Source organism: Rhododendron vialii, chromosome 4a (assembly GCF_030253575.1).
Source record: "Rhododendron vialii isolate Sample 1 chromosome 4a, ASM3025357v1".
Classification (NCBI taxonomy): Eukaryota; Viridiplantae; Streptophyta; class Magnoliopsida; order Ericales; family Ericaceae; genus Rhododendron; species Rhododendron vialii.
Window position 1 is genome coordinate 3,094,518 of NC_080560.1, and position 61,763 is coordinate 3,156,280.

Here is a 61,763-nt window from a genome sequence, read left to right on the forward strand (position 1 = left end):
TAAAGAACTGAAGATGAAAACTGACCATTATAAAGATGAAGTGCAGAAATTGCAAGATCTGGTCAATAGACTAGAGAGAAAATTGAGTGGTGGTGAGAATGTCCAAGACGATGTTAAATTCAAGAGAGAATCCAGTGTTGGTAAGAATTACCATGCCGATCTCAAATTCGAATCTCGAGTTGTGCCGTGCTTGAATTCAAATGCACACCTGGAACCAGAAGATGTGATCAGAATCTTTACGATGAAGGAATTTATTAGCGGTAGATTTATGTTTGATAATCTGGTGGTCCCTGGGGTGAAGAAATCAAGTAAAGACCCATAAATATTTGAAAGTGGTACGGAAGTATCAGGTGTGAGCAACTGATAAAGTTGTATGATGATGATTGATGGAAGTATTGTTTGGTTGTTGTTTGTGGTATGTGCGAGATTAATTGTGTTTCGGTCCGATTAATCTTGTAGGACATCGTGTATTTTGTTGTCATTCAACTACGGTTCCATCTTATCAATTGGGAATGCAGTGCTATAGTTCCTGTTCTCAGAAATAATTTGTGCTTTCAGTTTCCAAATACCTCTCGTCACAGGATAGGACAATGTTTGGTGGTTGTATGGTTGCTGACAAGAAATTGAACTTTGTCAATGAGATATGTGGTATTCTGGTGGATAGGGTGAGCATTGAAAGTTAAGTAAATACTACTATATTTTTTTTGCCTAGATTGTTATAGCGTGTTGTCTCAAATTCAACTCGGATTATGAGTACGAACTCTTTGTAACGTATCGAGGTCCTCTCAAGTTTCAACGCAGGAAGGGAGTTTCCATATCTCAATCGAACCCCAAGAATCAGCCTTGAAAGAGTTTGATTCAGTTTAAGCAGAGAATTTCAAGCTACAGCTACTCTTTCATTTGGATGGATGAGAGATTTACAGTTTCTGCAGCTATGCTTCAATGTTCAAACACTTCAAACAGTTCCTGAGGAACTAAAAGGTGATAGCTATTATTCTATTAACATTAGCTAAAAACACCTCCCAACTTCTGAATAACCAGTTTTTTTCAGTTCATATAAGCCCATTATCGGGTCACGCAGAAGCTACAACGAACATTTGGGAGCAAACTCGCCAAAAGTAACAATTATAAGGACTCGCCTTTACTTGTCCCTTTACTTGTACTCTCTAAACATGACCTAGTCCACAAACAGTTTACTTGTTGGGTGTTGCAATACCATCTGACATCCACTTTTAGTGTACCGTTTGCTAAACTGAATGCTCTAACGCCAAGTCTTAAGCAACTGCAACCAGGGATGGATGGAGAGGCGGATGAGCAAGAGCAATTGCCTGCTTCAAGTTTAAAAACAAAAGCCTATTCAAGGATTTGGTCAGAATATTGAGAATTATGTGGGTTTGCCTCCCAAGTTTAATACATTCGTAGCACATTATCCTATCGTCGGTGCAAGTTGCCCACTTAATAGTATAGAATCTTGCGTCCATCGTTACTGCAAGAGCCTTTTGATTTTCCATTTTCCACCTTTCTTTCAAAAATCATTCTCACCCAGTGACTTGAAATTTTTTACAAATTAAACAAACACAACTTTGTGTTGTGACCATATATGAAAAAGTATCAGATAATCATACAGAGGATCAGTACAGGAGTACCATCAAAATGTTTGAAACTGTTCTTGCCAGAGAATGGAGTGTCTTTAATGCTCTTCTCTTGGCCAGAAACTCCTCAATTTCTCTTGTACTGCTTTGGGCACATTCTGCAGAAACTGAGAGTGCAAAGGACACACAAGCCACAATAGCTGCAAGAAGACGGCTCAAGAGAACATGGCTGCTAGGTAAAAGTGAGAAGAAAGAACGAATATAAAGAGAATGACAACAGGATCACTCAAATTGTAAACATCGGTATGGAAGTAATTTAGCAGAATGTGTTATGACGAAGGAATTTAGCAGAAGATAATATGTTTGACGATCCGGTGGCCGGTCCCGGGGGTTACGAAATCAAGAAAAGAACTGTAAACATCGGTATGGAAGTATCATATTCGACTTGGATGATTAGTACGAACTCTCTGTTACATATCAAGATCCTCCTCTTACGTGAAGGTTTTTATGCCGCAAAGTGAGATTGTATCGAATGGTGATAGTTGATGGATTGATAATATCACATCTCTATCACACTGCGTAATAGCAGATGTTCGTATCGAAAAACATGCCAGAACGTAATATAAACCATCCGCCCTACGGGTGGGGAGTAAATGTAATATACACAGAGCGTCATATTTATATTTTGGGGAAATTACAGTAAGCCCCCTCCAACTATACTTCGGTAACGAGTTACCCCCTTCATCGTTTAACTCGGACACTTAACTCCCTTCATCTTTTATCGTGTGACACTTAACCACCATCCGTTAGTCAAGAATACATACAACGGTACACTCTCTCTCTCTCTCTCTCTCTCTCTCTCTGCCCCTCCCAATGGTACTCTCTCTCTCTCTTTTCTATGAAATCTCTCTCTCTCTGCCCCTTCCAACGGTACTCTCTCCCTCTCTCTTTTTCTTTGAAATCTCTGTCTGTCTGTCTGTCTCTCTCTCTCTCTCTCTCTGTGATGGAAGGTAGCACTTGGTCTCATTGTATTTATGGTTGCAGACAAAATTTGGTTGTGAACTTTTCATCTAGGTCGACCCACCAAAATCTGAGAGCACTCAGTCCAACACAAAGAGCACCCAGAATTTACAGATCCGCAAGTCAGAGTTGCAGAGAAAGGTTGATGAATTGGAAAGTAGAGTGGAAGTATTGGAAGTAATGAAAGAACAAATGCATAAAGAAGTTCAACAAATGCAGAAAAAAAATTTGGGCAAATGCAGAAGGAAGTCCTATGTTTGAAGAAGGAATCGTGGTGGAAGAAAATAGGTTTCCTTTTGATTGTTCTCTTTTTTTTTATCCCACATGTACAAGAAAATGGAGATTGAAAAGTACCCAGCTTTGGCTTCGGTACAATATGAATGAGTATTGGTTGATTAATGTAGTGCATTTCAATAAAGATTACAACCCAGAAACAAAGTACTAAAAATGGTAGTTGTTACCCAAAAAGACAACCTACTTTTTTTAATTGTTTCGTGCATCGAACGGACACAACGCTAGAATGGATTAGTTTTGCACGTATATAGAATGGGTTGAACGCTAGTATGGAATTTGCTGGTAGGAACTACAGTGGGAACTAGTCGTTGGAGGTCATTTTACATTGGCCGGATTGACAGAGTGGACGACCGGGTGGTCGACTGGTTTTATCATCAGGGCATCATCTTATTTAGGGTTGAAAGAGGGTAAATTGGTAATTTTAGCAATTCCGTTAATGGCATCTTCCATTTTGCGCGAGATAAAAGATGAAGGGGGTTGAGTGTCCGAGTTAAACGATGAAGGGGGCAACTCGTTACCGAGGTATAGTTGGAGGGGGCTTAATGTAATTTCCCCTTATATTTTTTGAGACGTTTTCCTATTTGAGCTATTTAGGGCGCCGCTATTCGCAGCCCTTTATTTTCTCTCATAGCTCACTACATTTCGGTAAATGGTTGTTGAAAATTATAAATAACATTTCGGTAAATTGCTGTTGAAAACAAGATTATATTTCGGTAACTACATGTCGAAAATATGTTCAATTTTCGGTAAACAACTGCCGAACATACATTTTCGGTAAATATCTGTTGAAAAAAATATTATATTTCGGTAATTGGATGCTGAAAATATATCTCAATTTCGGTAACTAATTGTCAAGTATAATTGAAATTTTTTAACGAATTATAAAAAAAAATAGAGAGCTGCGAATAGCGGCACCCGCTATTTAAACCCAGAACAATTCTTTCTAGCAGCAGTTTCTCTTTACATTCGTTTGAACAAATTAATGTAAAACCTAAACAACCTCATCTTCAACCTTGTTATTCTTTTTGTACCACTAACTCATCAGCGATGTGACAAATCTTGGCAAAATCTTGAGAGAATCATGAGTATAAATGACAAATCTTGAGAGTATAAATAACAAAGCAACAAATACCGTCTGAAAATCTAAAAACTTCAAAAAGCTCTATCAGTATTTCAAGTTTTATTTATATATATATATTTTTCACGTTATGTGCTAATTTTCACAGTTGGTTTTGTGTCACGTTATGTGCTAATTTTCACAGTTGGTTTTGTGCTTGCAGTGAAGCAATCAATTCAAAAAGTCTAAGTCGCATTTTTACCCCAACGCATTCAGAAAACATACCTATTGATATCCGTTGAAGCTGATTTTTTACAAAGTCTCATACACAATTATTTTAAAATTTATTGGTATTTTTTTTGTAGAGCCTAGTATAGACCCCACACGGCGTGCAGTGAACCATGCGGTGGTCCTAGCTTGCCAACTGTTCTAGATACAAAAAGTCTAGGGGGAATTGCATTTCAGCGGAGAGAGGGGCAAAAAATGCCCAACTCATGGACCACTTTTTTGGAATTGTTCAGTCATGGGACGGAAAACAATAATTCCCAAGACATGAAATTGAAAGCCAAAAATACCCCTCCCTCCTGTCATGAATCAGGAGCAATTTAGGATTATACACGGGGCAATTTAGATTCATACATGGGACAACTTAGAGGGCAACTTGGGTTCATACACGGGGCAACTTAGATAGCAACTTAGGTTCATACATGGGGTAATTTAGATTCATACACGGGGCAACTTAGGCTCATACACGGGACAACTTAGAGGGCAATTTAGGCTCATATACGGGGCAACTTAGGCTTATACACGGGGCAACTTAGAGGACAATTTAGATTCATACACGAGGTAACTTAGAGGGCAACTTAGGTTCATACATGAGGCAATTTAGATTCATACACAAAGTAACTTAGAGGGCAACTTAGGTTCATACACAGGGCAACTTAGATTCATACATGGGGCAACTTAAATTAACACAGCTTGATAATTTCTTTCTTTATTTAATTACTTTTATTTTAGTTATTTAATTTCTATAAATACACCACATCTATATTAAAAAATATAATTCAAGAATTAAGTGTTTCAATTTTCAATTCAGTTGAACCGGGGCGAAAATCGTATTTTTTTGATCATTTTATTCTAAATGGTCATAATGAATTTTTTGTTGTAAGACCTTTCAACAAACACCCTAAGACTCATTATTTAGTTTCAAGGCTCTCTTAGGATGTCCATTGAAAGGCATTGGAGCCAAAAAAATTTATTACGACTGTTACCCAAATTATGCAACCTAGAGGGGGGGTGAATAGGATTGCTAGTAATAATTACCAATAAAAATTTATCTCTAACAATATATGCAAACAATAAGTATGCAATCAAAATAGAGAGATAGAGAGATAGAACCCGTTTATAGTGGTTCGGTCCGGATTTGTCCACGGTCCGGCCCTACTCCACTTCTCCTCAAGCAATTACTTGAAGGTTAGACTAATCTTTAAAAGATTACAACTTGTAAGTCTTGCGGGTGCTTACAAGAACCGAATGCCTCTAGCTTTCCCGAGGAGCTAGCACAACCGCAAGAATTTTCTCCGAAAACTTCTCAAAAACAATAACACCCAAATTCCAACCCGAATTTGGTCTTCTAAGCTTTCAAGTGTTTGACTCAAACACTCACTTAGGAAATACAAGTATGTGAAGAAGGTATGAAAATTATCGCTCACAACTTGTACAAATTTTCTCTCAAGAATAATATGAAAGTGGAAGAACAATGAGAATTTTTGGCTTTGATCTTTTGAGAATTTGCTCTTGCAATAATATGGAATGTTGTAGCTTGTGTATATCCTCATTAATGAGTTCTTGATGCCTTATATAGCCATCCATATGCTTCCTAGCCGTTGGAACTAGCCGTTGGAAACTAGCCGTTGGAAACTAGCCGTTTGAAACTAGCCGTTGGAAACTAGCCGTTGGAAACTAGCCGTTTGATAGAGTGGTCATCCGGGTGATCGTCCGATTGTCACAGCTTTCTGTTCAGACAGCCGGCTTGTCAGCCGGTTCGTCAACCTGTGGCTCACAATTTCATCTAAATAAACCGTTAAAGCATGTATTGAGCTCAATAAAGTCTTTGTAAATATAAATCATGAATCCAAGAGACTTTATGCTATATTTCAAGGTCACGAAAATATTTAATTCGGGAATCGACTTTTCGATAATTTTGTATTTGCCGAATAAAAATATCATTGAATTAATCATCAAAATAATTAATAGAGATGCATATAAATTTTCACAAATTATAATGCATACATTTTTCAACAATCTCCCCCTTTTTGATGATGACACAAAATGATAGTTTTTATTCAAGTAGGAGTTATGCCAATCTCCCCCTTAATACATGCACCAAAGCAGTTATCTATGATCAACGAGTAATAGCAATAATCATCAGATCATAGCAAGCAATTTTTTAAATTTGCCCAAAATAGCAAGATAGATCAATTAAAACTTGGCTTTTTCTCCCCCTGTGACATCATAAAAAAAACTAAAAAGAGAAAAACAATAGGGCCATGGTTCCAGCACCATGCCGCTCTTGCCCTGTAGCACTCTATCTTCGTTCATTGAGAGCTTGGCGTCCTTGATTTTCGTATTCTCGAATAATGGCTGCTACAACGGCAGCTATAATGCCAATCCAATACCACAGAGTATCCACATTTACATTCCATCCGAACCATGGTGGTATTCTCATGGTAAGTAACGCACACAGCAGAATGAAGATAAAGAGTTGCATCCAAATGGTTTGGATAAACAACCTGAACTCTGCTCGTTCGGCATCTCTTTCGTAAAACTCAAACGGTAACCCTTGCGGTATGTTTGCCATTGCTTGATGAGAGATTTAGGCCGAGAGAGAAGGAAAGATAGATAGATGAAGAGATAGAGAGAGTGTTGTTGAATTTATAGAGTATGAGAGAAGTGTTTGAGGATAAGGGATAGAGATACGGCGCCGAATAGAGATAGGATAGGGGCGGTGCCGAATAGAGATAGGATAGGGGAAGAAAATTGTGTTCGGGTGTTTATTGTTGTGTCCCCTTAATACATGCTCCCCCTAAAAGAGAGCTTTTTAAAGAATGCGAGGGGTATTACCGAGAATGATTATCCCTGCAAGCTTAGAGACAAGAAATTCATATCGGCGAAGTATATAAGAGACAATTTAAGCACTAAGCCATGAAGTTCATACAAACTAAGTGTAACAGACTTAATAAATCAGAGTTAGCAACGCAAAAGCTTGAATAAGTCTCAACCTCACGGTCGTCCGGTTGGACATCCGCTTGGACATCCGACTGACAAATGCAGGTTAAGTCCAGAAAACGTTTAAGAGGAGTAGCATTAAAGACCATAAAACTGATTTTCTTCATACCAAACACAGGAAAATGAAACATATGATAAAATGTTTGGAGGGTGATTTCTTTATCAAGATCATTTGTACTCTTCATCAAGTATGATATTTACGAATTCAATCAACTCAACATTGAATCCAAAAAAAAAACTTTTGACATCAAGAACACAAAACTTTTTCATAAATGATTAGACATGCCGAGTTCTCGTCGAATGAAACAAAATTGTTCTTCACCAAGGGGTTTTGTGAAAATGTCCGCCAATTGCTTGTCGGTACTAATAAAGTTAAGTTCAATATCCCCTTTTTGAACATGATCTCTTATAAAATGATGTCTAATCTCAATATGTTTTGTTCGAGAATGTTGAATCGGATTCTTGGTTAAGCTAATTGCACTAGTATTATCACATTTAATAGGAATATGATCATATTGCAAATTGAAATCCTCCATTTGTTGTTTGATCCACAATATTTGGGCACAACAACTTCCGGCCGCTACATATTCCGCCTCGGCGGTAGATAGAGCTACGGAATTTTGTTTCTTGCTATGCCAAGACACTAGAGAGTGCCCTAGAAATTGGCAAGTCCCACTTGTACTTTTACGATCAACTTTGAAACCTCCAAAATCCGCATCCGAATAACCAATTAAATCAAATGCAACTCCACGTGGATAAAACAATCCTAAGTCATGAGAACCGGCAACATATTTAAAAATACGTTTAATAGCTTTTAAATGCGATTCTTTAGGACATGATTGAAATCTAGCACACATGCAGACACTAAACATTATATCAGGTCTACTTGCCGTGAGATAAAGTAATGAGCCGATCATACCTCGATACATCTTTTCATTGACGGCCTTACCATTCTCATCTTTGTCTAGCTTAGTTGATATGCTCATTGGTGTGCTCATTGGCTTTGATCCTTCCATGCCAAACTTCTTAATAAGTTCTTTCGCATACTTGGCTTGGTTGATTATGATCCCCTCATTAGTTTGCTTGATTTGAAGTCCGAGGAAGAAGTTAAGCTCCCCCATCATACTCATTTCAAACTCACCTTGCATACACTTAGCAAACTCTTTGCACATATTATCATTAGTGGCACCAAAGACAATATCATCAACATATATTTGAATAATGAGCATATCTTTACCTTTGGCTTTAATGAAAAGAGTAGTATCAATTTTTCCACGAGTAAAGCCATTGTCAAGCAAGAATGAGCTAAGTCTATCATACCATGCACGTGGTGCTTGCTTCAAACCATATAGAGCTTTTGAGAGTTTAAAAACATGATCGGGGTATACATGATCTTCAAAGCCGGGAGGTTGTTTGACATAAACTTCCTCATTTATGAACCCATTCAAAAATGCACTTTTCACATCCATTTGATAAAGCTTGAAATTTTTGAAAGATGCAAAGGCAAGTAATATGCGAATAGCCTCTAATCTAGCTACCGGTGCAAAAGTTTCTTCAAAATCAATACCTTCTTCTTGATTATAACCTTGAGCAACAAGTCTAGCTTTATTCCTAACAATATTTCCGGATTCATCTAGCTTGTTACGAAAAACCCATTTAGTACCTATAATAGTGTGATCAAGAGGCTTAGGTACTAATGCCCAAACTTTATTCCTTTCAAATTGATTTAACTCATCTTGCATGGCCAAAATCCAATTTTCATCATCTTGAGCTTCCGGAAAGTTTTTAGGCTCAATTTGAGAAACAAAAGCTTGATTTTCACAAAAATTTCTATGAGACGAGCGAGTGGTTACCCCTTTCGAAACTTCTCCAAGAATCAAGTCCTTTGGATGGTTTTGCACGAATCTCCAATCCTTGGAAAGATCTTGGTTGTCTCCCATGGCATCTTGAGGTTGATTAATAACTTCATCTTCTTTGATTTGAGAGCTTTCTACTTGAGTATCACCATCAACTTTTTCTTGAATTGTCAAGTCATGAATCTTATGTGTAATCTCTAAGTCATCATTATTAACAACATCCTTAGTAGCACAAGGATTAGATTCATCAAAGGAAACGTGAATAGATTCTTCAACAAGATTAGTGCGCTTATTATAAATTCTATATGCTTTGCTAGTAAGAGAGTAACCAATAAAGATGCCTTCATCCGATTTTGAATCAAATTTACCCAAGTTATCTTTTCCATTGTTTAATACATAACATTTACAACCGAAGGCATGAAAGTAATTAATGTTGGGTATTCTACCATTCCAAAGCTCATAAGGAGTTTTCTTGAGGATAGGCCTAATTAAAACTCGATTCAAAATATAGCATGAGGTATTAACGGCTTCCGCCCAAAAATATTTTGGCAAAGAGTTTTCACAAAGCATAGTGCGGGCCATTTCTTCCAGAGTACGATTTTTTCTCTCTACTACTCCATTTTGTTGAGGAGTACGAGGTACGGAAAAGTTATGACCAATACCATGTTCATCACAAAACTTTTCATATAAAGAATTGTCAAGTTCTTTTCCATGATCCGTACGAATGTTAGAAATAACAAAGCCTTTTTCATTTTGAACTCTTCTACAAAGTTTAGTGAAATTAGGATAAGCCTCATTCTTATGAGCTAGGAACATCACCCATGTATATCTAGAGAAATCATCAACAACAAGAAGACAATAATAGTTTCCACAAAGACTTGGAGAGCGAGTTGGTCCAAACAAATCCATATGAAGTAATTGCAAAGGTCTAGTAGTTGAAACAACATTTTTGGACTTAAAAGAAACCTTGGTTTGTTTTCCTTGTTGGCAAGGACCACAAAGTCTATCTTTTTCAAATTTGATTTTAGGAAGACCTTTTACCAAATTTTTTCTAGAGAGTTTTGAAATAGCATCCATACTTGCATGTCCTAGGCGCCTATGCCAAAGCCAACTATTTTCACTCAAAGCGGAAAAACATTTTATATCACAATTACTTAAATCATTGAGATTAAAAACATATACATTTTCAAGTCTTTGTCCAACGAAGAGTGTCTTGTTGCTTTTGACATTTTCAATGATACATTTGAATTTTTCAAAGATAACACGATTTCCTCTATCACATAATTGACTTATGCTAAGAAGATTGTGTTTTAAACCACTAACAAGTAAAACATCTTCAATAATAGAAGAATTACCTATATCACCGATTCCTATGATTTTGCCTTTGTTGTTGTCTCCAAATGTGACATGTCCACCATCTTTAGACGAAAGAGAATTGAAAGCCCTCTTGTCACCGGTCATGTGTCTTGAACATCCACTATCAAGGTACCAACTTCCTTCCTTGAGAGAACTTTTGAAGCATACCTACAATAGCACATCAATTCTTGACTTTTGGTACCCAAATCATCTTGGGTCCTTGAAGGTTAGCATTGATACGGTTCTTAGGAACCCAAACCTTTTTTGCATTAGAAGATGAGTATCCTTTCATAGGACATGTAGGAGAAATATGACCAATTTTACCACAATAATGACATGTCAATTTAGAATGGCTAGAAGGAGGAACATCTTTTTCAAAAAGATTTTTGTGTTGAGTGGGATTATAACCAATTCCGGCCTTGTGAAAAGAAACCATTTGTTTTCCAAGAAGAATGTCTAAACTTTCTTTTCCATTAGTGAGTTTTGAAAGAGAATTAGTTAAATCATCAATTTGTTTTTCTAAAGATTCGTTTTTGGAAGTATCCTTCAAATACTCTTTTTCTTTTTCCAAAGAGGTTCTTAAACTTTCATTTTCTTCCTCCAAAATATCTTTCTCTTCAATTAAATCATCTATTTCTAGTGAAAGATCTTTAGCAACCTTTTTAAGAAATTTGTTTTTAGAAACAACCTTTTCAAATTCTACTTTCAACTCTTTATAGGCAATAAATAATTCATCAAAGGAATAGGATGAGTCGAGATCTACCTCGTTTTCTTCGATGGCCATGAAACACAAGTTAGCGACCTCTTGTTGCTCATCGTCCTCATCAGAGCTACTATCGTCACTATTGTCCCATGCGGCCATCATAGCTCTCTTTTTGTCCTTCTTTGAATATTTTTTTGCATATGGACATTCACTTTTGATGTGGCCGGGCTTCTTGCACTCGTAGCAAATGATTGGATCCTTTTTACTATTTTCTTCTTTGCCTCCATCTTTTCTTGAAAATCCTCTGCCTTTGTGAGATGCTCTATTTTTGAGGAGTTTCTTGAACGTTTTTGTGATGAGCGCCATTTCATCATCCTCACTTTCGTTGCTTGAATCCTCCTTGCTTTTTGATTTGCTTGTTGTACTTTTGAAGGCAAGATCCTTAACTTTCTTCTCTTTTTCACCCTTGAGGTTGTGATGCATTTCCTCCGTCATGAGAGATCCCATGAGCTTGTCCATCGTGTATGTTGAGAAATTTTTGGATTGTAGGATGATGGAGGTGGTAGTGTCCCAATTGGTTGGCATGGAACGGAGCACCTTCCTTGTCATTTCGGATTGACTGTAAATCTTTCCAAGAGCTTTTAAACCGTTAGTAATACTAGCAAATCTAGCAAACATTTGAGATATAGATTCATCCGGTTTCATTTTGAAGAGCTCATAGCTATGCACAAGAATATCAATTTTGGACTCCTTAACTTGACTATCTCCTTCATGTGACATTTCTAACTTATCCCATATTTCTTTAGCCGATTCACATGCGGAAACACAATCATATTCATTGGGAGTAATAGCACAAAAAAGAAGGTTCATAGCTCTATAGTTCTTTTCTATTGAAGCCTTTTCCAAATGACTCCACTCATAATCTGGTTTAGGCATAGTCTCTTCTCCAACTTTCTTAGTAGGAATAATGGGACCATTTTTGATAATTTTCCATAGATCATAATCCGTGGATTGAATAAAGATCATCATTCTATTTTTCCAATGAGAGTAATTTTCTCCGGTGAACAAGGGAGGTCTATTGGACGATTGACCTTCGATACAAGAAACATTACTAGTGGTTGCCATGGATCTTAACTCTTAGATGGTTAAATCTACAAACAAGAGCCGAGGCTCTGATACCAATTGTTACCCAAATTATGCAACCTAGAGGGGGGGTGAATAGGATTGCTAGTAATAATTACCAATAAAAATTTATCTCTAACAATATATGCAAACAATAAGTATGCAATCAAAATAGAGAGATAAGGAGATAGAACTCGTTTATAGTGGTTCGGTCCGGATTTGTCCACGGTCCGGCCCTACTCCACTTCTCCTCAAGCAATTACTTGAAGGTTAGACTAATCTTTAAAAGATTACAACTTGTAAGTCTTGCGGGTGCTTACAAGAACCGAATGCCTCTAGCTTTCCCGAGGAGCTAGCACAACCGCAAGAATTTTCTCCGAAAACTTCTCAAAAACAATAACACCCAAATTCCAACCCGAATTTGGTCTTCTAAGCTTTCAAGTGTTTGACTCAAACACTCACTTAGGAAATACAAGTATGTGAAGAAGGTATGAAAATTATCGCTCACAACTTGTACAAATTTTCTCTCAAGAATAATATGAAAGTGGAAGAACAATGAGAATTTTTGGCTTTGATCTTTTGAGAATTTGCTCTTGCAATAATATGGAATGTTGTAGCTTGTGTATATCCTCATTAATGAGTTCTTGATGCCTTATATAGCCATCCATATGCTTCCTAGCCGTTGGAACTAGCCGTTGGAAACTAGCCGTTGGAAACTAGCCGTTTGAAACTAGCCGTTGGAAACTAGCCGTTTGAAACTAGCCGTTTGATAGAGTGGTCATCCGGGTGATCGTCCGATTGTCACAGCTTTCTGTTCAGACAGCCGGCTTGTCAGCCGGTTCGTCAACCTGTGGCTCACAATTTCATCTAAATAAACCGTTAAAGCATGTATTGAGCTCAATAAAGTCTTTGTAAATATAAATCATGAATCCAAGAGACTTTATGCTATATTTCAAGGTCACGAAAATATTTAATTCGGGAATCGACTTTTCGATAATTTTGTATTTGCCGAATAAAAATATCATTGAATTAATCATCAAAATAATTAATAGAGATGCATATAAATTTTCACAAATTATAATGCATACATTTTTCAACAACGACCATTTAGAATGAAATGATCAGAAAAATAACATCTTTGCACTGGTTCAAATGGATTGAAAATTGAAACACTTATTTTTTTAACTATATTTTTTAATATGTATATAGGAAAAAAAAAACAGTCGGATTCAGTAGAGACAATACTTACACCCCATGCTTAGAGTGTTGATTCGTGTGCCAAAAATGTTATTTCTGAAGGCTATAAAAAGAGGATTTTGTATTTCAACTATATTCTTTAACTACAAAATTGAAATACATAATTTTTAACTGTATTTTTTAATATATAAATAATGTAAAAAAATAAGTGTTTCAAATTTTAATCCGTTTGAACCGGTACAAAGATATTATTTTTCTGATCATTTCATCCTAAATGGTTGTAGTAAATTTTTGGCTCTAAGGTTTCAACGAGTACCCTAAAATTTTTTATTTAGTTTTATAGTTCTCTTGGATGTACATTGAAAGGCCTTAGAGCGAAAAATTTATTACGATAATTTATGATGAAATGATCAAAAAGTAATATCTTTGCACATGTTCAAACGGATTGAAAATTGAAACACTTATTTTTGTAACTATATTTTTTAATTTATAAAGGACAAAAAAAAAGGAAAAAAAAACAGTCGGATAGAAAGAGAGAAAATGAAATAAAGAGAAAAAAAACGAAAAGAAGAAGAAGATTCAAACTGGAAAGAAAGAAAATGAAATAAAGAGAAAAAAAAAAAAAAGGTAAACTAGAAAGAAACGGGTATAAGCCTAAGTTGCCTCATATATGAGCCTAAGTTGTCCCATGTAGGAGCTTAAGTTGTCCTTTAAGTTGCCCCGTGTATGAATCTAAATTGCCACATGTATAAATCTAAGTTGCCCCGTGTATGAACCTAAGTTGCCCTCTAAGTTGTCCAGTGTATGAATCTAAGTTGCCCCTGATTCATGACAGGAGGGAGGGGTATTTTTGGCTTTCAATTTCATGTCTTGGGAATTATTATTTTCCTTCCCATGACTGAGCAATTCCAAAAAAGTGGTTCATGAGTTGGGCATTTTTTGCCCCTTCCTCCACTGAAATGCAATTCCCCCAAAAGTCTATACGTGGGCTTTACATGTATGTAAGATGTTATGTTTAATATTCCTATTATATTTGGAATGTTGTGTATGTAGCATAATTGGATATATGATGCCGAATCCTCTCTATTTGCTTCGGATAAGTTTGGTTCATTTGATACATTCGGGTTTAAAACGCCCCAAAATTTAAAGGGATAAAAAAATACATTTTTAAATTTGAATCGTCCAAAACACTTTTAGACAGCCTGAATGCACTAAGGGCTTGTTTGGATGCCACACTATGAAGGGGTATTGTCCAATCCCTCTTCTAATCCATGGGGCCGGTTCTAAGGCGTGGTTTGGGAAGACAAAAATCGGGAGATTTGATAATACCCTCTCCTCCATAACCCCCCTAATACCCCCTGAGGGGGCCTTACATATGGTTATATTTTGAATTAGCATTGTGGAATCCCCCCTCCTAATACCCTCCTCTTTTCCATTTCAACTACAAAACAATTTATCCCTCATTCAAATCAAATATTATTTAATCTCCGTCACATTAATATGGGCCCATATTTCTTACATAATACCCCCTACTATTCAATCTCCCTTCTTACAAAATACCTCCAAATCTAATCCCACATCCAATCGAGCCTTAAATAAACTGTACCAGTCTGAAGCCAAATTTACTGGATCCAATCCTGAATTTATGGTAGACTGGTGGTAGCATAGTTGTGAATACTGTTTCGTACCGGTTGATACCGGCCGATACGTACCGATTTGGAGAGAAAACAGTACTCCAACCATACAATACCGTTCCAGCCTCAATACCGGTCGGTACCGGAAATTCCGGACAATACCGGGCGAGATGGTGGTACCGAAAATTTCGAGCAGTATTTTGCTAATCTTTTCTCAGTGAGAAATTCTCACACATCACACGCAATGATAGAGAGAGAGATTGAGAGAGAATCAAGAGATACAGAGAGAGAGAGAGAGAGAGAGAGAGAGAGAGAGAGAGAGAGAGAGAGACCAGAATGATCGGAGCAAGAGGCGGCTGGAAGAAGAAGAAGAAGAAGGCGGTGGCAGTAGACGGAGTCGGAGAAGACAAGGGGTTGCAGAGGATTTGCTAGGCGGCACGGGTAATGACAGAAAAGTGGATTTTGGTGTTGTGAATGAAAGAAGAGAGTGGGTTTTGTTGTTGTATGTGTAATCATTTTTTTAAATTCCAATTACGTATACTATATATATACTTATGTCAGTATATTTTATAATTTCCAATTACATGTATATATACGCTCACTTTTCCATCACTTCTTCATTACGTTTTTTTTTTAAATTTCGGGGAATAACAGTTCTTATAACAAATAATATGGATAACTTTAAATGTTTTACAAAAAAAAAAAGGTTAAAACATTTGTATTCTAAAATGAAATTATTATCTAAAAATTAATGGTAAATATCAACTTATTCTAATTAATACTATGAATTAAACCAATTTTGAGCGTTAAAAAATCAATTTATAATTATACATTGGTAATTGCACTAAATTTGAAAAAGTACCGATATTTGACTTGTACCGGTACGTATCATATCTGTAAGAAAATCGATACTCTTGCTTGTACGGTACGCAGAACTTTGGGCGGTAGTGGAGAACCTTTTGCTTCTCCACATCGATGCTCCTTCAGTGCGTTGGTTACTTTACTCTTTAGAGAGAGAAGCCCGGTAGAAAACCCGAAAAGGAGGGAGAGAGAGAGGGGAGGGAGAGGGAGAGGGAGGGAGAGAGAGAGAGATATGGGAATACGGGATTTCATCAGCTCAACCACCGACAAACTGAGCTCGCCGGTGACGGCCGCTTGCCGGAGCTCTTACAATATCAGTCGGGGCGCCGTCACCACAGTTAATAGCGTCGTTATGGAAAACGTCGTTCCGACTGTGAATTATTACGTGTCCGATGAAGAAGGCCGGGCAGTGATCGGCCGATTCGCTACTAGCTTCGTCAAAAACACCGCCGTCTATGGCGCACAAGAGTGTCTCAAGTGGGCTACTGGTCTGATACATTTCCTTTCCTCTCCCTTTATGTTCTTTCTTGAAAATTCCTCTCCCTATATCTATGCGTGTAAAATATGCTTGTTTAACAATATAGCATGATCAGTTACTTACCCAAAAATAAAAAAATAAAAAATTACAGCATGATCAATTACGTGGTTCTGGGATCAGTTGCGTTTCCTAATGAACGCGCTTACTTGTTTGGTTTTCAAAAAAAAGATTGCAAATCGAGAGCTGCTATTCCCCCCTCCCCTGACACATACCCCTCCCGGCCCCACCACCCCTTTTCCGGAATTACCCCGCCCCTTTCTCTCTCTCTCTCTTTCTTCCTTTTCTTCTTTCTTTCTTTACAGTTTCTTTCTTTCTTTTCCTTTTCTTTCCAGTTTTTTTTTTTTTTCATTTTATTTCTTTTTCTTTCTTTCTAGTTTGAATTTTTTTTTCTCTTTAATAATAGGTTCAAGTCTAATTCTAGGCTTTGTAAAGTAATTAAGAAAAAAAAAGTGTTTCAATTGATCATGTTTATACGACTGTTTTTTTTTTCTTTTTTTGTCCTTTATAGATTAAAAAATATAGTTACGAAAATAAGTATTTCAATTTTCAATCCGTTTGAATCAGTGCAAAGATGCTATTTTTTCTGATCATTTCATCCTAAATGGTCGTAATAAATTTTTGGTTCCAAAGCCTTTCAATGGACATCCTAAGAGAGTCTTAGAACTAAAAAATAAGTCTTAGGGTGTTTTGTTGAAAGGCCTTAAAAAGATATGAGTAATTAAATAAAGAAATAAATTAAAATAATATGATCAGAATAAAAAAATCTTCACACCCGTTCAAACGCATTAAAAATTGAAGCACTTAATTTTTTAACCATATTTTTTAATATATATAAACGGTCTAAAAAAATTAAGTGCTTAAATTTTCGCTTAATTTTTTAACCATATTTTTTAATATATATAAACGGTCTAAAAAAATTAAGTGCTTAAATTTTCGCTTAATTTTTTAACCATATTTTTTAATATATATAAACGGTCTAAAAAAATTAAGTGCTTAAATTTTCGCTCCGTTTGAATGGGTGCAAAGATCTTGTCAATATAATCAGAATAACAAGATCTTTGCACCGATTCAAACGGAGGGAAATTTGAGCATTTAATTTTTTGACCGTTTATATATTAAAAAATTAAGTACTTTAATTTTTAATGCGTTTGAATAGGTGTGAAGATCTTTTTATTTTGATCATATTATTCTAAAGAGACATAATCAAATTTTGTCTCTAAGGCTCTCATAATTACGTTTCTGCTCCATAGGATTGTAAATTGATGGTGAGAATTTCTTTTTAACCCAAACGAAAAACCCAAACGTCGCCGTTTGGGGCTAGCAGAGCCCAGACCAATTAAAATGGCGGAGAGAGGTAATTAAAAGGGCTAAGGGAGGGTAAAAGAGGAAAAAGGATGTGGGACCGGGAGGGGTGTGTGTCAGGGGGGGTGGGAAAAGCAATTTACTTGCAAATCACCTACATTATTCTTTTAGTGATCAATTCAAATCCGGCGTGAAAAGCTTTCGAATCCAAATTCGTTGTTGAGATCTATATGTAGGGTGTAGTCACAATAGGTGTGCGTAAGCAAGCTGGTCCTGATGCGAGAGTTATAAAAAAAGTTCGGAAAAGACAGTCTTTCAGTGCCTTCAGCGTTGTCTTACATAAAGGGAATTGATTTTCGCGCTCCAAAATTTACTGCAGGCGCTCCACCTTTTTGTTTTTATACTGTGATATTGCAACATCAGTGTATATTTTGTTTTTACACTGTGCATGGCAACATCATAGTATAAAAACAAAAAGGTGGAGCGCCTGCAGTAAATCTTGGAGCGCGAATATCAATTTCCTACATAAACTTTCTCCAATTTTTGTCTCCATTTTCATACTTTCAACTATTCTCGTTGTTGAGATGAACATGTGATATAAAAATTTTATGAAGAAAATTTGAAAACAGTAACTAAAAGTTACATAATACCGAATGTCGGCTCCCTTCCGGAAAGGTAAATAAGTACTTATTTTTTAAGAAGGCAATTTCAAGCTCAAAAATTATGTGCTTACGCAAATAATTTTTCTATCAATATAGATCTTATTTGATAGATCTCATTGAGATCTTTAATACGGTGTAAGAAAATTTGAAAAATTATTTTTCATTTACATTATTTTTGAGTTTGAAAATATAAAATAAGTACTTATTTTTTAAGAAGGTGTTCTGGAACGGGGCCTAACAAAAATTAATTTTGTCCAAAGTCTATATCTGATACTATTCTCATTGAGTATTTATGCCAATTCACTTTGTTTGAAATCCATTTCTATCCAAACGGAGCCTGATTGACCGATGTCCCTCTTCGATTTCAATGAGTAGAGGACATTAGCTACAAGTGAATTGCCTCTAAGAAGTGGCACGAGGTAGCATTTTTGTAGGGTATGGAAGGAATCTATTCATTGCGATGTTACTCTTGATGTGGATGGCTGGTTAGAAATTCTGTTTTTGTAATGTTACTTCAGTTAAAAGGACCTTAGGATTTAAATTTCAGAGTTTCTTTTCATTTAGGTCGGATAACTTTGGTCTAGACTAGATAGTAGGGGCTGCTATTTCAGCGGTAAAAGTTTTTTAGAGCCGCCACTTTGTGCATCTCGATCTCCGGTCCTCTTCCACCCATATCCTTATTGAATGGAGATTACATAGGTACTGTTATTGTTGCAACTCTGGCATATACTGGTGCTGATTTGCGATCAACTTTTTTTATGCATTCTCTCCCCTTTCCTGGTGTTCAAGTGTTGACTATGGAATCCAATTGAAGGCATGAACGTGCCTTTAAGTTTCTTGGTTTCCATTGAGACTCCAAATTTTCTCTTCACTTCTTGCCCTCTGCTTTATGGCTACCGCAGTTGAAGTTTAGATGCAGAAGTGGAATTACTTCTCTTACAGCAAATGGGCGGTAACTGGTAACTATTTTGATGTTTTTTCCCTTTAGATGCACTTTTTCTGTTTGTGATTTATTCGACTGTATCATCGCTAACTATACCCACTGTTGTGCAATTTCGCAACTCGGGCACTGACTTCATATTTTACCTGGAGTGTGAATTTTCTAAATCGATGTTTCCTTAGTTACTTGTTGCGGACTTGTGAGCTGATTTGTGTTTTCATGCATCGGCGGATTGTTTGAAATTGTGGACTTCTCTTTCACATTAGTTTGTTACCTCCACTTATTGATTGTCCAGACTTCGGAGCTCCAAAATTGTTAGGTTCACATATGAATCATTTTCTGGTGCTGAGCTGGAATTTATCTGGGAAGCCAAAGTTTACCTCTTTAACTGTATATGTAGGTCCTGTTTACAATATTGCTTCACGATCCCTTTGTGATGTGAAAGCTGAGGATTATAAAGAACTGAAGATGAAAACTGACCATTATAAAGATGAAGTGCAGAAATTGCAAGATCTGGTCAATAGACTAGAGAGAAAATTGAGTGGTGGTGAGAATGTCCAAGACGATGTTAAATTCAAGAGAGAATCCAGTGTTGGTAAGAATTACCATGCCGATCTCAAATTCGAATCTCGAGTTGTGCCGTGCTTGAATTCAAATGCACACCTGGAACCAGAAGATGTGATCAGAATCTTTACGATGAAGGAATTTATTAGCGGTAGATTTATGTTTGATAATCTGGTGGTCCCTGGGGTGAAGAAATCAAGTAAAGACCCATAAATATTTGAAAGTGGTACGGAAGTATCAGGTGTGAGCAACTGATAAAGTTGTATGATGATGATTGATGGAAGTATTGTTTGGTTGTTGTTTGTGGTATGTGCGAGATTAATTGTGTTTCGGTCCGATTAATCTTGTAGGACATCGTGTATTTTGTTGTCATTCAACTACGGTTCCATCTTATCAATTGGGAATGCAGTGCTATAGTTCCTGTTCTCAGAAATAATTTGTGCTTTCAGTTTCCAAATACCTCTCGTCACAGGATAGGACAATGTTTGGTGGTTGTATGGTTGCTGACAAGAAATTGAACTTTGTCAATGAGATATGTGGTATTCTGGTGGATAGGGTGAGCATTGAAAGTTAAGTAAATACTACTATATTTTTTTTGCCTAGATTGTTATAGCGTGTTGTCTCAAATTCAACTCGGATTATGAGTACGAACTCTTTGTAACGTATCGAGGTCCTCTCAAGTTTCAACGCAGGAAGGGAGTTTCCATATCTCAATCGAACCCCAAGAATCAGCCTTGAAAGAGTTTGATTCAGTTTAAGCAGAGAATTTCAAGCTACAGCTACTCTTTCATTTGGATGGATGAGAGATTTACAGTTTCTGCAGCTATGCTTCAATGTTCAAACACTTCAAACAGTTCCTGAGGAACTAAAAGGTGATAGCTATTATTCTATTAACATTAGCTAAAAACACCTCCCAACTTCTGAATAACCAGTTTTTTTCAGTTCATATAAGCCCATTATCGGGTCACGCAGAAGCTACAACGAACATTTGGGAGCAAACTCGCCAAAAGTAACAATTATAAGGACTCGCCTTTACTTGTCCCTTTACTTGTACTCTCTAAACATGACCTAGTCCACAAACAGTTTACTTGTTGGGTGTTGCAATACCATCTGACATCCACTTTTAGTGTACCGTTTGCTAAACTGAATGCTCTAACGCCAAGTCTTAAGCAACTGCAACCAGGGATGGATGGAGAGGCGGATGAGCAAGAGCAATTGCCTGCTTCAAGTTTAAAAACAAAAGCCTATTCAAGGATTTGGTCAGAATATTGAGAATTATGTGGGTTTGCCTCCCAAGTTTAATACATTCGTAGCACATTATCCTATCGTCGGTGCAAGTTGCCCACTTAATAGTATAGAATCTTGCGTCCATCGTTACTGCAAGAGCCTTTTGATTTTCCATTTTCCACCTTTCTTTCAAAAATCATTCTCACCCAGTGACTTGAAATTTTTTACAAATTAAACAAACACAACTTTGTGTTGTGACCATATATGAAAAAGTATCAGATAATCATACAGAGGATCAGTACAGGAGTACCATCAAAATGTTTGAAACTGTTCTTGCCAGAGAATGGAGTGTCTTTAATGCTCTTCTCTTGGCCAGAAACTCCTCAATTTCTCTTGTACTGCTTTGGGCACATTCTGCAGAAACTGAGAGTGCAAAGGACACACAAGCCACAATAGCTGCAAGAAGACGGCTCAAGAGAACATGGCTGCTAGGTAAAAGTGAGAAGAAAGAACGAATATAAAGAGAATGACAACAGGATCACTCAAATTGTAAACATCGGTATGGAAGTAATTTAGCAGAATGTGTTATGACGAAGGAATTTAGCAGAAGATAATATGTTTGACGATCCGGTGGCCGGTCCCGGGGGTTACGAAATCAAGAAAAGAACTGTAAACATCGGTATGGAAGTATCATATTCGACTTGGATGATTAGTACGAACTCTCTGTTACATATCAAGATCCTCCTCTTTTGTGAAGGTTTTTATGCCGCAAAGTGAGATTGTATCGAATGGTGATAGTTGATGGATTGATAATATCACATCTCTATCACACTGCGTAATAGCGGATGTTCGTATCAAAAAACATGCCAGAACGTAATATAAATCACCCGCCCTACGGGTGGGGCGTAAATGTAATATACACAGTGCGTCATTTATATTTTTTGAGATGTTTTCCTATTGAGCTATTAAACCCAGAACAATTCTTTCTAGCCGCAGTTTCTCTTTGCATTCGTTTGAACAAATTAATGTAAAACCCAAGTCTTCAACGGACCTGGGGGCTGCTGTCCCGGCCGGAGGGATCTCGCTCCGGTCTCGCTCCAACGATCGGAAACGTTCACTTTGTAGAGCTCGTCAAGTTGAACAAGTATTTCAAAAATCAGTTTGATCGGATATCTTTAAGTGCCTGATCGAAACACATATAACTTTTCAATAATGGGTTCTAGTAGATTTGATTCAGTGTTTCGGATCTATTCTTTTCAAGACGAAAAGGTTTCGATGAGGCACTTAATGATATCCGATCGAGCTGTTTTTTTACATACTTGTTCAACTCGACGAGTTCTACGAAATGAACATTTTCGATCGTTGGAGCGAGACCGGAGCGGGGCCCCCTTGACCGGGACAGCACGTTGCTGTCCCTTCAAGGGACAGTAGCCACCTTGTTAGGCCCTGTTCCAGAAAGGAAATAAATACTTATTTTTTAAAAAGACAATTTTAAACTCAAAAATTATATTCTTACACAAATAATTTTCTATCAATATAGATCTTGTTTGATAGATCTCATTGAAATCTTTATACTGTACTAAAAAAATTAAAAAAATATTTTCATTTACGTTATTTTAAATTTAAAAACTAAAATAAAATAAGTATTTATTTTTTAAAAAGATGTTCTTGAACGGGCCCGAGGCTCTGTTCCGAAACAAAAAATAAGTCTTTATTTTTTAAGAAGTCAATTTCAAGCTCAAAAATTATGGGTTTATTAAAATCTAAAAATATGCAATATGGATCTTGTTTGGAAGATCTTGATGAGATCTTTTATACGATGCAAAAAAAATTGAAAATTTATTTTTTATTTACTTTATTTTTGAATTTGAAAATATGAAATAAGCTGTTTATTTTTTAAGAAGATTTCTGGAACGGAGCTTCTTTTTGTACCACTAACTCATCAGCGATGTGACAAATCTTGGCAAAATCTTGAGAGAATCATGAGCATAAATAACAAATCTTGAGAGTAAATAACAAAGCAACAAATACCGCCTGAAAATCTAAAAACTTCAAAAAGCTGTCATTATTTCAAGTTTTATTTATATTTCTTTTTTTCACGTTATGTGCGTAATTTTCACTGTTGGTTTGTGCTTGCAGTGAAGCAATCAATTCAAAAAGTAAGTCGCGTTTTTACAGCTATGCATTCAGAAAACATACCTATTGATATCCGTTGGAATTGATTTTTTATAAAGTCTCATAAATAATTATTTTAAAGTACATTGGTATTTATCTGTATTTTTTGTAGAGCCCAGTATAGGCCCCACACGGCATGCAGTGACCTATGCGGTGGTCCTAGCACAGTTGGAGCCAATTGCCAACTGTTCTAAATACAAAAAGCCTATGCGTGGACTTCACATGTATGTCAGAGGTTATGTTTAATACTCATATTATATTTGGAATGTTATGTAGGTAGCATAATTGCATATATGGGACCGAATCCTCTCTATTTGCTTCGGGCCAATTCGATTTATTTGATACATTCGGGTTCAAAATGTCCCAAAATTTAAAGGATAAAAAATACCTCTTTAAATTTGAACCATCCAAAATACTTTTAAACGGCTTAAATGAACTAAATGAGCTGTATTGGTCCGAAGCCAAATTTACAGGATGCAATCCGGATTTTATGGTGGACTGATAATAGTAGAGAACTTTTTGCTTCTCCACATCGATGCTTCGGCAGTGCGTTGTTTACTTTTTACTCTTTAGAGAGAGAAGCCCGGTAGAAAACCCGAAAAGGAGAGGGAGAGGGAGAGGGAGAGAGAGAGATATGGGAATACGGGATTTCATCGGCTCAACCACCGACAAACTGAGCTCGCCGGTGACGTCCGCTTGCCGGAGCTCTTACAATATCAGTCGGAGCGCCGTCACCACAGTCAATAGCGTCGTTGTGGAAAACGTCGTTCCGACTGTGAATCATTACGTGTCCGATGAAGAAGGCCGGGCAGAGATCGGCCGATTCGCGACTAGCTTCGTCAAAAACACCGCCGTCTATGGCGCACAAGAGTGTCTCAAGTGGGCTGCTGGTCTGATACATTTCCTTTCCTCTCCCTTTATCTTCTTTATTGAAAATTCCTCTCCCTATATCTATGCGTGTAAAATATACATACTTGTTTAACAATATAGCATGATCAGTTACTTACCCAAAAAAAAAATAATAATAATAATAAATTACAGCATGATCAATTACGTGGTTCTGGGATCAGTTGCGTTTCCTAATGAATGCGCTAACTTGTTTGGTTTTCAACAAAAAGATTGCACATCACCTACATTATTCTTTTAGTGATCAATTCAAATCCGCCGTGAAAAGCTTTCGAATCCAAATTCGTTGTTGAGATCTATATGTAGTGTATGTAGTCACAAGAGCCCGTTCCAGAAACTTCTTAAAAAATAAGCAACTTATTTTATATTTTCAAACTTAAAAATAATATAAAGGAAAAATAATTTTTCAATTATTTTTTGCATCGTATAAAAGATTTCGATGAGATCTTTCAAACAAAATTTATATTGCATATTTTTAGATTTTAATAAATTTATAATTTTTGAGCTTGAAATTGCTTTCTTAAAAAATAAAGGCTTTTTCTGATTGAATCCGGATCAACCCATTCCACCTCATTTCTGATACTATAGTTTATGGCATTAACTAAGACAATAAAATGATCTTCTTTCAAAGATCTCTCATCGAGATCTTTTAAACGATGAAAAAAATTAATTTTTTATTTTTGTAAACTCATTATTTTTAAGCTTGAAAATTTCAAAAAAAATAAGAAAGTTTAGTTTTTAAGAAAGTTTAGTGGAACGGAACTTGGAAAACGGAAAAGTAAACGAAAAAGTAAGCTCCATGCTTTCGTAATTTTTTATACTCCACTGAATTGCCCTTGTCAGCTCATATCATGACCCTTTAAATGGAATCACGATAGGGATGGCAATCTCGGCCGACCTGTTCGAACCTGCCCCGAAAATCTCCGAACTTCGGAGATTCGTTTGGGGATAGGGTAGGGTATGGAGAATTTTTTTAAAAAAATTCGATCCTCTCGGCCAACCCGTTCGAACCCGCCCCATTCCCCGCCCCGAAAATCCCTGAACTTCGGGGATTCGTTTGGGGATTGGGTAGGATATGGGGAATTTTTTTTTAAAAATTTGGGGATTGGATAGGAGACGGGGATAGGTCTATCCCCGCCCCAAACCCTACCCGTCCCCGTTCGTTACCCGTCCCGCCCTGTCCCCGAATCCCCGAAATATATATATATATATATATATATATATATATATATATATATATATATATTTATATATAAAAATAAATAAATATATACTATATTATATATACCCCTTCAGTAGTATTTTATTTTGTTGGCTTTTTTAATTTTGTTTGTGGAGTTTTGTTGGTTCCTAACTTCCTGGCCAACCGACAACCGTTACTAGTACAGTTTCCTCAGCCCTTTTCCCCGGAAAAAAAATACAAAACAATCCAAGTTCTTTCGGCTTTCACATGCTAGTATATGCTGTTAGGTGCTGAAATTGTGAAATACAGGTGTCCGAATTCCGAATTCCGAATTCCCGAATCCCCGTTTTGGATCCCCGTTTGGGTCGGGGATGGAGGAAAAAAACAAATCCTCATTGGGGATCAGGTCGGGGATGGGGTAGGGGTGGAGGTAGTACCCCCGTCCCCGACCCGTCCCCATTGCCATCCCTAAATCACGACCTTGGTATATCCATTTGTTTGTTACACGTGGCTTGTGGATAGTGGTGGAAGATGGGAGCAGTGTGGGACCGAATGGGGTTGGATGGGTTTTGGGCCATTGATTGGTTACTTTGATAAGACGAAGAGTGATGGAAGAGTTTTTGGGCTGTAGGTGATAATTTGCCAGCGACGGAAAAGGCATTGGAGTTTACAGGTTCGTTGAGATAGGCCGGCACTCACGAGTGATTATTGGCAGATGCGTCTTTTAATTCCAACCTATATTGAACCCATTTTCAGCCCGTTTAAACCCATGTAAGTATGGGTTTATATGGGTTCAATCCATATCAACCCATTATGTAATATGGGCGGATTGGACGGGTTTAAAAAATATGGGTTGTGATTGCCACCTCTAGGTGTGCGTAAGCTGGTCCTGACACGTGAGTTATAAAAAAAAGTTCGGAAAAGACAGTCTTTTAGTGCCTTCTGCATCGTCTTATATAAACTTTCTCCAATTTTTGTCTCCATTTTCGTACTTTCAACTATTCTCGTTGTTGAGATGAACGTGTGAGAAAAAAAATTTATGAAGAAAATTTGAAAAAGTAACTAAAAGTTACATAATACCGAACATCGTCTTTAATAAAAAATAATTTTGTCCAAAGTCTATATCTGATACTATTCTCATTGAGTATTTATGCCAATTCACTTTGTTTGAAATCCATTTCTATCCAAACAGAGCCTGATTGACCGATGTTACTCTTGATGTGGATGGCTGGTTGGAATTATGTTTTTGTAATGTTACATCAGTTAGAGAGAGACCTTAGGATTTAAATTTCAGAGTTTCTTTTCATTTAGGTCGGGTAACTTTGGTCTATACTAGATTGTAGGGGCTGCTATTTCAGCTCTAAAAGTTTTTTAGAGCCGCCACTTTGTGCATCATGATCTCCGGTCCTCTTCCGCCCATATCCTTATTGAATTGAGATTACATAGATACTGTTATTGTTGTAACTCTGGCATATACTGGTGCTGATTTGCGATCAACTTTTTTGATGCATTCTCTCCCCTTTCCTGGTGTTCAAGTGTTGACTATGGTATCCAATTGAAGGCATGAACGTGCCATTAAGTTTCTTGGTTTCCATTGAGACTCCAAATTTTCTCTTCCTGCCCTCTGCTTTATGGCTACCATAGTTAAAGTTTAGATGCAGAAGAGGAATTACTTCTCTTGCAGCAAATGGGTGGTAACTGGTAACTATTTTGATGTTTTTTTTCCCTTTAGATGCACATTTTCTGTTTGTGATTTATTCGACTGTATCATCGCTAACTATACCCACTGTTGTGCAATTTTGCAACTCGGGCGCTGACTTCATATTTTACCTGGATTGTGAATTTTCTAAATCAATGTTTCCTTAGTTACTTGTTGCGGACTTGTGAGCTGATTTGTGTTTTCATGCATCGGCGGATTGTTTGAAATTATGGACTTCTCTTTCACATTAGTTTGTTACCTCCACTTATTGATTGTCCAGACTTCGGGGCTCCAAAATTGTTAGGTTCACACATGAATCATTTTCTAGTGCTGAGCTGGAATTTATCTGGGAAACCACAGTTTACCTCTTTAACTGTATATGCAGGTCCTGTTTACAATATCGCTTCACGATCCCTTCGTGATGTGAAAACTGAGGATTATAAAGAAGTGAAGATGAAAACTGACCATTATAAAGATGAAGTGCAGAAATTGCAAGCTAAGGTCGATAGACTAGAGAGAAAATTGAGTGGTGCTGAGAATGTCCATGACGATGTTAAATTCGAGAGAGAATCCAGTGTTGGTAAGAATTACCATGCCGATCTCAAATTTGAATCTCGAGTTGTGCCAGGCTTGAATTCAAATGCACACCTGGAACCAGACGATATGATCAGAAACTTTATGTTGAAGGAATTAATTAGTGGTAGATTTATGTTTGATAATCCGATGGTCCCTGGGGTGAAGAAATCAAGGAAAGACCCATAAATATTCGAAAGTGGTACTGAAGTATCAGGTGTGAGCAGCTGATAAAGTTGTGTGATGATGATTGATGGAAGTATTGTTTGGTTGTTGTTTGTGGTATGTGTGAGATTAATCGTGTTTCGGTCCAATTAATCTTGTAGGACATCGTGTATTGTGTTGTCATTCAACTACGGTTCCATCTTATCAAGTGGGAATGCAGTGCTATAGTTCCTATTCTCAGAAATAATTTGTGCTTTCAGTTTCCAATTACCTCTCGTCACAGGATCGGAAAATGTTTGGTGGTTGTATGGTTGCTGACAAGAAATTGAACTTTGTCAATGAGATGTGGTATTCTTGTGGATAGGGTGAGCATTGAAAGTTAAGTAAATACTATACTATATTTTTTTGCCTAGATTGTTATAGCGTGTTGTCTCAAATTCAACTCGGATTATGAGTACGAACTCTTTGTAACATATCAAGGTCCTCTCAAGTTTCAACACAGGAAGGGAGTTTCCATATCTCAGTATCTAAATCGAACCCCAAGAATCAGCCTTGAAAGAGTTTGATTCAGTTTAAGCAGAGAATTTCAAGCTACAGCTACTCTTTCATTTGGATGGATGAGAGATTTACAGTTGCTGCAGCTATGCTTCAATGTTCAAACACTTCGAACAGTTCCTGAGGAACTAAAAGGTGATAGCTATTATTCTATTAACATTAGCTAAAAACACCTCCCAACTTCTGAATAACCAGTTTTTTTCAGTTCATATAAGCCCATTATCGGGTCACGCAGAAGCTACAACGAACATTTGGGAGCAAACTCGCCAAAAGTAACAATTATAAGGACTCGCCTTTACACTTGTACTCCCTTTACTTGTACTCTCTAAACATGACCTAGTCCACAAGCAGTTTACTTGTTGGGTGTTGCAATACCATCTGACATCCACTTTTAGTGTACCGTTTGCTAAACTGAATACTCTAACGCCAAGTCTTAAGCAACTGCAACCAGGGATGGATGGAGAGGCGGATGAGCAAGAGCAATTGCCTGCTTCAAGTTTAAAAACAAAAGCCTATTCAAGGATTTGGTCAGAATATTGAGAATTATGTGGGTTTGCCTCCCAAGTTTAATACATTCGTAGCACATTATCCAATCGTCGGTGCAAGTTGCCCACTTAATAGTATAGAATCTTGCGTCCATCATTACTGCAAGAGCCTTTTGATTTTCCATTTTCCACCTTTCTTTCAAAAATCATTCTCACCCAGTGACTTGAAATTTTTTACAAATTAAACAAACACAACTTTGTGTTGTGACCATATATGAAAAAGTATCAGATAATCATACAGAGGATCAGTACAGGAGTACCATCAAAATGTTTGAAACTGTTCTTGCCAGAGAATGGAGTGTCTTTAATGCTCTTCTCTTGGCCAGAAACTCCTCAATTTCTCTTGTACTGCTTTGGGCACATTCTGCAGAAACTGAGAGTGCAAAGGACACACAAGCCACAATAGCTGCAAGAAGACGGCTCAAGAGAACATGGCTGCTAGGTAAAAGTGAGAAGAAAGAACGAATATAAGGAGAATGACAACAGGATCACTCAAATTGTTACTATAAACCACAGTCTAAAAGTGTGTATTGAGTTTTTTAACCATTGCAGTAAACTTTAAGGTAGTGTTTAGTTCCAGAGAAGCCTGGAACTACTTTAAGAAGGAATGGAAGAGTCACCTACATTGGTGTATCACGAATCAACTTGTCTAGCACATTCTGTCGTTTTTTAACAAACCAAACTACAGAAATAGATTTCAAGGGAATGATCATTCCATTCCAGGCTTAATTCAAAATGAACCAAATGCTGATGAAAGAAAAAGCTTGGAAGGGGTTGTCGAAACAAGAAAACAGGAAACATTATTGGGTAATGATTCTTGTAGAAGGAAGATTTTTACATTGCCTATGCAAATCTCTGGAAAGATTGTCTGACTAAAAATAAAAGCGAACAAAGGGCTGAAGGAAATTTTTCTGGCTGGGAGAGTTCCACTCCAGAGATTCCCACCATTGTTTGTCATCGATCACAATTTCTTCAAGTGGACAGGTAGGGGATTGTTGTTCATCGCAAGGGTGCAGGGAGAGAGGGACTCTCTTTAACTTTGGACATCTAATAACTTCAATACTCTGAATCGAATCACAAGCCATCTCCCCTTTACATATGCTTCTTAACTCTGGCAGCTTCTGCATTGACAAACGCTTCAACCTGGGAAATGAAATAACAGTACCATCAAAACCATGGGAATTAGAAGAAGACAGATTGCTGCTGCTGCTACATTCATACATTGCTGCCTTTTCATTCCCTTCTTCTTCTTCGTCTAGTGATATGATCTCCTCCATCAGCTTACATTCCCATACATAAAGAAGTTCCAGGTTGAGGAGATGCTGCAGCAAGCGAGGCGTGAACAACTTCTTGATATTTGGACAGCCAATGATATCGAATTGTTTCAGATTTGAAAAGGTTCCATTCAGGGGCACTGCATCACCTCCTCTAAGTCCCCACTTAAAGAGAGCGCTTAGATTCTGCAACCCATGAAGATCCAATTTTTCAAGGCTTTGAAAAGGAGCATTGGAGGAGGAACATGACGATGGAGATGAAAGGATGCACTCTATCCCATCACAGTGAACAACTGCACATGCCTTCAACTCTCTAGCTTGATTCAATGAGGAAACAACATCCATTAAGCCGCCAACCGCAGTCTGGCATTCAATTATCTCAAGGTACTGAATATCATGAGGCAGAAAAAGGGGAACTCCTCCTCCTCCTCTTTCGCCTGTTAAACAACAGTTGACCAATCTCACTTCCTTGTCATATTTATCATTGTTTTCGATATACGCACTGCTGTTATGACAGTCATCTGGACTTACTTGAAGACTATAGGAGCTCAACCTCCTGTAATGCTGAGATTGGACATACCAGTTAAAACCATCAAGATCGTACAACTGGCCTTCGAATTCTTCCAGGTTCCTCAAGCTCATCAGCTCTTCTGCTTGTACACTTACATGCTCGGACGAATAGTCAAGTACGAGTTGTTGGAGACTTGTTAATCTGGAAAGTATACCCGTTGGTATTGTCTCCAGATTCCATGTGTGATGCATATTCAGCCGTTTGAGGTTTACCAGATTTTCCAAACCTTGAGGTACTCTCTTGATCTTAGTATAACTAAGGTCCAATACTCGCATTCCCTTGAGCTTTGCCAATGAAGGCACATAAATGAGTTGCTCACAGTGACCGAGAAATAACACAGTGAGACATTCCATGTCGGATATAGAAGTTGGCAAAGACTGAATCTCGGTATGAGATAGATCAAGAAGAGATAGGGATTGAAGGTGCAGAAGGAATCTGTATGGAAGTCTCTCCAGGGGGTTCTCCCGCAATATCAAGGTTGAAAGGTTAGGACACATTGGTGATGTGGCTGATGGAATTGTTGATATCTCATTCTTCATCAAGGACACCTTCTCCAGATCTGCTGTCCATTCTTCCTCATCTGGTAATTCTCTCAGTTGCATACCCGCTTTTACCATGTAACGAGGACTAGCTCCGGTAATCTTCAGTGCCATTTCTCTTATCAAATCATGCATCCTCAGGCACCTATCATGTCGAATCCCTTTTACACTTTCCAACAAGCAGACATTTTCTAGCTTATTCAGTATACTGTGGCCCAAATCAAACTCTGCTTGCCTACTTTTCCTTCCATCCATCAGTCCCTCGGCAATGAAGTATTCTATCAGTTCCTTTCTTTCTATGTAAGAGTCTTCAGGATAGAGCACACAGTATAAGAAGCAGAGCTGCAACTTCAAATCTCTCAGGCGATTGTAGCTGAACTTCAAAATAGGGAATACGTCACTTTCCATGTCTCCTTGCCTTGTAGATTCTTTCAATTCCTCCAGGACGTTCCTCCATTCCCTGATGTCATCAACGCCTCTCATGTTTCCACCCATTGTAATAATCCCAAGTGGCAAACCAGCACATTTATCAACAATAGCCTCTGAAATCTCGTTTATCTCCGGCTTAAGTGCTTTGTTGTGCCCAAGTATCTCTGTGAATAGCATCTGAGCTTCTTCCTTTGGAAGAGGCTCCACTTTTATAATTGCTTGGCAACCCATCCTGTGACAAACATCCAGGGACCGAGACGTGATAATTAACTTACACCCATTCACTCCGATAGGAATTCCAACCTTCTCCAAAGGAAAATGATCCCACATATCATCCAAAATGAGTACACTGTTCTTTCTTTTCATCAACCCTTTGAACAGTAGTGCAGCCGTTCTCTTTTCATCTCCCTCATCAGAAAAATCAAGCCCCATTGCTTTGGCAATATCATTCTGCAATCGCTGAATACTAAACTCTTGCGAAACAGTGACCCAAGAAACATAGTCGAAAGGTTCTATATACTCTAGAATCCGGTTATAAATATGCATAGTTATGGTTGTTTTGCCTACTCCCCCCATTCCGTAAATGCCAATGCTTAAGACCTCATCATTCATTAAGCACACCCAAACTTTTTCCAAATTTCTTTGAGATGTCTTACCTACCAACCTTGTTGTTGGTAATAAATCTACCCTGGTCTCACATGCATCAATCGTAATCCCTTCAGGAAATCTACCTTGCTGAACAAGATCGTCCACTTCTTCAATCATAGTTTTTACTCGTTTTCCGTACTTCACATGTGAGTAAAATCTCCTTTCTCCTAGTCCTTGTTCTATGGTCTGAACTTCTCTTTTCTTCTGTTCCACATTTTTCAACCAATTTTCAACTTCTCTCTTTCGCTTCTTCCCTTTAATTAGCAGCTCTGCATTTTTCAATTCTGAATTTATGTCAGTTTCTTGGCAACTCAGTTCTTCCAATTTTCTCTTGAGAGTCTGCATGTTTTCATCAAGCTTAAAGATACTGCTTAGCTGTTCCAAGACGAGGCGGCATGTTTCTTCGGCCATATGACTGTCTGGTACAAAAAGGAGAACGTGATATATGAGGGGATTTCCACAAACTTTTACATGTTACAGTCCCGAAGTGGTGCGTTCAGAAGAAACAAGATTATGCCATTGAGCCATTGACAAGGTGGCTACACGAAAATTATTTCATCACCAATTATTTTTGGGCACTCAAACCAAATCCATTCTTACCCCAAGCTTTTACCAATCATGCCCGTTTTATGCGCAGACAAGATGGAAGATTTGATTCATGGAAGCGGAAATAAATAAGTACTCAGGTGTAGACAAAAAAGTATATTTAGCTGAGAATCATGGAGGAGAAACTATCGAAGTTGTATTCACGACAAAGATGGTTCAATTACGGCAAAGATGGATTTGTAGTTTGAACTAAAAACCGGGATCTTGCTGTAGGTACCTGGTTCCATGACTTCTCTCAGAAAGTCGACACACACATACAATCTGTGCACAGATTGTGCACAGATTTCATTATGGAGCCCACCACGGATCTCATACAAATCATCCGAGCCGTTCATTAAATGTAAAATATTTTTTCAAGGGTCCCCGTAAAAAATAATCTCAATCCGATACTTATAAGTGCTCGATTCAATCATACAACTTTTCATTATCCGAAAATCTGAAAGAAAAGTTAGATGGTTGGATGAAGCACTTATAGGTATTGGATTGAGCTTATTTTTTACGGAGACCTTTGAAAAAATGTTTTACATTTAATGAACGGCTCGGATGATTTATGTGGAATCCGTGATGGACCCCACAACAAAATCTGTGCACAATCTGTGCACAAATTGCTGTGTGTAGCATCTCACCTAAAAGATTAGTAGGCCCGTTGTAAGGTGCAACCAACACGAATTTCATTGAGAAAACGAAAAGAAACTTTGTTTTTCATCGAAGACCCAACTTGTAATACCCGCTCCAGATATTTCAGTATTTCAATTACTTTTAATTGAACTATGTGTTTTAGGGGTTTAAATCGTAAACAATAGAACTTGCGAGGGTCCTGTGTGTGATTTGTGATTGGAGCATAAGTTAGGACGTGGTTCCCCTTGCATGTGATAAATTCCCTTGTGCCTATGGCAAAATATCCTGGAGATATTTATCTTTCTCCATACGTATCTTGTTTGTTTCTACGTAGGGAGAGAGGGAGAGGCGGCAAAAGAGAAGGGGAGAGAGAGAGAGAGACGGTAGAAGAGAAGGAAGAGGAGGCCAGAGACTCCAGTCTGTTCTTTATGAAATTATTTAAGGTACTTAGAAAGCTTTTAAATTTTTGATATTTTTATTGAAAGTTCATTAGTGTGTCTATTGTATCGTGTTAAATTTTCATTCTGAGAATTGTAGAAAAAGATAAAAATCATAAATATAACTGTGGTCAGGATCCTTTTTTTAATAGACAGTTTACAGAACTGAGTCTTTTATCAATTTTTTTTATAGTTAAAAGATCCTCCTGATTATGGGTTCTTAGAGCAACTTTATTAGCATAGCAAAACAACAAAACAAGCTACTTTACCTAGGGAAAGGGGCAAAACCATCTTGTAGCAGATGAGGCAAAAGGAAGTGTAAAATACATCCATAAACAAACAGTTGTTAGTCATCTTTACCGTTTTACTATTCACCCGGTAACATTTTTTTATTCTTTTTCCTCCCTCTCTCCAACAGTACATAGTTATCCGTGAACAATAATAATATTTTATTAAAAAATAGTTTAAATAAATAGTGTTGGTGTAGTATTAAAAGAAAAATGGATAGATAAAATGAAAAATGTGTACTGTTCACTAGTTTTTTTACCTAATAACTGGTGTACTTGCTTTTATGAGTTTGAAAGATTGATAAGTTGGTGATGTTTTAGAGTTGAAATTAATAAAAAATATTAAGTATTCAATTTTTAATGAATTTTCGAACACAGACTGCTCTGTTGAAAATTGTGCTTCGCTGCACAGAATTTCTGAGGTTGGAGGTGATTTTGACTAGGTTTTTTTATTGTGAAAAATCTAAAAAAAATCAGGGATGAATGTTGGTATGTGGTAATAGTATGTACCAAATTTAGGGTTTATTAGATGCATATTCTAAATTTGGCGAATTTTACAAGCTGGTGTGTCCCTGCTGAGTTTTGTATTTGCTGCACTGACACGTTTTGAAAAAATGATCATATCTTTTAGCTCGGGTATCGGGTTAGCGCACGGGTTGTTGATTCTGAAATTAAACTCGTATGTCTTTTGAAATATGTGAAGGTTGTGGCTTAGTTTGTACCAGATTAAATCAGTTTTTGATTTGAAGTGGATAGAGGTGCAGAATCTGTGATTTTGGACAAATTTTTGTGTAAATTTGGACGAGCATAACTTTGTCGTTTGGACTCCGTTTTTAACAAATTTTATATCAAAATTTATGTACCGGAGGTGTACTTTCTAATGGTGGTGGTTTCATGATTTGATTTTAACCCTATAAGAAATTATAGGCAGAATACGATATACTGATTGTAGATTTCAGACCAAATGTAGAGGTGATGTGGTGTTTGAGTGTTACGCTTGTTTAGGGATACTTATAAACCTTTAAGATGGACATGCTTGTATGCGTTAAGCATCATTAATTTATTATTAGTGTTATAAATTATTTTAAGGAGTTGGTGGTAACGTTTAAGCGTTTAATAAACTGATATGGTTAGCTTGTGACTAGATAACAAGCCAATCAATTGGGGAGGTTCCGAAATCGTAAGTTTGGCGTACCTCGGTCGATACAAAGATGAGTGTGTTTGATATGGTTTTTCTCCATATAATACTGTTGTGGTGGTGGGTGTATATCTTGCTAATCGTAGTTAGCTTTTGATATGGTTATCCTTACTGAGATATTGCTGTAGTGGTGAGTGTATATCATGCTACTGTTGTTTAGCTTTAATTTGTTATGAATGTGTGCGTGTGAGGCGTGCGTGTGAGGCACACCATGTCGTAAGTCATATCGTTCAATGGACGAGGGTTGGGAGCATGGTGTGTAGGACACGAGATTTGGTTGTGCTATGCGTGTTTGATGAAAATACATGTTGATGGGTATTGATTGAACCGCCGAAAGTTAACGTGTGAGACATACCATGTCGTATGCTATGTCGGCTGATTGTCGGTGGATGGGAGCATGGTATGTGAGACACCTTATCTTGTGTTCATGGGATATGGCAGACGTGCCACTGCATGTGATGTGATTATATTCATATTGTTGTGTATTGATTATTATTGCTCAGTTGGGTGGTTATATTGGTTATAACTGTTATATACATTCTAGTATTTCAGTTACATTGGTGATGTGTATTCATGTTGATATTCCTTCGGGTATTGTGGTATTACGTTGAGCATTTCTATATCTCACATACTTTGGCTTTCCTTTTTGGTTTGTCAGGTAGCAGGTTGCTTAGAGTTGGTCCACTACCGGTCGTTGTGTTGACGCGTTTTGCTAGCATCAGGTGGGATTTTGGTTACGTTGTTGTGGAGTGCCTTAGTTGACGCAGAACTTAATTTGTAAGGAGTTGTAGCTAAGAATAGTTAAAGCTTTTAAATTGTATAGGTCATAATTAAGTTTGGTCGATAGCTAGTATTCTATTTGAAGTTAGCCTTGGACGTTGTGAATAGTCGAGTTTGTTATAGGTGGTTAATGAAAAAGTTGGTTTATTCAAGTTGTAAGTAAGTTGTCGGCGGATGTGTTGAAGTATAGAAATTTTAAAGTATTATAATGCAGATGTTGTTTCTTGGTTGTGCGATATCATGGTTAGTTGGTCAATACGTTGACTCATTTTTTTATGTTATGTTAAGGTGTTAAGTCTTCCGTTAGGTGTTTATTTCTGACAGGTTATGAGGTGTGGTTTGGTCTTTTGTGTGGAATGTCACGTGCTCGCGCCGACTCAGGTCAACTTTGGGTATCGTTTGCGAGGCGGGGCGTGACACAACTCATTTACAACCTGCCGAAATTCAGCCAGACTCATTCATATGATACCCTTAAAAGTAAGGTTAGCACTTAGCAGGAGATTCTAGCAACTAGAGCTAAGCAGTGTGTCATAATCCTACCATACACGTTAGTCTTTACGTATCCTGCGATTCGATGAATTTAGATGTAAAATCAAAAAATAAATTTTCAACGCTTTTCGTGTTTAAAAAACTCAACGATATGCATACGAGTGATACACACCTTACCATTTTGTTTGTCTAGAGGTAAAACCGATACGTCTCTCCAACCTAAGAAGCACAAATACAGATACGGTACACGAACACGACACGACACAGCTACGGGTACGTGACTTTTTGTTAATTTTTCTCTATATCTCAAAAAATAAAGAAACTCGAGGGACATTACACCATGAAACTATGGCCCCATATCAATACTAGTAGGCTTAGAGGGTAAGCCTAGAGATCTGATTCAATTTCTATGTTCATTGCCTTGCTTTTTCATTCAAAATACACAACATATAGAACATCTAATACACAATGAATTTTTGTTTCTAAAATATGGCAAATTGAGTAGGAGGACATACTATAAGGGCTTTTGCTATAATAAGGATATAACTATTTTTTCGTAAAGTATAAAGGATATTCTGCCCAGAATTTACAAAAAACCTCTCCCAGAGTTGACCAGCGTTGACAAGCATTGACCAAGGTTGACTGGTGTTAAAAGTGCTTAAAATCCTAGGGTACCTTATGAAAGTGTCTAAAACCTTAGGGTACCCTATATATGAAAGTACCTAAAATCCTAGGATACTCTATGAAAGTACCTAAACCGTTAAAATCTTATAATAGGAAAGTACACCCTAAAACCCTATGAAAGTGCTTAAAATCCTAGGTTCCTTATGAAAGTGCCCAAAACCCTAAGGTTCCCTATGAAAGTGCAACAAGATCGAAAAACACGAAAAATACATATTTGTATTAACCAAATAAGACCCTTGATATTTTTTGTGTTAGTCAAACAAAGCCCTTATCTCATTAATGGTAATTTTGTATTTTCACGGACTCTAGATTCTAAAATATTTTTATTAATAAACTCTACGCATCACGGAAACTTAAGCTAGACTAAAGCTCCTGTGAGGTTGTTTCATTTGGACTTTAGACTAATATATTGTCCAAAATACTATGAGCACAAATGATCTGTGCACAATATGTGCACAAAAGATGGGTGTGATCCATCTTGGGGTCTCAGATAAATGATCCGAGCCATTAATTTTTTCAAAAATAATTTTTTCTAAAAAAATTAGCTCAATTCAATACAACAAGGGCATCACATCGTTTTTGTCTCTAAATTCAAGGGGAAAAAAATTGAATGAATGGATCAAACTCTTACAAATACTTGATTGAGCTGATTTTTGGCATCGACACTTCAAAAATATTTTAAATAAAATGAATGAATCGTATTATTTGTGTGAGACCCTAAGATGGTCTGTCTCTTTTTTTTGTATCATGTAACAAAATGAACCAAAAAAAAAAAACATTTGGTTGGTAGGAGGAGAACGTACCGGATTCCGCCAAAGGCCAGCGGGCAGCAGGCAAAGTAAGCTCGGGTGTGTTCGTAGCCAACAAAGAAACAAACACGCACCTCTTAAACTGAATGATGAAATGCCTCAGAGAAAATAGTGTGATCCTCGAGAGGTTCTCAGAATACAGGAGGGAGTAGAAAATGGATAGACCTGCTACTGGAGTGCTAGCTCTCGAGTCATTTTCTTCTTCCTCACGGGTTTTATAACGAAACCAATGTCGTCAACTCTGGTTTTCAAATGCTGGAACAACCGGGCCCTATCTGTGATTTACTGGAAGAGGTGGTTCTATGAGAACCGTTGGAACTCGGGTCTAGCTAGAGTCTGCTGCTAGTACGAACAAGAGTTGAACTCTTTCTCTGTTATAGCCATTTATGTACATTCAACGCACCTTTGGAAAAAATGCCGAAAATTGGAATATTAAGGCTAAAGTTTCGATGAATGACCCGCCGGGGGTTTTGTTCCTCGAAGGTGTGCTCTGACAAAGACTGCTCTTTTGATCTAGTCATTTTTCTCTTTACATTTCGAGATAAAGATTAAAAGAAAGACTTACCCACCACAATTCCTTCTCTCCTCTCCGGAATCTGTACGTTCATGAATGTGGAAATTTACATTGTTGACCATAAATTGATTCATACGTATTTTCTCCTGTGGTTTATTATCATGTGGTCCAACCACAAACCAATCATATGCATACGTGCAATAACAAAGTGATTAACATGGTGACTCATCGTGTTACGTCTTTGACAATATTTCTTCATCCTTATCCAAAGTGCAATCAACTTGACTTGGCAGCCAAGTCTCCCTAGCTAGTACTCCGTATAACAAAAACAGCGGTGCTACGCCCACCGCTCTCCTACCGCAGCGCTCAATCTCAACGTCTGTCACAGTAATCGATAGTCCGAATTTTAAAAGAACTTTCAATGGAATAGTCTTTTAAAATCAGGACCTTCCAAAATGTTTTAGACGGAACGATGAGATTGAGAGTGGTGGCAGAGCGGTGAGAGTGACTTTCTGTAACAAAAAGCAAGTGCTGTAATATGCAAATGTAAAATGCTTAAACAGCTCACTCGGTTGTTGTGAAGATTAAAAAAGTATATAGTGTAAAAATGTATTGGAAGTGTGAAATATACTATATATTGAAGGGGAAAAAAGGCAATGAATCAAATTTTCTGATTGACAAGTCAAAGTTGATGCAGAAGCCAAGGAGGAAGAATATTTTAGGCATTTTAAGCCTAGAGTGGAAAGATTGTAATTAAATTACGAAATTTCATACTGGCTCTCGATCCGAAACAGCTCAATGGTCAAGACCCATCGCTTTTGTCATGGCCTAAGTCGTGTTTTTGGGCGTTCGTCGGTATTTGACCCCGAATGACCAAATTTGTCATTTAAGGAAAGATTTGACTTGCTAATTACTTGAGCAAGGTAAATCCAGATTAAGCCATGCTTTTGGGAGAAGTCGAGCTTTCCGGTTACCTTCTCAATCGAAGCAATTAGGGTTAGAATTTTCTGCATATTTAATTAAATTGTTAGTCTTTGGACTAAAGCAGTTATTGATTATTATTGAATGAAATACAGAGTTTCTCTAAACCTATCCAGTTTGTGATTGTCTTTGTTACACGTCTTTTTTTTGTAGTTCATAAGCCGCCCTGCATCAAAAGTGGATAAAAGTTATAAGACATCAAAAAAAGAAAAGATGGACCAAAATTATGGATCGAAAGGAGTATTTGTAAAGAAAAATCTGCAGGGAGGTTTGGAAATCTTTCAGTAAATTTATTTTTCGGATTTGGAGACCTGAAAATGGAAAGAGAAAAAGAAAAAAAATCAAAGAGAGCCTTTACTGCTGCCCAAGAAAGAATCTCTAACCAAAAAAAAAAACATTTACACAAACACACTCACAAGACATGTGCTGGAAAATTGGCAATGGAGATTTCGTGCGGTATATCACCCTCAAGCCTGATCTGAATCAATATAAGCGAGCTTTCCCTCTGACTGTATTCTCAACATTTTCTATATATCCTTTTTTCTCCGTCAAAAGCGCCCGTTCAAGGAAGTTTTTTGTTCTAGTCTTGGTAGTTGCTTGCTTGTACTTTGATTTTTTTTCGTTCAAACCGCATGCCTTGTGAGTTTGTGTTTGTTACTTATTGTAGACCTGTTGACGGGTCGACTTGCGCGTTCGTGTTGTATTCCACGACTTTATTTGCAATTTTCAAGCTTAAAAATGATAAATCTATTAAAATAATTTTTTGTGCATAACGGCACAAAAAATTAAAAAAAATATTTTCATAAATACATTTTTAAAATTTAAAATTGTAAATAAATATTTATTTTTTAAGAAAGTTTAGTGGAATAGTGGAACCGTGAGTTTTTATTGGGTAAAAAATAAGTATTTATTTTGTTAGCGGAATGGAAACTAGTATTTTGCTCTGGCAGAAGCCATTTCTTTCCTGGCAATAGTAGTTTCCATGTATTGAAATGAATATCGTGGTACGGAATAGACGTCGGTTGTGCATTACCCCTTACCAGTGAACGCAAATGGGCATTCTGGACGAACTCCGATTAACCGCCGTTAAACTGCTCAACCGAAACGTTTCCAATACGCCTCCTGATACCAATGGAAACCGGTATTCCTGCGACATGGGATTCGCCAAGGCCGTTACCCAAACCGGCGACGCCGTTAGGTCTAGCGGAGCTGAGAAGCTGAAAGAGTACGTTCCTGATCCCGACCGCCGAGAGAAGATCGGCCGGATTATTTCGGGCATCGGTAAATTCGCCGTTGAGTCCGCCGTCAACGAGTCTCTTAAAGGCGTCACTGGTCAGTCTTCTCTCTCTCTCTCTCTCTCTCTCTCTCTCTCTCTCTCTCTGTGTGTGTGTGTGTGTGAGTGTGTGTGTCTCTGCGTGCGCGCAGATACATATTGGTCTGTAACTCTGTGTGCGTGTGTGTGTGTGAATGTATATATATTCTGCGGACTTGGATTGTTGGATTCAGTTGTTAGAACTCGTTGGCTATCTTTCTCTAGGAAGCCAAACAGAGCAAGAACACTTATCGATATCTTATTACAGTTTGCTGTGTAACGAATCTTTGTGTGAACAATACTTGAGTTTCTGATGAAGCATCTCAAGCTACTAAAATTTAGTAAAAGCTTCATTTGGTAGTGACTACTCTAAATGGAAAAACCCTAATGTAAGCACTAATTTGAGTAAAAGCTTTATTAATGACAGTTGTAAATTGTGAAGAGCAAAACATTAAATATCCTTAATAAATTCAAGTCTCCCTTGATTTGGTGAAAATTTTGAGTAAAACTGAATTTGGTACGATTTTTAGTCAAGGACTAGAGTGAGTTTAGAGGTGTTCTACTCAGAATTGGTTTTGAGTCGATTAAAAGAGTAAAGGCTGGAGATGCTCTTAGTGGAGTGTATTTGGGTCCAATCTATGGGTTGTGAACTCTTAAGTAATAGAGAGCAGTGTTCTTCTCAGCAAGGATGAGCCACTTTTTCGCCAGGACTCAGCTTTGTGCAATAAATGCAGGAAATGAGAAATGGGAGTCACCCAGTAGCTGGTCGGCTGGAGAGCACTTACGTGTGCGTTATTGTGCACCTTTCCTTTGGGGATGTGGTTCCGCTCTATAAATTGGAGAGTTTGTCTTGAGGAGCAAGGATTTAGGACTCCTGTCACCATGGGAAACTCCTCCAGTATCTAGGACTCTGCCTCCTTACCTATCCCTTGATACATGGGATTGGGTCTTTTGTCACTCTTTTCCCTGATAGAACTGGTTTCCCCATTCACTTGGAATGCTCCAACTGCCTCTTCTAGTTCTAAACCACCCATGGCTTATTCAGCTACTAGCCATAGTTCCTAAATCTAGGAACTGCCCCTGTCAAGGCGTAAATTTGTGTTCATGTGGCTCATCATTCATTGTTGAAAACTTGAAATATTCAAATTTTGGTTTGTTGTAGTATTTAAAGGTATGGGCATTCCAGTGACTGGGAGTTAGCTGGGTTATTAGGGGATTTGACCATGGTTTGGAAGAGTTTTATATCAAGGAAGATAACACAAGATAGAGGCACTTTCTAAGTCTAAATTCTTTTACCTAGACAATAGCATCTCCCTCGTAAGGAACCTTTGCCCAAGAACTGGGCAACAATGATGCAGTTTTACTGTCACTGAGCCTATATCTAAAGCTGAAGCAGGACTGAGAGGCCGGGACTGTTTGGTTACTGCCATGTTGCTACTTGCATACTCTGCATGTTGTCCATCCAATTACTTTGATTTCACTGTCACTGTCGCTGTGTTTAAAGCTGAAGCAGGAGGACTGAGCTCTTTTGTTACTAAACTATTCTGCTACTTTTGTACTCTGCTTATTTTCCATCCACTTCCTTTGATTTCACTTGATAATTCAGCTCTTTCGAGTATAACATTCATATTTTGGTTCCCTGCAGAGTGTAGAACGCTTGCAATCATTTTCCCTTGAGGCCTTTTGCTTCTTTAATCTTGGTGAATTAATAAACTGTCCAACATTGTTGAGTGAACTGTCTGTTGTTCACATCATGTATTTGTGGTTTGGATGTAAGGACTTCAAAGCCCATCTCGCCAGTGTATTAGGAACCCAAGGTGGTCATTCAATTGGGGGTAATCTTCGTGAGACTGTTGTGTCATGAATCGGAGTTCTTGTTTCTTAAATATTTCCATAAAGAAATTCATATGGTATCCTTTAGGAAAGCTCGTTGTGGCAATTGTGTTTGTGGTGTTCCCTAGTCAGGTATTTCACAGGGAAAAGTTCCTTGTAGAGTTGCTTGTCTTTGCGTTAATCAACAGTTCTGAGGAGAATGTTGAGAATTCATAATTGGGACTGTAAGGGAGTTTTCCCAAATGAGTATTACATGCAATCCCCTTTGTGTCGGTATAGCATATATGGAGGTGCTTTTAATGAGTTCTGGTCCTTAAGAGGTGGAGTTGCCTTTGCATGGTGTACTTCTCTCTCTCTCTCTCTCTCTCTCTTTGTGTGTGTGTGTGTGTGTGTGATAGCATTTCCTGTGCTGCTGTATTTTCTTTGAGAGATGACTAATTTATGAATAGCTTGTTCAGCTTTGGTACGCTTCTCACAAGTTTATTTAAGTTTCCCTGGGGAAAGCGGATAAACGAAAACTTGAAAGAGTCAGTCTATGGCTTTACTGACTTGGGTTTATTTTTAGGTTCAATGCATCCCGCCTCGGGCTTTATCTTCTCACATTGTGTGGATATAATGCAAAAAGAATATCTAAGATGTAGTAGTTTTTACAAACTGATAGAGTCTTGGTTCATGTCGCTCAAGCTCAGTTCAGCCAACCAAAACGATTCAATACTCACAGTTGGTCTGCAACACAGTTCTTTGGTTGAATGCAGTTTTGGGACTGTTTCCGATAAACTGCTTGAAGGCGCAACCAGTTTTCCTGACAGTTTTCTTAAGCTTTTCCGTTTCACATTGCTGCAACTGTTATTTCATCGCCGACGGTGCATTTATATTGGTCTTCTCACTGTGCATATTCGGATATTCCCACATTTTTGCTATCTGCAGGTGGGATCCAGGTATACAAGATTGTGAAGGAAGGATTGAAGGATCAATTCCTACCGCCCAATCCAAATGAGAGTAAGAAACCAGAACTGACAGCTGTGATGGAGGAGATGCAAGCAAGGATGGAGAAAATGCAGGAAGAAATGAACACTTTAAAGCAACAAAGTAAGATATCGATGGACAGTGCCAAGGGATCGGAGCCTTTGAAGGAGTTCCCAGATGAGCCCATTAAAGGATCAGCTCCTCTAAAAACTGACCCAAAAAGGGTTTTCATTCGTTCCCGCCTATAACCAAGTCAGAGTATGGTTTGTGATTGGTGAATGCTTTCACCTAACGGCTTTTTCATGTCTTCAACACGAATGGAATCTACATGATGCAGACAGCCTGGTTATGTTGCTTGTAATTTCATCTCCAGCACTTTTATGTATAGAGTAGAAAATTTGTCTGAAATCTTGAATTGTCTTGTAAAAGCTCCTTGTTCATGTTTTTGCTCTCAATTCGGCTTTTGGTCTCCTTTGGTGAAACCGTAAATCAATGCCTTGTAAAGGTTGCTCAGAAGAATTTGATTTTCAGTATGTATGGGGAAATTCCATCCTGTGTGGTGTGGAAAGATTTTTAGTATTGTAGGGCTTAACTTGGAGAGTGGTGGATTGCAAAAGAAGGGATTTTGCATCACTAGTTAATGAAATACTCAAACTCGAAAATTTGCAGTCTACATTAGGGTTTTTGAATGTACGTTTGAGAACTCTTCGTGGTGGATTACTATTTAATAGGAGTGATTCAAAATCCTTAAATTCAACGAATGTGTTTATACAAGGACAGTAGAAGATACCAATAAAATGTAGATGTGAGTCTTAGCACAACTTGTAGTACCTCTTGATGGACTTTCAAGGGGAGGTTTGGGATTCCAGTTATGGACAGACTTGATCCCCTCCCCCAGCAAAAAACCTAATCGGCTAAAAGTTTAGGAGAGAGTCGTACAGTGAGAGAGAGAAAGAGAGAGAGAGAGGGGTTCAACAAACTTGAATGGCTCTTTTGCCAATTGATTACTACTCTCTTCATTCCTAAATAAATGTTCGGCGCGCAAAATTAGACTTTACAAAACATACATATTTTTTATTAAAAAATTTAATTTTTTTTTACAATCTAATAGAATTCATTGCTATCTATCGATTTGTGAAAAAAAAATTAATTTTTTTACCGAAACAAATGCATTTTTTTGAAAGCCTAATTTTGTGTCTCGGACACTTATTTAGGGACGGAGTGATTATTATTTTTTCAGTTGCCAATTGATTAATCAAATAGAGTGGCTTCCAACAATATTTTTAACTGTTTGAAGTTCTGCAGTGGTTTTTTACTTTACTCTTCACAGAGAGAGAGAGAGAGAGAGATGGGAATCTGGGATTTGATCAACAAACTGAGGAGCGCATGCCGGACTGCCGTAGAGGAAAACGTTGTTCCGGCTGTGAACGAGTACGTGCACGACGAGGAAGGCCGGGCAAGGATCGCCCGACGCGCGACTAGCTTCGCCAGAAACGCTGCCGGCCCCGTCTTCCGCGTGGGCCTCGGATGGGTCCCTGGTCTGTTCCATTCCCTTTCCTCTCCCTATATATCTTTTCTTGATCAATTCCTCTCACTATATCTATGCATTGTATTTATGTAGTCATTTCAAATCCACAACGCAAAGCTTCCGAATCCAACCTCATGGTGGAACTCTAGTTGTAAACTTCAAATATTTTTTACTGTCACTGAGCTTTGGTTTGGTAGCAGCTCAAAGCTTCCGAATCCATGTCAGTCATAAGGCATGATTGCCTTCAAAAACCTCGCTCCCGAGCATGAAAAAATGCTTTGTACAGGCTGGTAAGAATCTTGGTTGAATGCAGCTATGTAGCCCGGACACAGAATTTCTAAAAAAAATAATAACACGGATACCGAAAGGAACACGACAAACTTAAATAAATAATATTTATTTTATACCAGTGAAAACATAGTTATATGTATAAGTATGAAGCATCAACATATACAAACAAGCATCACATAAACATCATATTACACTTTTAAATAAAAAATATTTGAAGTATAATACACATTTATCCTACGTATTTTCTTTGTCTCCCGTGTGTCCCGGAACACGCTGGCCTCTAGAAGTGTCGGTGCTTCATAGGAATGCAGTTTTTGGGCTGTTTCTGTTTTTCTGCTTGAATGCAGTTTTTGGGCTGTTTCTGTTTTTCTGCTTGAATGCAGTTTTTGGGCTGTTTCTGTTTTACTGCTTGAAGGTGCACCCAGTTTCTTTCTGAAAATTTTCTTAGGCGTTTCCATTTCGCATTTGCCTGCATCTTTCATTTGAAAAGCAATGCCCTTTTAGAAATAGTTCGTCTTCTCACTTTGCATTTTTCGCCATTTTTGATATCTTTAGGTGGGACCCTGATGTACAATATTGTGAAGGAAGGATTGAAGGATGAACCTCCACTGCCCAATTCAAATGAGAACAAGATATCAAAACCGACAGTCACGGTTGAGGAGATGCAAGCAAAGATGGAGAAAGTGCAGGAAGAGACGAACACTATAATGCAACAAAGCAAGATACTAATGGAGAAAATGCAGCAAGAGATGAGCACTGTAAAGCAAGCGATGAGCACTATGAAGCAAGAGATGAACACTATTCGTTCCCGCCTATAAACGAGTTATATGCTTGCCTTCTTCATGGGAGTGGATGAAAGTGTCGTTGCGCGCCATATGGCTCTGTTTTATGTCTTCAACAAGAATGGAATTGACATGATGTAGGCAGCCTTGTAATCTTGCTTGTCGTCTCATCTCTCTACGACGCGTATAGGGAATTATTTAGTCTGAAATCTCGAATTGTCTTGTACAAAGGCTCCGCGATCGTTTGTGTTTTTGCTTGCTCAATCCAGTTTGCGGGGGAACTATTGTCGAATGAGATTTGCTCGATCGAGCGTTTTTATGCGTGAAGTATAATAGCAGTGAAGTCGGAATTGTCTTGTAAAAGCTCCTCGTTCGTGTTTTTGCTTGCTTGCTCAATCCAAAGTTGCGAGGGAACTATTGTCGGATGACCTTTGCTGTAGGTCCAATTCTTTGGTAGCAGGATTGCTAGTTTATATGTCTTACAAGTTATCGCGTGCCGTCTAATTTCATTCGATTAAAAGTATACACCTTCAATCGGAATGGATGATTAACTCCAAAAAAATTAAATTAAAAAAACATAAATACAGAAATAAAAATAGAACCAAAATATTGGAACAAAAATTTAGGAATGACGGGGATCATACCCCTAATAGTTTTTTTTCCTGCCAATATCGTATATATTAACGGGATGTTAGTATGTTAGTCTATAGGAAGTTCTGAGATTATCTATAGCCTTAAATCTCAAACCGCTTTTCGTGAGACTCAAACCATGCCTCCACTGAGGGAGGCGTACCAACTGAGCTAAGAGCTCATTGGTATACTCCTAGGGCTTGTTTGGATGGGGTATTGTGAATGAGGATTGTGATATCCCCTTTTAGTCCGTGGGCCCAGCCTTAAGACCTCATTTGAGAAGTAAAATGGAGGGGGTATTAGCTAAGTCTCGGATTATATTGTACTCCCTAATACCCCGGGGGGATTATTTATGGGAAGGTTCTAGAGTGTTATTACATAATACCCACTCTCTCTTCCATTTCAACTACAAAATAACATTATCCTCTCATTTTATCCCTCATCCAAATCAAGTACTATTTAATTCCTCTGTCACATCAATGTGGATCTACCATTCTTACATAATACCCCTTACTATCTTATCCCTCGTTCATAACTAATACCTCCAATTCTTATCTCACATCCAAACGGGTCCTAATAGTTCTCCAAGTGGTCTTGTGGAAGTTTTTAAGCTTTTCCTATATGACATCGTTTGCTCCGTGTCAGTTACTTTTTGAGGGCCGGATTATTTGCAACCACAAATTTCCTGAACGTAGCCTGTTTATACTATGGTACGTATAAACAGGCTACGTTCAGGAAATTTGTGGTATAAATGTTTATCATAGTATAAACAGGCTACGTTCAGGAAATTTGTGATTACAAATAGTCGGTCCCTTTTTTAGGGTAGCTCTGGTCACTTTAGTGTGTGCTAATGTGTGAAGAGCATTTTTTAGCGTGCACTTAGCAACCTGTCTCTCGTAGTTTCTTATACGAGTAACTTCACCGCTCACCGCTCTCTCTCTCTCTCTCTCTCTCTCTCTCTGTGGAAGAACCACAAAATACTGTGAACGCAACGATGGCGGCATGGACAGCTGCGGCTCGTCAAGCTTCGAACCTTTCTCGACTGTCCTCTCCCAAATCGCTGGTGTCAGGTAGTCAAGCGGCCAACCTAATCCAGCGGCGCGGCCTCGCCGGTGGCGGTGGTAATCCTCCCCTTCTTTCCTTGATGAAAATTCGAGTCTTTAATCCATGTCGGTGGAGTTCATTCGTCAGGGCTTATACATGCATGTTTGTTTCTACTTGTGCTAGTAGTCTAATGCACAACGAGGAACGACCTCGTTTTCGACTTTTTGAGGGGTTCCTTGTTCTTTTGACTTCATTTCTGTATTTGGTGGCCGAACCAGAATTTTGGTCTGGGGTGCCAAAGCTTGAAAATTTAGAATTTATGTAATTTTTAAAATTTAGTACTTATTTCTCACTGCACACGACTTAACCATCTATTTATAATGTAAAACTCTTCATTTTTTGTATACAATAAAGTGACCTATTACTGATATTCAACCGATTATGGTCCTCATGGAGAGAAAATTTTGGGAGGGGTGCCAGTAGAACACATCTTGCCACTTAAATATGTAATCATATGCGACATCTATAAGGGTGGTAATAGCAGGTTTGGCAACCCGACCCTAATATATGTGTCTGCCACTGTCTGTATCATGATTCTTAGTTGAAGGTTTGCAATTGGGGCCCGAAAGGTAATCAATTTGGCTCCATGATTTTGCTGTCGTTTGGCAAAACCATAAACTAATGCCTTGTAAAGGGTGCTCACAAGAATTTGATTTTCAGTTTGTACAGGAAAATTCCATCTGGTGTGGTGTCGAAAGATTTCTAGTTCTGTAGGGCTCAACTTTGATGGTGGTGAATTTCAAATGAAGGGATTTGAAATCATTAGTTAATGAAATACTCAATAAAAATTTTGTAGTCTACATAGGGATTTGGAATGTAAGTTTGAGAACTCTGTCATGGTGGATTACTATTTCATAGGAGTGATTCGAAATCCTTCATTCCACGGAATGTAGTTATACAAGGATATGCCAATAAGATACATCTCTTTTAGTTTAAATCCATCTTCCACTTACAGTTGGACATCGAATCCTTCATTTGAAGTCTACATCTAGAGGTTTTTTGCTACTCGATGTGGTGTTAAAGCCCTTTAGTTGTGGTTGATCTCCTTAATTGGAAGCAGTCTAATTTTAGAATTTTTCTCAAGTAACATGTAAACTAAGCAGGTGAAGGATGAGTTTTATGCATAATCATCAGAGTTGTGTAATATTGGGACATCTGAATTAGGTGTTGAAGGTGGGATATATTTGTGATTGTATGCTTTGGTGATCATTCCTCTGGCAGAAAAAAAAAAACAAGGCTTCTTTATCAAACCTGTTATTGTGTTCATATTTTTGTTTACAATTTTTGAGTTACTTTATTGCAGATCATCACGGACCTCCAAAGGTGAATTTTTGGGAGGACCCATTGAGCCCATCTAAATGGAAAGAAGAGCATGTGAGTGTGGCTTGTCTTTGTTTTCATTGTATGATGCTTTTAAATTGTAATGTTGATTGATGTCAAAACTTTGTTTGAACCTGTGTGGTCAAGTTTTGTCATTGTTCAAGACTATATCCAACTTTAGTAGTCGAAATTCAGTGAAAATCGACAACGTGAAAGCTTTAGGGCATTTAATAGTCTTAACTTTAAGATTGCTTCTGGTGGGTTTCAAGCAATCTCTTCCCATGTAAAATGTGATTCCAATACCCATGCATTTCAAGTTATTTAGGATATAGGAATCCGACTGTTACTTTTTAATTCTCCTTACTAAAAGCTTCCACGTAGCAAGACAATATTTTGTATGTTTCTAACCATTGCAGTCTATTCTTGCAATGGTTTGATGCCACAGTGCTGCTATCATTATCTAGAGCATTTCCAACATTCTTTTCTTCGTCATCTTCCCTATGCTATTGGTTTATTAATTTCTTTTCTCTTGCCCCTTGAGTAATAGACTTATTTATTAGACTTCGTGTATTCAGACTTCTAAAAATGGCAGAAAATAATTTTCATATCCAAAATGACAAGTTTTTCTGCAACCCTTTTATCTTTTGCAGTTTGTCATAGTCTCTCTAGCTGGCTGGGGCACTCTTTTCTATGGGGGTTACAAGTTCTTCACAAAGGGAAAGAAAGAAGATAAGGAAGAGGTAATTATTTCGAGGATTCGTTGCTAAAACAAACATTGATCTTGTCTATCAAACTGGCTAGTCACCTATAGGGTGACGACCATCTTATTCAGGTGGCTGAAACCTTCAAAACAGATTGTTCATCGATGATATCTTGTTCCTATCTACTGTGGGTTCACTTGAACATTCTCTTCTTCTACGGATTTGGCCGTTGCTGTTTGGGTTCTAATCTTGCCAAAGTTACAGGGGGAATCCTTCTTTTGACTTTATCTCTTGCCTTGGTCTTTTTTGCAGAAAGTTGGAGAAGGATCAAAGTAGGTTCGAAGTCGTCTCATAGACTAACTTCAAATAAAGTGATTCACTTGGGCTTGAGTCTCTGCAATGAGTTTGTTCTTATTAGTCGTTAGACACTCCTGTTTCGAAGGTCTTGTACATGAAACTCTTCGAGAGTAACAGTTGATGTTAAAGACTTTTTTGCTTCGACTTACCCTCGTGTTCATTTTGACCTTTTATGGCGTCAAATAGATTTCGTGGGTGTCCTTCAGGAGTCTGCTAACTTTTTATGACACCATTGGCTGATTTAATCATCACAGCTTGCAAAGAATATCAGGGTTTCAGTTTCATCAGAAGAATCCGAATTGCCTCCTCTTTCTGGACTAGAGTTATTTCATTCCTTCTCTTTCTGGTTTTGAAGGGATTTGTGTTTCTGCCATTTGAAGTTTAAACGTGACCTGGAGTTAAACTTCCTGCTTGAAAGCAAATGTTCTCCAAGGTGTTGGCCCATGTTGGCTATTAGCTAAGAAAGGGATAAAAATTTTAGTGTTGGGTGGGTACCACGTGGTGCCCGCTTGGCGCATCCGAGTTGTCCATTGCGTTTTTGGCGGCTCGGATTTGGAGAGAGAAAAAGGAGAGGGTAAAACTCAATCTAATTATGAATTTTCTGATCTTTCTCTCTCATACGCGCGTACACATGAAAACACTCTTTTTACTAAAAGCTATAAGTAAACGATTAACTAATTCAACTGTTCACGGAGAAAAACAAACTGCAGTCGTAATGGAGCACTTGGAGAGCATAAAGGACCAATTTTTATTTTCATATATATGTTTTGCAAACTAGTTATGCAACATCGCATCATGAAGATCAAAACCTTGTTACGACCGAAAATTGTCTTAATCTTGCCTACAACGAAAAAGAAAGAAAGATAAAAGAGCTATTTGATGCCGATACGGTAAAAAAAGATCAGACCTATTTGCGATCGCGCACACACACAAACAAAAACCAAAATCAGTAATATCATTGTAGAAATGCTGTGCTCCGTGCTCCTCTCGCCGTTGTGTCTTGTTGTTCCCAGAGATATCTCCACTTTGAGGAAACAGCAATGCATCTATCTGCATCAAAGACTTGTTTGACTGGGACATTGGACATTGTTCTATATGATACATCTGGGGCAAAATTAAACCAGAACAAGGAGTGAAGAAGTAATACGAACACCAGAAAAGTAGGGGAATGAGAAGACAGAAAGCTGATAGCAGTGACGTAACCAGGAGCCATCAACACAGGTTGAGATGATTTTTTTGAGATTTAGGACTTTAAAGACCATGGGACAGTTCAATTCTGAGGGGATGTGGAAGCATGTCAAGTCTTAAAACATAGTTACAGCAAGTACCGTGGCGGGAATTCTCGCTGAAACCCAGGTTAACTTTTGATGGCTTTAAACTAGAACTCTAAGGTGTCACACCTTTTCCCGTTAGAAATTTATAACTCTGCTAAAAGACAATATTTAATAATTTGGATATAGGTAAGTTCTTTTTCACAACTTTGCTTGGAAAGATATGGTAACAAACTTCTGGGATACTTAATCCCAATTTTGACCACTTAAAACTGTCGAAAGATTTTCTGAGCATTTCAAGTGTACACTTCTGTCCTGTCTAGCTACTTCTTTCGATGTCAAGTACCATATAGTTACTGGTTTTCGGAATGCTATTCTTCTTCTCATCTTGTGCGTCCATTGAGTAAGTTGTATGTTCCATATTCAGTCATATATAATAATCATGGAAAAATGGAGTTTTCATGAACTTCCTGCAATTTTTCCGGTTAAACAAAAGGAGCATGAAGTATTAAGTACTCTGATAAAAAAAACAGCAAAATTTCTTAATTGCATTCAAGTGGATATAGTTATTCGTCACTTTTCTTTCACTTGGCTCTTGCTCACGGGGTATCAAGTACCCTGATGTTCTTACCATATGAGGGCCGTTTAACAAGAAAAATCTTCAGTCTAAATCTGTTACTTCAGCTTCAACATCAACAACTGCTGATGAAAAATCCTTCCCTGCACAACCAATGTGACAGATTCACAAGTGCACAATTCCCTTTAACTACTGCTATTTGAACTTTGAAAAGAGAATGATTTGCGTGGGGAGCATAGCTCATGGATAAATAACCAATCAGCAGATTTGCCAATCCTTTAGTGTTAAGATGTTGCCAATCCTTTAATGTTAAGATGTATGTAAATCCAAGAGAAGAGTACCTTTACTAGAGCGAGAAGAGAAATTGTTGAAGGCTTCCCCAAAGGTCGTAGATTTGTTGGAGAAATTCACAGGATCGCTCACAAACTTATTGCCTACCACTGAATGAAAGCAAAATATTTGAGATATGAATGGAGATGTGGAAACTGCCTGTACTGCATAAATATGGATAAGTATGTCTGATATCCAAACGACTGCCCTACGGATAGCCACATACTGCCCTAGTGTGGAGAAAATGTCTAATTAAAGCTCTTCATTATCCAGTAAGATCTTTCAGAAGCCGATCAACATCGAAATACTACCACCGACAGATCCACTCATTCATTAAGACAATAGAGAGAAATAAGTAATTAGTTGCTAAATGTGCCAAAACAAAGATGAAACTATCAAACGGTCAACTGTTGTTCAACCTATGCGCCAATATTTTCTGATCAGGTCCAACTTTGAAAACTATTACAACATTATTGGTAAAGAATTAACCTATACCAAACCGAGCCTTATGTTCCAATCACTTGGGGTCGGCTAAAGAATTAACCTATGCACTTACTTTTTTTTAACCTATGCACTTACGGGCATGTTTCCTACTTTTGAAGCTTTTCGACATTGCAATATTAGAAATGAGAATGATCTTTGAAAATTCAACTTTCACTCCAAGTTGGATCAGATAATAATCAATGACTAGACACCAAAGCAGGTTGCTCCAACAACAAAACAGAGAGAGGGTGGAGGGTAGATTCTAACTGTCAACATTGTAAATCCACACAGCCACCCATGTGCCCCATGAAACACCTAACACTGACCAGCCAAATATATTCAATCCTACTGAAGTTCTGGCAGATGACCAAATCATAAATTTTGTTAGGTAGATAGATTTGGAGGACAAATTTTCTTTTAGGAAAGCAGATGTTTAATTTCCAAAACGAGGATACAGGTGGTTGATTTGTTTTTTTCACTACATGTAAGAACATCACATAGTATATGAAACTATATCCAGGATCATGCCATGGTAAAGGGGAAACCTTACCACTCGGCTATCCCTGTCTTGTCAGGTGGTTGATTTGATTTGGTGCTTATTGTGTTCAATAGAAAGTAGAACCAGATTTCCTTCAAGGGTTTACAGTAATGTTGGAACCGGATGAGATAGATCGGTAAGAGAATATAGAGTACACCGACCCAGATGATATAATGTTGAGATTCATAGTAACAAGGGAATTTAAAGCAGTATACTGAGCCAGACTCGTTACCTGAGAAAGGTTGAGCACAAAAGGGACACAGTTGCAAATCATTATTCACAGCTGATCTGCAGAAAATTGAATCAGAGATGAAGTTAAGTAGCTTATAAGGCGGAACAATTACGCATAACAGCTCATAGATTCAACTTCACGTCATAATAGACTTCAACAGAATTTACCTGAAAATCTTAAAATCATTCCCACAGTTTGGGCACTGCACAAAGAAAAGAGAGTCAAAAACTGGATCAGTATTTTGGATGAGAATGAAAACAAATTCAAAGTGGCCTCACACTGTCTTGAATTATATCTCGTCCTGCCCACCAGAGTAAAGCTCCCAAACCGGCGATTGGTAGAATCACTGCAAAGAGCTGGATGTGAAAAGCAACCAAAAATCAGATATCCAAGCAAAAAAGATTAAGTTCAATTGAGTTATATCAGAAATTGACTCACAACACAAGGTGTAACAGACAGATATATACTGAATAGCATGGAACACAGGTGGCCCATAATAAAATTTGGGCAAGAGAGTGAATGGACCAGCAAGCAAAGTAACATGTTGAATGCAAAACCATCAAGTCATCAACGAAGATATCATTTAGGTGGCATCCGATATTTAGCTAGTACCGACTTCAATTCCAAACTACAAAGAACACATTGGCAGGAGAAAGAAAGAAAACCACTAGAGGTTAACTGTAAATATTAGGCAAAGGCATATATTCAGGCAAGTACTCCTAGTAAATTCTGCACAAAGGCCCTTGTAGAGATAGTAATTTAGTAAGTGGTTGGACTTCTTCGGCTGATGTGGTCGTCTGTGTTATATTTGAATAAGCCAAGAGACACCATTTTCACACCACAAGGAGGTGTGAAACTCTTAGAATTGTTGGTTATTCTTCTCCTGCTGCCATTGTCGAGAGTATAGAGGCTGAAAATAATTAATTATGTATCTACAATAGCTTAAGTTTTGGACGAGTTGGTGGTCAATAATTTCACACTGTAGGAGAAGTGGAGAACATAGGAGTTATTGTATTCAAATCTCACCGCGTACCACCAGATAACAAAAATGATTGCAAGTGTTCTATCCTCTTATAGAGGAGTGTTTGGCCACACGTAAGGAAACAAGTTGATTCAATAAATGATGAAATTCTCTCTCTAAACAGTTTAACCTTCTAGATGAGGTGGTCATTAACCATTTAACAACAGTATGTATGTTGAATAGCTTAAGTTTCTTCAGAAGATGGAACCGGCTATAAGGGATAGTAACAAAGCTTACTGGCTTTTAACAAAGTATCTGATTAGGAAGCTTAAAACCTAAACGGAAAACCGATTAAGAAATGGTGGCACATATGACTGCATCAAAAAGATCCCAAGTATTCTTTCACTACGCAATTGGCAACATCCTAAAAACAAACTAGGAAAGGAAAAATACTACTATCTTAAAACACACCATGAGCTCCTCTATGCAAATTGCCAGTCTCTTTGAATGACAAATTAGTCCTCATATTAAACGTCATATGAGACATACACATACATGACATGGTGATGAAGATGATGTTAGAAAGAGAGTCAGAGAGAGCAATACCCAAAGGGAAACAACTACATCAAAAACCCAACCAATTGCATCAAAAAGCAAACCAATCTGCCCAGTCACAGAAAGGTAAGTCAAGCCAATAGCCAAGGCAAGATTACCCAAAAGCCTAGCAGTGCCGCCATTATCCCTCCCACCGCCGCCGCCAAACCCAAACCCTTGATTGGATTTCACCAAAACCACCCTCTTCCTCCTCCTCCACCCCTCCTCCCTCGCTAGAATCCCATCTTTACCCTCCCTAACTTCCAAGAACGACCATCTCTCTCTACAAACCCCCAATTTGAACCTCTTTTGATGTGAAAAACCAATCTTTGTTCTCAAAAGAGAGGGACAGCAAAAAGGTTGGGGCAATCTCAACCCACAACATCTTTGTCTTTCAGTTCTGGCCTCATGCAAGTGTAAGGCACAAAGTGGTGAGAGACTGATAGAAATGTGAAGGAGTGTGGTCATGGCAAAGATTGGAAGTGGATAAGTTGAAAATAGTGATTATTGGGTTTGTCTACGGATGATTCATGGCTTTTCAAGTGGCAAATGGAGATAGACACAAACGGATTTTTCTTCGCTAGAATGGTCTAATTCCTTCTGCTAAACCAGACAGCAACCTCACAGCTTCTCACTCTAGATTCCTCATCCATACGTAGTCCAAGGAGGTGGGTCTCTTTTCTTGTTCGGGTCCCATGTGGTTTAATTTGTTTCAATAATGTGTTTTCTGTAAGCAATAATAAATTGAGGATTACAATTTTTTGGTTTTAATTTTTTAATTTTTTTTTGGATATTTTTCAAAATATTCGTGTAAAAGTCATAATTTTTTATTTTGTCGATTTCTCTCGTCGAGACGAACCCATAATATAAGTTTGGTGCGCAAAACTAACATAAGGGAATTGAGAGATTTTTGAGAATAGAGAAAGATAGGTACAGAAATTTTGTAGAAGACCGTGCCCAGAAATTTTGATATCCCAAAACGAACATTGCCAACCTTAACCATGTAGGATAAAGGAGTCCTTTCCACTATTACATGTACTGTTTGCATGTGAAACTCGGACTTGATTTTGTCAAGATTTCAACTCAAAAATTTTTTTCAGCCCATTACTTCTCATAATCCAGATTCATGCTCATAAAAGAGAACACATAATAAATTCAGGGTCCTGAAATTAGTCGAGCTAACTCGGACAAAAGAAGAAAGAGAACATGTAGTGGGTTATACATGCTTGTACACTCAGATGGGAAATCTCACCATTACAGAGACCACCAAATTGCTGTAACTACAGTTGTAGAAAACAGAAATGACATCGCTAGTTTGCACCCGTGAAATGGCTACAACGACCGAAAAAGAAATCCACCATAATAACATTCCCACAGACAGATTTGGGTGTTATAAACTATTCTCTTTTCTTGTCTTTGACGGTTGATGAAGCATCATCGTCTCTGTAAGGTTCAACACTGTATGCATATTGCATAGCGGCAGAGAAGAAAACCATTTCAACACACACCAAAGTATTTCTAAGAGATTCTTCAATCTGATCTACTTGGAGCCAGAAATGGTGTGATTTGATGACGCCCAATTTTGCAAGAATATCAAGTAAAATACCCTGCAAAATAAGCAAGAAGCCATTTTCAAGATATGAAATAGGAATACTAGTAGCGCGAGACAAAGGAGCAGATTTATTCCCAATCAATTCATGCTCCGTGCAGTAGATGGGCATTCTTATTTTCTCTTGGTTTGCCTTTCTTATTCTTTCTGGAATTGAAGGAGAATGGGAGACCACTAAGAAAAATCTACCTATGGACTTCGAAAGGTGCCATCTTGTTCTGGATGGTTTTGCTCTACGATCATCTAGCTCACTTGCCCCTCATGCCTGTACCCAGCCTAATTGCTATATCTATAATTCTTGATTAGTATACGCTTAAATTACCCAAAAATATTCTACCTTATAAACTATGAATTCCAGTTGGTTGAGACAATGGGAAGTAGCTTTGCATATCTAAATTGTAGTGACCAACCTAACCAAGTCAAATGGTCCAACTATTTTTTGAATTTTTTTTTACCCAGCACTGAAAATACTCATTTTCAACTTTTGAAGAAAGGGGCCGGGAGAGAAGGTTTACCTGCCAAAAACAAAAGAAGACAATCCCTTTGATGCACAAGAACTTGGCAAGGGGTTTGTGCGGTTCCAACTCCTTAGCAAACACATGGTAGAAGAGCACAAGAGAGTACAATGCAAGTGAAACCGAGATGTTTAAAATGATGGTGAATGTCCAGCTGACCCAACTAGGGTATATTCCAAGAAGTTGGAGAGCTATCATCAAGATTGAACACACAGGGCGAATCACGACAAACTGCCATGTCCAGCTTTTCAGAAGCTTTAACGTCTGATGGTTCAAACGGACAGTTTTAGGCTGCAATTGATATGAAGATTGTGTCAGCTATAGAGATTCTGCAATGAGTTAAAAAAAAAAATTGGCTAAAAAGCACTGGTTATTTGGTGGAGATCCACCAAATACAAATGAGCAGAAGCACACATGTACATTGGTACCATAAAATGGAAAACATTGGAATTTAATTTTTAAATTGCTTGGATGATCCGAGTTGTCGAGCTAAAGAGTAGAGACATTATTCATGCTCCAGTCAAGCCGAATAACAGAACCAATTGTCTTATTGATGTCCTAGTCATTTCTGGTATGTTTCTTTAATTTCTGTATTAGATCCATATGGACTCCCTAGCCATATTAGATGAGTTTTTAATAGCATCAGCAAGAGGGTCATCAACCGGTAACTGCTTGCCAAAATTAGACCAGTCACAGGACGTATCATTGCTAGAAAAATTAATAATTACAGGAATCCAACAAATAAATAGAATCCACAAGGAGATGGGTAATATTTTCCTTTTCAAAATAGAACCTAAATAAGGTTCCATTTGTTATAAATAGTTACTGAGTTACATGATACAGTCCAACAAATACATAACAAACACAATTCTACATCTGTGGGCCAGTCACGTGGCTTATTATCACCAGAAAAATCATTAGTATTAGCAATCCGAAGTATAAATAGAAACTTTTTCGAGACGGGTGATGTCCTTTCTAACATAGCACTAAAGAATGTCCCAATGCACAATTTTTTTAAGAAGGTACCACTTCCATCTGTAGACCCATCCCTTCAGCTAGAAATCTACAAGTACAATGCTCTTTAACAACATAGGATCAACGTCATGAGTCCTTACATTTCCCTACCACTAAAATGTGCAATTATTATTGAAAAATAAGAAGTTAATAACTTGACCTGGAACAGAGTGAATGGGAATGAGTGGTGAATTTCTCTTCCTTTAATTTCATCAGGTACTATGTTCTTGCTTATGGATATGTTCAAATAACTGTATAACAAAGCCAAGAACTTAGCTATCACCTGCATGTAATGAAATGAAAGACTTAAAATTAGAGAAATGCAAAGCTTGCTTACGAACTGCTTCAACTAGAAAAATGTGTTCCAAGTTCCAACAAGAAGTATCACTGATTAAAAACCATCAAAAGTGAATCTAGAACATATGTAAAATACTGACCAGAGCTTCATAGCATTCCTTGATTGAGTCCAAGAACATAAAAAATGGTTTGCTCCCCTGAAAATCTAACAGACCAACAAAAGAGTCAATAGCATATATAGGAGCCATGAGAATGATAACCATTATAGCTTTTTGCTCCTTCGGCTTAGTCCAGTGCATGATATGCTCTGAAGCAAGCTGAACTGAAAAATGCATCGTAAGCATCACGCAAACAGAGGTTCCCATCAGAGTTAGTTGTTCGGGATTCATTTTTGGATGTATGTGCAGCTCCCCAATGAGGAGAAAATCAGAGTCGAAACCTGCAGGGTCGAAGCTCATTTAGGGTCAAAATCCAAGTTCGAACCAAAAACATTACATAGCAACTCCCTAGTGGAGAATAAGATTTTACTGACGAAACCCTTAATCGTGAAAAGGTATAAGCTAAACAAAAAGATCAGCACAAAAGTACATAGTGTTGAAATTCGGCCAAACCAACAAACACATGCGCGTGAAGAACAATCAAGAACAGAATTTTACGTGGTTCCCCAACTGTGTAGTTGAGTACATCCACGGCTCTCACCATTTTCCACTACACATAGGATGAAAAGAGATTACAAGTTATTTCGGCTGCGCGTATGACAAGTATTTATAAGCTAGGATTTACATCACCAATTACTTTCGGGGGCAGCCCTTTCAGGCAGGTCAAACCCCGAACCGTCAACAAAACGCGACCCAAATCGAACCAGACTTCACAAGCCAACACATATAGATTAGGAAGTCAGCTTTTGCAATTGAAGAACTTCTCAAAATCCAAGTTTCTAATAAGTTTTGTTAAAGTTTCATCTCCACACCTCCTCTGAAAACTGAACAAAATATTTCCACCCTAGCAGAAACAGAAAACTGCAAGTAATCACAATTTAAGCAAATATGTCCCAATAATTACTTTAGCAGAGACAAAAAAGAGCATTTCCAATAGTAATTCCCCATACACCCTTTTCTGCTCTCTTCGTCTGAGGGAAAAAGGACGAAACTTTGATCATCTAATCGATTACAATCACAGAATCCCGTACTTCAAGCGCTAAAACATTTCATGTGTTAGGATGCCTTGACTTGCCCTATCCATTTATTGACCTTGATGACAGTTTACTCATGACTCATGAGTTTTTTTCCTTTTTCCCAGATTCTGACTCCAGACACCTATTGAACTAAGTAATTCGAATCGCCAGATTACTTCGAAGTGCGCGATAGGATAGTTGAATTATCAAAAAAGTAGATCGAGAACTGATTTGGAAAAAAATCAAAGCTCGAAATACTCATCAGGAGTCCATTTTAACAAAGACTTGATTGAAACTGGAGAGAGAGAGAGAGAGAGAGCACTTACAGAGTTAAAGCTGAGGAAGGAGTCTATGATCCGATGGCGCGTGGAATGGAAAGAAGATAAACAGTGAGGAAAGGAAAGCTATGGTAATTGTTATTACTCCCATTTTTTACTACTACTGCTACTACAACTAGTAATATTTTTGGATCATCTGGGAGTGGTACTGTGTAAAAGTGGAGGCAGATCTTTGTGCCGAAAATGCGTGCCTCAGTGCTGGCTCTACCGATGAGTTTTTCGACCATTCGACTTAGAGCAAGTACACCAATGTTGGGTAAAATAATTAGTGAATAATGTAACTTTTATATTTTACATAGTCCATTTTTTTTGCACCAACGCTCTAGCGTAGCTATCCGTTTCTCTATCACATAAAAATATTGCTTTTTAAATGCATGCCACATTTCAAAAGCAAAAATGCTAGAAACATAACGTACGGACGCACAACAACTCACACAACCGCTGACGTCATCATCAAAACGACGTCGTTTTGATTATATAAAAAAAAAAAACCCAGGTCCCGCGGCTTTCTCCTTCCTCCCCTTCTCACGATCAAAAACCCAGCGTTGAAAAAACCCAGAGAGGGGCTCCCACCACCGACAACCACCACAACCCAACCCAGCGCTCCACCACCGCCGGCTACAGCCACCATCGGCTTCTGAGCTCTTTGACGTTGTTACCTCTATCACGAAGGTCTCTCTCTCTCTCTCTCTCTCTCTCTCTCTCCTTGTTTCAGATAGATAGATTAGCCCCTCTATTTCCTCCTCATCCTCATCAATTAGAGGGTTTCAATTTGAGAAACCCTAAGCTGATGTGCTGCAAAAAAAAAAAAAAAACTATTTCGAAAATTTGAGAAACCCCTGATTTGAAAATGTGAGAAACCCTAAATTGGAGTGCTTGTGGTGCTTTGATAATCTGATTTGTTAACCCCAGAATAGTCGTTTAATGTGTTGGTAATCTTTGTAAATTGATACCATTTTGTGCGTCTATATGAATGGTTTGCAAGAACTTGTACATTTAGTTAATCAACCACCAAACCACAGTTAGTGGCTTTTGGTATTGGTTCTCTTTAGGATTTTGGTTGTTCTAAGGAAGAATTTTTGTTGTTTGTGGCATGTTTTTGAACTGGATCTTTAAGGAGAGATAAAT

General features: G+C 37.8%; 8 protein-coding genes and 1 long non-coding RNA gene across 18 annotated transcripts in view; 5 read left to right on the forward strand and 4 right to left on the reverse strand.

Moving 5' to 3' along the window:
• Positions 1 to 542, forward strand: part of LOC131323314 (uncharacterized) — a 4,527-nt gene extending 3,985 nt beyond the window's left edge. The window contains exon 2 of one of the 2 annotated variants that reach the window (XM_058355034.1): positions 1 to 542. This exon is cut by the window's left edge and continues 55 nt beyond it. In XM_058355034.1, coding sequence (XP_058211017.1) covers positions 1 to 322 — 322 coding nt within the window. In that variant the 3' untranslated portion in view covers positions 323 to 542. The other variant, XM_058355035.1, reaches the window with a different exon arrangement.
• Positions 543 to 15,824: 15,282 nt separating this feature from the next.
• On the forward strand, positions 15,825 to 20,419 carry LOC131323316 (uncharacterized). 2 transcript variants are annotated; one of them, XM_058355039.1, is made up of 3 exons: positions 16,119 to 16,468; positions 19,823 to 19,860; positions 19,891 to 20,419. In XM_058355039.1, exons 1-3 carry the CDS (start codon positions 16,213 to 16,215, stop codon positions 20,197 to 20,199), a joined length of 603 nt encoding a protein of 200 aa, XP_058211022.1. In that variant the 5' UTR covers positions 16,119 to 16,212; the 3' UTR covers positions 20,200 to 20,419. The 2 variants fall into 2 exon arrangements, with proteins under 2 accessions (XP_058211021.1, XP_058211022.1); XM_058355038.1 differs by having other exon boundaries at positions 15,825 to 16,468; positions 19,823 to 20,419.
• A 3,439-nt stretch (positions 20,420 to 23,858) lies between these two features.
• Positions 23,859 to 28,158, forward strand: LOC131323315 (uncharacterized). Of its 2 annotated transcripts, XM_058355036.1 has the most exons (3): positions 23,918 to 24,278; positions 27,562 to 27,612; positions 27,643 to 28,158. In XM_058355036.1, exons 1-3 carry the CDS (start codon positions 23,924 to 23,926, stop codon positions 27,936 to 27,938), a joined length of 702 nt encoding a protein of 233 aa, XP_058211019.1. In that variant the 5' UTR covers positions 23,918 to 23,923; the 3' UTR covers positions 27,939 to 28,158. The 2 variants fall into 2 exon arrangements, with proteins under 2 accessions (XP_058211020.1, XP_058211019.1); XM_058355037.1 differs by having other exon boundaries at positions 23,859 to 24,278; positions 27,562 to 28,158.
• Positions 28,159 to 29,658: 1,500 nt separating this feature from the next.
• Positions 29,659 to 38,724, reverse strand: LOC131323317 (probable disease resistance protein At4g27220). Of its 2 annotated transcripts, none has more exons than XM_058355042.1 (2): positions 38,378 to 38,615; positions 29,659 to 32,894 (listed from the first exon to the last, which is right to left on the reverse strand). In XM_058355042.1, the coding sequence occupies exon 2, from the start codon at positions 32,884 to 32,886 to the stop codon at positions 29,887 to 29,889; it is 3,000 nt and encodes a 999-aa protein (XP_058211025.1). In that variant the 5' UTR covers positions 32,887 to 32,894; positions 38,378 to 38,615; the 3' UTR covers positions 29,659 to 29,886. The 2 variants fall into 2 exon arrangements, with proteins under 2 accessions (XP_058211025.1, XP_058211024.1); XM_058355041.1 differs by having other exon boundaries at positions 29,662 to 32,890; positions 38,378 to 38,724.
• Positions 38,725 to 40,856: 2,132 nt separating this feature from the next.
• Positions 40,857 to 44,557, forward strand: LOC131323318 (uncharacterized). The gene is made up of 2 exons (XM_058355043.1): positions 40,857 to 41,210; positions 43,951 to 44,557. Exons 1-2 carry the CDS (start codon positions 40,931 to 40,933, stop codon positions 44,235 to 44,237), a joined length of 567 nt encoding a protein of 188 aa, XP_058211026.1. The 5' UTR covers positions 40,857 to 40,930; the 3' UTR covers positions 44,238 to 44,557.
• Positions 44,558 to 48,053: 3,496 nt separating this feature from the next.
• On the forward strand, positions 48,054 to 50,850 carry LOC131323319 (uncharacterized). Its single transcript, XM_058355044.1, has 4 exons — positions 48,054 to 48,341; positions 49,628 to 49,698; positions 50,295 to 50,384; positions 50,658 to 50,850. The coding sequence occupies exons 1-4, from the start codon at positions 48,215 to 48,217 to the stop codon at positions 50,679 to 50,681; spliced, it is 312 nt and encodes a 103-aa protein (XP_058211027.1). The 5' UTR covers positions 48,054 to 48,214; the 3' UTR covers positions 50,682 to 50,850.
• Positions 50,687 to 51,105, reverse strand: LOC131323320 (uncharacterized). Its single transcript, XR_009199154.1, has 2 exons — positions 50,955 to 51,105; positions 50,687 to 50,915 (listed from the first exon to the last, which is right to left on the reverse strand). It is a non-coding gene; the product is annotated as an uncharacterized LOC131323320 (long non-coding RNA).
• Positions 51,106 to 51,431: 326 nt separating this feature from the next.
• LOC131323321 (uncharacterized) lies at positions 51,432 to 56,373 on the reverse strand. 4 transcript variants are annotated; one of them, XM_058355047.1, is made up of 7 exons: positions 55,701 to 56,362; positions 54,412 to 54,489; positions 54,301 to 54,335; positions 54,134 to 54,189; positions 52,892 to 52,990; positions 52,605 to 52,693; positions 51,432 to 51,806 (listed from the first exon to the last, which is right to left on the reverse strand). In XM_058355047.1, exons 1-6 carry the CDS (start codon positions 56,154 to 56,156, stop codon positions 52,635 to 52,637), a joined length of 783 nt encoding a protein of 260 aa, XP_058211030.1. In that variant the 5' UTR covers positions 56,157 to 56,362; the 3' UTR covers positions 51,432 to 51,806; positions 52,605 to 52,634. The 4 variants fall into 4 exon arrangements, with proteins under 4 accessions (XP_058211030.1, XP_058211029.1, XP_058211028.1 ...); XM_058355046.1 differs by having other exon boundaries at positions 51,432 to 52,693; positions 55,701 to 56,361; XM_058355048.1 differs by lacking the exons at positions 51,432 to 51,806; positions 52,605 to 52,693; positions 52,892 to 52,990 and adding an exon at positions 52,997 to 53,993 and having other exon boundaries at positions 55,701 to 56,368.
• Positions 56,374 to 56,835: 462 nt separating this feature from the next.
• Positions 56,836 to 60,595, reverse strand: LOC131323322 (uncharacterized). Of its 3 annotated transcripts, none has more exons than XM_058355051.1 (5): positions 60,374 to 60,595; positions 59,264 to 59,562; positions 58,987 to 59,109; positions 57,813 to 58,103; positions 56,836 to 57,295 (listed from the first exon to the last, which is right to left on the reverse strand). In XM_058355051.1, the coding sequence occupies exons 2-5, from the start codon at positions 59,510 to 59,512 to the stop codon at positions 57,086 to 57,088; spliced, it is 873 nt and encodes a 290-aa protein (XP_058211034.1). In that variant the 5' UTR covers positions 59,513 to 59,562; positions 60,374 to 60,595; the 3' UTR covers positions 56,836 to 57,085. The 3 variants fall into 3 exon arrangements, with proteins under 3 accessions (XP_058211034.1, XP_058211033.1, XP_058211035.1); XM_058355050.1 differs by lacking the exon at positions 60,374 to 60,595 and adding an exon at positions 60,234 to 60,297; XM_058355052.1 differs by lacking the exon at positions 60,374 to 60,595 and adding an exon at positions 60,186 to 60,204.
• Between the last annotated feature and the right edge of the window lie 1,168 nt (positions 60,596 to 61,763).

What these genes read in the sequence shown, in the direction of transcription:
- LOC131323322 (XM_058355050.1), bottom strand. Translation starts at nt 60,282, where the DNA reads ATGATCAAAGTTTCGTCCTTTTTCCCTCAGACGAAGAGAGCAGAAAAG. An exon ending in GACGAAGAGAGCAGAAAAGG is followed by an intron (nt 59,563 to 60,233) that starts GTGTATGGGGAA and finishes TCGACCCTGCAG; the next exon opens with GTTTCGACTCTGATTTTCTC. An exon ending in TCTTCTTTTGTTTTTGGCAG is followed by an intron (nt 57,296 to 57,812) that starts GTAAACCTTCTC and finishes CTTATTTTGCAG; the next exon opens with GGTATTTTACTTGATATTCT.
- LOC131323315 (XM_058355037.1), top strand. Translation starts at nt 23,924, where the DNA reads ATGCTTCGGCAGTGCGTTGTTTACTTTTTACTCTTTAGAGAGAGAAGC. An exon ending in GTGTCTCAAGTGGGCTGCTG is followed by an intron (nt 24,279 to 27,561) that starts GTCTGATACATT and finishes CTGTATATGCAG; the next exon opens with GTCCTGTTTACAATATCGCT.
- LOC131323316 (XM_058355038.1), top strand. Translation starts at nt 16,213, where the DNA reads ATGGGAATACGGGATTTCATCAGCTCAACCACCGACAAACTGAGCTCG. An exon ending in GTGTCTCAAGTGGGCTACTG is followed by an intron (nt 16,469 to 19,822) that starts GTCTGATACATT and finishes CTGTATATGTAG; the next exon opens with GTCCTGTTTACAATATTGCT.
- LOC131323317 (XM_058355042.1), bottom strand. Translation starts at nt 32,886, where the DNA reads ATGGCCGAAGAAACATGCCGCCTCGTCTTGGAACAGCTAAGCAGTATC.
- LOC131323321 (XM_058355045.1), bottom strand. Translation starts at nt 56,156, where the DNA reads ATGACCACACTCCTTCACATTTCTATCAGTCTCTCACCACTTTGTGCC. An exon ending in ATGTAGTTGTTTCCCTTTGG is followed by an intron (nt 54,490 to 55,700) that starts GTATTGCTCTCT and finishes TTTCACATCCAG; the next exon opens with CTCTTTGCAGTGATTCTACC. An exon ending in GAGATATAATTCAAGACAGT is followed by an intron (nt 54,336 to 54,411) that starts GTGAGGCCACTT and finishes TTCTTTGTGCAG; the next exon opens with TGCCCAAACTGTGGGAATGA.
- LOC131323318 (XM_058355043.1), top strand. Translation starts at nt 40,931, where the DNA reads ATGGGCATTCTGGACGAACTCCGATTAACCGCCGTTAAACTGCTCAAC. An exon ending in GTCTCTTAAAGGCGTCACTG is followed by an intron (nt 41,211 to 43,950) that starts GTCAGTCTTCTC and finishes TGCTATCTGCAG; the next exon opens with GTGGGATCCAGGTATACAAG.
- LOC131323319 (XM_058355044.1), top strand. Translation starts at nt 48,215, where the DNA reads ATGGCGGCATGGACAGCTGCGGCTCGTCAAGCTTCGAACCTTTCTCGA. An exon ending in CGGCCTCGCCGGTGGCGGTG is followed by an intron (nt 48,342 to 49,627) that starts GTAATCCTCCCC and finishes ACTTTATTGCAG; the next exon opens with ATCATCACGGACCTCCAAAG. An exon ending in AGAAAGAAGATAAGGAAGAG is followed by an intron (nt 50,385 to 50,657) that starts GTAATTATTTCG and finishes TCTTTTTTGCAG; the next exon opens with AAAGTTGGAGAAGGATCAAA.